The sequence below is a fragment of the Brassica napus genome, chromosome C9 (genome assembly GCF_020379485.1).
Source record: "Brassica napus cultivar Da-Ae chromosome C9, Da-Ae, whole genome shotgun sequence".
NCBI lineage: Eukaryota > Viridiplantae > Streptophyta > Magnoliopsida > Brassicales > Brassicaceae > Brassica > Brassica napus.
In genome coordinates, this window is record NC_063452.1 from 43,170,162 (window position 1) to 43,240,720 (window position 70,559).

Sequence of the window (70,559 nt, forward strand, 5' to 3'; positions counted from 1 at the left end):
GTGGCATCAGAAATGAAGTTCCCCGATGGGTATGTTTCAAATCTCTCTAGATGTGTTGAAAAGGGTTAAAAGTTCTCCGGGATGAAGAGTCATGATTGTCATGTCTTTATGCAACGACTACTTCCCTTTGCATTTGCGGAGCTACTTCCAACAAACGTACACGAAGAACTTGTAGGTAGTATATTATAACGCATTAATTTTATAATTAATGGTTTAGTTTGCAATAATATATGACTACTAATGTGTTTAATTGTTTTTGGAATATACAAGGCATTGGGGCATTTTTCAGGGATCTGAGCACACACACTCTTAAAGAAGAAGTTGTGGAACAACTTCACGAGAACATCTCCATCTTATTGTGCAACTTGGAGAAGATATTTCTTCCGACATTTTTTGACGTCATGGAGCATCTAGCTGTCCACCTCCCATATGAGGCATTGCTTCGTGGACCTGTACATTACGGATGGATGTATCATTATGAGAGTGCCATGAAATATTTGAAGGGAAAAGCAAAAACCTCTCAAAATTGAAGGTTCTATAATTGCTGGAAGTTTGACGGAAGAAACTTCTTACTTCACATCGTACTACTTTGCGTCAAAAGTACGTACCCGGAAAAGAGCTCCAAGAAGATATGATGATGGTGGTGTCGCGCCAACATATGCAGTTGCTGGTGTTCCAGACATCTTTAGCCAGATTGGGCGAATCGGTGGAAAATCGAAAAAGGTTTGGTGGTCGAGTGAAGAGGAAGCTCATAGTGCACACACCTATTTTCTACTCAATTGCGAGGATCCATTGATGCGTTATTTTGAAAGGTAACATATTTTATGAAAACTTCTAAACACATATAAGTATAAGAAATATAATTTCCAAAGATTAATTAATATAAAATGTGATTTTACTGCCTATTTGTTTCTCAAGTCGAAGAAACTTTCCTAGGAATATCCACAAGTGACGTAGACAGAAGGAAAGATCAACACTTTACTAAGTGGTTGAAGAATCAGGTATTAACTCAAACTCTTATCATCACCATTTGCAGGTTGATCGATCAAACTCTTGCATACATGATATACATTTCAACGTTCTCTTTATTTTGGCAGGTTGATTATAACGACGACAAAGATTACCGTACGTGGTTTAACGAAGTCATTCAAGCTCCACTTGAAAAGGTCACCACATCACATAGGTATTTCACACGAGGCTATACTTTTCACACATATGAGTATGGTAGACAGCGGGCGACCAGTAACTGATGATAGGAGTTTCAAGGCTCCCAATCAAATGTTGTAGAATAAAGGATGTCAAACCAGTTCTAAGTGATTCTAAACCAAAGGGAATGCAAGACCATGCTTAATCTAAATGCTATCAATTGATGAGATGATTTTTGAACCAGAATGCTACTGAAATGCAATAAAGGACAAAGCTTTCTTTCTTATGAGATAAGAGAACTCATGGGCTAAAGGAATTGACCTTGAGTGATCAAGTTTCAATCTAAAGATGTTAACTTTCAACCAATCTCTCTACCTTAGACCTAGACACCATCCTAAACAAACTCTATCTCTAGATGAATGCTCATTTACTAAGATAACTCAAGCATCAAATCTCTTTGGTTGAATGTTATCTGAGTAATCATTAATCTCAAGTCTACTAGCCATCTTAACACCTTTAACAACAAATCTCTTTGGTAAAGAATGTTAATAGCTTAGGACAGTTGGTTCAGACATTTCATCAAACACCTTTCAGGTGTGAAATGCCTAGAGCTCAACTTTAGAGAGGCCAACTCTAAAATTGCATAAAAAGTACTCTACTAGCAAGGAACAAGATGGATCTATACTAAAACACCTTAGATCTAGCTTAATCACCCTTAGTCTCCCTCACCCATGAATCCAAAAATGACTACTCACTACTCTTCATGATGAGCCCAAGAATCAATGATGATTTGGTGCTAATCATGATTAATGATCAGATTAATCAAGCAAATCACAAGAAGAAATTATCAAGATAAGATCTTTCACCTAAAAGTTCTTTGTTATTAGATAAAAACAAGCCAAGATCCTCTCTTGGGATTAGAAAAGTATTTATATGTCTTTGGTAAACCTAATGGTTTCCATTAAAAAGTTTAAAAAGCCCTTAAAAACATTAAAATTCGACTAAGGATAAATCTCGACTCGGGTTGAAGCGACTGGGCATACCCCGCGTCACACCACCCACGTCGGATGGTCGTCGAGCTTCTTTCATCATACGAGCGGGTAGGCGTCTCCACGTGGCTTCATCCCGTGTCAGAACGTCAGCTTCTCCTCTTCCTACGCGGGTATGCGACCCCGCGTCACCGAACCCGCGTGAGATCGTCGATGCTTCGTTTCTCCCGGTGCGTGCGGGTAGCGGTGTCCGCGTGATCCAAGCCGCGTTGGAGCTCTTCGTTGGTTCCTCTCGATGCCTCGACGCGGGTAAGAGAACCCGCGTTGGCTCAACCCGAGTTGTGCTCGCTTGAACTCGAACTAACATCATTTTCCATCTGTTCTTGAGCCATAATGCTTCTAAACACTTCCAATTATTCCATAGGACACGCCACTACCTGATTAGGACATATGAATGCAATATGGATTCTAAAGATGCTAAATTCCTAATCTATATGATCATTATGTGCAAAATGGGGACTTAAAACAATGCAAATATGCAAGATATCAACTCCCCCGAACTTGTTCTTTACTTGTCCTCAAGTGGCTTTGCAAGAACTCATAAGGGAAAGAGGTTTGAAGGTGGGAACTCATAGCCAAAAGTAACACTTCCTAGTACTCAATTTAACATCCTAAGGAAACATAGCAAATAGTATGAACAACTCTCTTATTGTACTCTAGCTTCTCTAGGCCTATCAATACTCATTATGCCTTTACACAAGTTGCAATACTCATCAACCAACAAGTTCTTTAAACCAGCTCTCACATTGATTCACACACACACACATGGTGAGTTCTCACAAATGGGCACATGATCTCAATCATTTGGCTAAGTAAGTATGGTCTAATATGAATGAAGAGAGAAGGGTTCAAATGTCATCATTTCAAGGTGGCTATCACTCAGAAACAAGGAGCTTAATCATTATGCAAAATTTATCTAAGAATAAAAGCAACTCATGCATACATGATTCATTCTCATCGTCCTACCCCTTTTGTTATAAGTAATCACAAGTTCTACCCCCTTTTTATCATCATCTCAAAATCAAAGTAAACCCCTCACATCACTCACCCAATGAACAATTCTCTTTTTCTTTTGACTCAACCACTAGGGATTTTACCTCACTTTTTATAAGCTCTAACTCTTTTTCATTCCCTTCCCCAACTTCTCCTTGATTTTTTTTTTTTTTTTTTTTGTGAAGGTTCTTTGTTGCATAATCAAGAGCTTCATATTTTCTTTTTATCCCTAGAGTTTTCTTTTCTATTTATACTCTTTTGCTCATCTCTCTCATCTTTCTCACTTCCCAAACCCAAGATATTGAAGTTTAGAATACACAAACCCCTCTCACCATTCCCAGATGCTAACTCATTGTGCTAGCAAGAGATGAGAATAAACCTATGTCGACTCCAATACTCTCAAGATTTTGCACATGAAAAACTATCAAAAGAGGCTTCACTCATGCAATTAAATGTTTGGTCTCAAAGAATGGCTAGGGTTGTAGGGTATGGAGTGCCATTTAGGTTAACAAAGATTGGTATATAAAGGAATAAGATAACCCAAATGTGTATGAGATCCATGATCAAGTATGCAAATGCCCATGTGCAAGAGAAATTAAGTTCATTAAAGCCAAGTTCGGGTTGGAGCTGATCTCAAGAAAAATGCCAACATCAAGCAAGCAAACAAGTTTCAAGAAGAGTTTTCAAGGCTCGAAGCGTGCAAGGTTTTCAAGAGATGCTTAAGCTACTTGATATGTTTAACTAGGATGTCATTTTGAGTGCTAGACAAGGGTTCTTTCAAGGCATTTTAAATCATTGTTCTCAATGCAAGTGAATGCAACCTATATGCTCTAGACTCAATCCTAAAAGTGCAAGTGATGCAACTACATGTTTCTTTTTGTATTTTTCAAATTTTTCAATTTTTTTGGTTTTTCTAGGCATATATGTATGTACAATGCAATGCATGAGACTCAAATCATCGAAGAAAACATGATCAAATACTTGATACCTCCCCCAAACTTAGTTCACACAGTCTCTGTGTTAGGAAGTTGAAGGAGATATCGAAAAGAGAGATAAATGCAAAGAAAAACTGGTATATACAATGGGAAGTGGTGGAGTACCTCTCTATGAAGCGTGGGAAGAGGCTGATGCCTCATCTGTAGAGGCAAGGGATGGAGATTTGTTTCCTGAATCGGACGGTTGAGCTGGTGGGTTTCTCTTTTGGCGGAGCAGCTCTTTCTTGGTGGCGGGAAGTCTGAGTGCTAAAGGACCAATTGAGGGCTGAGGCTGAGGGGTAAGGAAGTCAAAGTCTGATGATGAACATCCCGCTACAGCTCCTCTAGTCAGTATATCAGCTACCTTCTTCATGAACTGAGCTGAAGCTTCTGCTTGCCTCTTCACGGTCTTACTCAACGCCTTACACTTGTCTTTGAGCTTGAAGATTGTTCTGTCCTGAGCCTTTTTCCATCGTTGGAGGTTGCTGATATGCTCATGAGCTTGGCGAATGGGTCCATGGGGAAGAGCTCCCGGATGCTGCTCAAAGTGGTAACGAGGAGGACCATAGAGGAGCTCAGAGTTTAGACCGGAAGTTTCTTCCTGGAAGACACCACATTTATCTGCTGTCTTCTTCCTCTTGGGAGATCTCATGGGGCCTAAAGGACCATGGGGACCAAGGAAGTGCTCACTCCCAATATCAAAGCTAATAGCTCCAGGCCTAGTCAAGCTTGTCAGGGCGGTGTTTGGGAGAAGCACTTCAACCTCTCGTGTAGACTGTATGTAAGAATAGACGCAAGTTCCATTGAACCTTCCACTGAAGTACTGAGCTTTCTTCAAGTAGCTTCCGCCTAAGAAGGCGGGACTAGTTGGATCATCTTCTAAGGGTATATCCTTGAACTGAAGCAATGGGGTTATCAAACCACCAATGTCAACCTGAGGCTCTGAGTCACTTGTTGTCCAAGCCCATTCCTTGTAGTGGACGAGGCGCTTCACAAAGAATCCCACCATTCCAAAGTTCTTGTAGAAATCAGCATCGACAAAAGGCAACTGAGAAGGATGAGCATAATGTTGAACGGTTTGGTGAAGAAGTTGTAGCTCCTCATCATTAACAGTGCCTGGTTCCTTTTTTGGAAATATGGTGTGGACAATTAACCGGTGGAAAAGGATAAGCAAATGGGAGAAGGAAACTTGGCAATGCAAATTGGAATTCAATTCATAATGATTCAGTTCTAACAAAACTATCACATTGCACACAAGATATGATCATAAGCAAAGAATAAGGCTTTTAAGCAAAATTTAAGCATCAAATGAGTTCTTCAATTAGTAAGTTCTCTAATTAAGTTGTCAAACACCCTAACTAACCAAACCAAACCAAACCAAAATCATATTTGAATAAAGCAATTTCGAAAAAAATCCCCAAATCTCATGAACCCTAATTTTTCAAAGTTCAAATTCAACTCAATTTCACCATAGGATCAACAACCCAACATGATATATAAGCTTTCCCTAGTCTATTTCACAAGTATCAAGCAAGAGAAGGATCAAATTTCAAGTTCAAATTTCTAAGGTTCATGAGACCTATGAAATTGAACTTTATGATACAATACCTTGTTTTGGATGAAAGGAAATGTAGATGTGAAACAAGAAAATAGACTACAGGGGTGAAAGCTTTGATTTAGGAAGAAGAATGGATTGATTTGGTGAAGAATTGAGTGTGATATGGGTGATTTGGTGAGGGAGGTTTTGATGTTTTGTGAAAGTGAGATGAGGGAAACGGAAGAGAGAGAGACGCGGGGTAGGGTAATTTAGGGGTGAAACGGGTCGGGATTAGGGTTAGAAAACATACCTGAGCGGGTTAGACCTGAGTGACGCGGGTAGAAGGAAACACCGGGACCCGCATTGCGCTCCCCGCGTGACAATGTCATCGATCGTGTTCGTCGTGCGAGCAGGTAGAGCAACCCACGTGACTCCACCCCGCGTCAAGCCATCGATCGTGTTCGTTGTGCGAGCGGGTAGAGCAACCCGCATGACTCCACCCCGCGTCAAGCCATCGATCGTGTTCATCGTGCGAGCGGGTAGAGCAACCCGCGTGACTCCACCCCGCGTCAAGCCATCGATCGTGTTCGTCGTGCGAGCGGGTAGATCAACCCGTGTGACTTCACCCCGCGTCAAGCCATCGATCGTGTTCGTCGTGCGAGCGGGTAGAGCAACCCGCGTGACTCCACCCCGCGTCAAGACATCGACGAAGCGACGCGGGTAAGGCAACCCGCGTGGGCTAACCCGTGTTGGAACGTCGTCTCCGACCAAATTCGTACGAGCGGGTGAAGGAACTCACCCCGCGCCACCTATCCCGCGTTGTTTTTTCATTTTTTTTTTTTTTTTTAGTGAAGTATATACAAGGATAGACATGAGACTTCCTCCCAAGTGAGCTTGTTTAAAGTCTCTAGCTTGACTTTGCTTCCCTTTGGCTAGGCTGTGATGAGGTCGGAGAGTGAAACCGAGATTATTTTCTCCTCCATTGTGGTTCCCATGTAGAGCTTAACTCTTTGTCCATTGACTGTAAAGTCTCCGCCATTCTTATCCCATAACACAATTGCCCCATATGGCCTAACTTCCTTTATCTTGAAAGGACCAGACCATCTTGACTTGAGCTTCCTAGGAAACAACTTCAGTCCAGAGTTGTAGAGAAGCACTTGATCTCCAGCACTGAATTCTCTCTTCAAGATCTTCTTGTCATGAAAAGCTTTGGTTTTCTCCTTGTAAATCTTTGAGTTCTCAAAAGCCTCAAGTCTAATCTCATCAAGCTCATTTAGCTTCTCCTTGGCACTCTTGATGTCAAAGTTCAGTAACTTTACAGCCCATAATGCCTTGTATTCAAGCTCAACTGGTAGGTGACAAGCCTTTCCATACACAAGGTTAAAAGGTGTGGTTCCTAAAGGGGTCTTGTAAGCTGTCCTATAAGTCCAAAGTGCATCATCTAGCTTGATAGACCAGTCTTTTCTTGTAGTCCCCACAGTTTTCTCCAAAATAGACTTGATTTCTCTGTTGGAGATCTCAACTTGACCACTTGTCTGAGGATGGTAGGGAGTTGCAACCTTATGCTTCACACCATTCTTCTTGAGAAGACTTTCAAACAGTTTGTTGATGAAGTGGGAGCCTCCATCACTGATGACAACTCTTGGAACTCCAAACCTTGGAAAGATGGTGCTTTTGAACATCTTGATCACCACTCTAGAATCATTGGTAGGACTTGCTACAGCTTCTACCCACTTGGAGACATAGTAAACAGCTACAAGGATGTATTTGTTGCGAAAAGATGATGGAAATGGTCCCATGAAATCAATACCCCACACATCAAACACCTCCACTTCTAGAATTGGGTTTTGAGGCATCTCATTCCTTTTGGTGATGTTCCCTTTTCTTTGGTATGAATCACATCTAGAGACAAAGTCTTGAGTGTCCTTGAACATATGAGGCCACCAAAACCCAGCTTGTAACACCTTTGAGACAGTCTTGAAAGTAGTGAAATGACCTCCATACGATGATCCATGACAGTGTGTGAGAATTCCTTCGACTTCTTCTTCAGCTACTGCTCTTCTATAGAGTTGATCTCTACAAAGGATGTAGAGGTAAGGCTCATCCCAATAGTATCTCTTCACATCTTTGTAGAACTTCTTCTTGGCATATCCGTCAAGACCTATTGGCTCTCGTCCACAAGCTAAATAGTTCACCAAATCAGCATACCAAGGACCTTTCTCTTCAGTTGCCTTCACCTCTTCAAGCTTCCTTCCAGTTTCACAAACTGTTACTACTGCTCCAATTGCCATGATCTGTTCTTCGGGAAGCCCTTCATCAATAGGGATCCCACTATCAATTTTCAGTCTAGACAAGTGATCAGTTACACCATTTTCAACTCCTGGCTTGTCTCTGATCTCAAGGTCAAACTCTTGTAGCAGCAAGATCCACCTCAACAGTCTTGGCTTAGCATCTTTCTTGGCCATGAGATGTCTCAATGCAGCATGATCAGTGTAGACTATGACTTTTGACCCACCCAAGTAGCTTCTGAACTTCTCAAAGGCATAGACAATGGCTAGCAGCTCCTTCTCAGTTGTAGCATACTTCATTTGGGCTTCATCAAGAGTTTACTCACATATTAGATAACATGAGTCTTCTTGTCCTTCTTTTGACCAAGAACAGCTCCCACAGCATAGTCACTAGCGTCACACATGATCTCAAAGGGTAGATCCCAATCTGGTGGCTGCACAATGGGGGCACTAACCAGCTTGTCTTTCAACTTCTTGAATGCATCCAGACATTCCCAATCAAAGTTGAATGCAGCTTCCTTGCATAAAAGCTTAGTCATTTGCCTTGCTATCATTGAGAAGTCTTGGATGAATCTTCTATAGAATACAGCATGACCAAGGAAGCTTCTAATGTCTTTAACCGTTTTTGGTGGAGCTAATCCAACCATCACTTCGATCTTGGCCTTGCCTACCTCAATCCCCCTTTTTGAAATCTTGTGTCCAAGCACAATCCCTTCCTTAACCATGAAGTGACACTTCTCCCAGTTCAGCACAAGGTTGGTCTCTTCACATCTCTTGAGGACCCTGCTAAGATTGGACAAACAAGAAGAAAACGAAGATCCGTAGACAGAGAAGTCATCCATAAATACCTCCACAACATCCTCTATAAGATCAGAGAAAATAGACATCATGCATCTTTGGAAAGTGGCTGGAGCATTACATAGCCGAAATGGCATCCTTCGATAAGCAAAGGTACCATAGGGGCATGTGAAAGTCGTTTTCTCTTGATCATTTGGATGTATGGGGATTTGGAAGAACCCTGAATACCCATCAAGAAAACAATAATAGGGATGATTTGCAAGTCTCTCAAGCATTTGATCAATGAATGGCAATGGAAAATGATATTTTCTAGATGCTGAGTTAAGTTTTTGATAATCTATGCACATCCTATGTCCTGTTATTGTTCTTGTTGGTATTAGTTCATTCTTATCATTTTTATCACAGTAATTCCTCCCTTCTTTGGGACAACATGCACAGGAGACACCCATTTGCTATCCGAAATAGGATAAATTACTCCTGCATCTAAGAGTTTTAGAATCTCTTTCTTAACAACATCTTTCAAGTTGGGATTCAACCTTCTCTGATGTTCTATAGAAGTCATAGACTCATCCTCTAGATGTATCATATGCATGCATAAAGAAGGTGATATCCCTTTAATATCATCTAGTGAGTAGCCTATTTCCTTTCTATACTTTTTAAGTTCATTCAAAAGTTTAGACAATTCATCTTCACTAAGCTCACTACTCACTATGACAGGGTAAGTTTCATTAGGGCCAAGGAAAGCATACCTTACACCATGGGGAAGAGATTTAAACTCCACTTTTGGTGCCTTGAGTTCACTCGAATCATCCTCTTGGAGGTTCTCTTGTTGAGTAGCTGAGGAAGTATGGTGAATCTCATATGAAAGCTCCTCATTTTGTTCTTCACCACTAATCCCCTTGTGAGAGTCCAGCATCTTCACATATGCATCACTTTCCTTGTTCTCAATCACTTGGACTTCTCTCTCAATTGTTAAAGCATGCTGTAGAGAGTCTTCAAGTGCTAACTATTCTAGAAGCTCATCAGCTAGAGCATCCATTTCATCAATGTAGAAAACTTGGTTCTGGATGGTCGGCTTCTTCATCACTTCATTGATGTCAAAGTGGAGGATGTTCCCTTGTCCAAGATGAAGATCAATCTTTCCTTGTCTAACATTCACGATAGCTCCTGCTGTGGCTAAGAATGGTCTTCCAAGGATCAAAGGGTCTTGGGTTTCCTCCCCCATCTCCAACACAACAAAATCAGTAGGGATCTCAAAGTTACCAACCATCAGGGGAAGGTCTTCTAAAATACCAACAGGAATCTTCACTGATCTATAAGCCTACACCAAAGAAAGTTTACACTTCTTATATTGATTAAATCCAAGCTTCTTTGCAATAGACAAAGGCATCAAGCTGACACTATCCCCAAGATCGCACAGACACCGCTCAAACACCATGGGTGCTAGAGCACAAGGTAAGGTGAAACATCCTGGACCCACTAGCTTCCTTGGAACATCTAACCTCTGGATAATGGCACTGCACTCGTGGGTAAGGATCATCATGCCCTCCATCTCTCTCTTCCTTGCAGCCATATCTTCTTTCAAGAATTTGTTGTATTGAGGAACCAACATAAAAGCATCAATGATGGGCATTGTGACATGAACTTCACTCATTTGCTTCTCAAAGAGTGCCTTGTACTTCTCCAATAGCTGTCTTTTGAATCTCCCAGGGAAAGGTAGCTTTGGCTCATAGGGAGGAGGAACAAAAGAGGATTCCTTTGTTGGAGTAGCAGTTTCACCATGTTTCAGTGTTCTCTTCTCTTCTCCAACCTTTCCTTTACCCTTAGCTTCAACAATCTTTTCTAGAATTTCTTCATCAACCTTCTCATCTACAATCACCACTTCATCATCAATGTTGATAGCCACCTCCCCACCATGCTTTTCACCATCCTTGGTGAGAATTCTTGGAGGTAACTGTTTACCACTCCGTAGGTGATTGCTTTCATTGTTTCCTTAGGATTTTGCTCTGGCTTTCCAGGTAATGCCCCTTGTTGGCGACTTGGTTGAGAATTCATTGAAGCAAACTGGTTCTCCAAATGTCGGATCTTGTTGTTGAGCTCATTGTAGCTTCCATCAATCTTGGAGTGAATGTTCTTGAACTCATAAACCATTGTCTTCTCATTCTTTGCCTGAAAATCTAAAAGTTTCTTGAACATTGCATCCACACTTGTATCTGAAGCTGGAGCTTGGGAAAATTGATTGTTGTTATTGTTGAAACCAGGAGGGGTGTTTTGCCTAGGTTGATAGCTCCATTGCTGAGTGTTTTGCTTCTGCTGGTATCCTCTTTGCTGGTTGTTAGAGTAAGACCTTTGCTGGTAGTTGTTGTACTGAAAGTTAGGCTCTTTCCTGTACCAAGAACCATTGTTGTTGATGAAGCACAACTCTTCTTGACCTTCCAAACCATCAACCTCATTGATCTTGGGAGGAACCTCTTGAATAGGACCACCCACAAAGTTCATCTGCTCTTTCTTAGCTTGTTTGGAAAGAAGCAAGTTCATCTTCTCTTGCAAGGACTTGATCTCTTTCTTTGTTTGCTGATCATCACTTCTGTTGACTCAATCATGCTCCTCACTGTAGACCGAGTCACTCTTAGCCATGTTATCTACCAGTTCCTCTGCCTCTTCCTTGGTTCTCCCCAAGAAGAAACCATTGCTGGCAGTGTCAAGCTTGTTTCTGCACTGTGGTAGAGCTCTTCTGTAGAAGGTGCTAAGCAAACTCTCTTTGCTGAAACCATGATGAGGGCATTGAGACCAATAGCCCTTGAACCTCTCCCATGCTTCACTGAAACTCTCTAGACCTTTCTGTTGAAACTCAGAGATTTCGTTCCTGATCTTAGCTGTCCTTGAAGTAGAGAAGAACTTGTCTAGGAAAGCTCTCTTGCACTCTTCCCAAGTGGTGACACTGTCACTTGGAAGAGTCTTCTCCCATTGGTGTGCCTTGTCTCCCAAAGAGAAAGGGAACAGCTTCAACTTGAAGGCATCCTCAGAAACACCATTTGTCTTGGACAAACCACAATACTTATCAAACTTGTACAAGTGATCAAAAGGGTCTTCAGCAGCAAGACCATGATACTTGTTGTTCTCTATGGTGTTGAGCAGCCCTGACTTGATCTCGAAGTTGTTGTTCTCCACTGGTGGTGCTCTGATTCCTAACCTATGACCATTAATGTGAGGTTGATCATAGGCTCCAATGGCGCGAGCTTGGCGTGGTAGATGTTGTGGCTGGCGCTGTGGTCGAAGGTGATCAGCTCTTGGACCAATGCCTCCTTGGCATCACCATCTTGAGGCAGATTCTCCATATCAAACCCCAACCTTTGCAAGTGAGCCTGTTGCTCTCCTTCTCTTTTCTGTCTTGCATTCTCCCTCTCAAGTGCTCTAATGTCTTCAACTCTTGGAACTAGGTTTGTTGGACCTCTGCTCCTTGTGTTCATACACCTGAAATGAAAGGGAGAAAAAGAAAAAAAAGCAATAACACAATTAAACAAAAATTGACTTAGTCTCAAGCAAATGACTAAATCTCAATGTCACAATCAACTTAGAATTTGGCAACGGCGCCAATTTGATGATAGGAGTTTCAAGGCTCCCAATTAAATGTTGTAGAATAAAGGATGTCAAACCAGTTCTAAGTGATTCTAAAGCAAAGGGAATGCAAGACCATGCTTAATCTAAATACTATCAATTGATGAGATGATTTTTGAACCAGAATGCTACTGAAATGCAATAAAGGACAAAGCTTTCTTTCTTATGAGATAAGAGAACTCATGGGCTAAAGGAATTGACCTTGGGTGATCAAGTTTCAATCTAAAGATGTTAACTTTCAACCAATCTCTCTACCTTAGACCTAGACACCATCCTAAACAAACTCTATCTCTAGATGAATGCTCATTTACTAAGATAACTCAAGCATCAAATCTCTTTGGTTGAATGTTATCTCAGTAATCATTAATCTCAAGTCTACTAGCCATCTTAACACCTTTAACAACAAATCTCTTTGGTAAAGAATGTTAAAAGCTTAGGAGAGTTGGTTCAGGCATTTCATCAAACACCTTTCAGGTGTGAAATGCCTAGAGCTCAACTTTAGAGAGGTCAACTCTAAAGTTGAATAAAAAGTACTCTACTAGCAAGGAACAAGATGGATCTATACTAAAACACCTTAGATCTAACTTAATCACCCTTAGTCTCCCTCACCCATGAATCCAAAGATGACTACTCACTACTCGTCATGATGACCCCAAGAATCAATGATGATTTGGTGCTAATCATGATTAATGATCAGATTAATCAAGCAAATCACAAGAAGAAATGATCAAGATAAGATCTTTCACTTAAAAGTTCTTTGTTATTAGATAAAAACAAGCCAAGATCCTCTCTTGGGATTACAAAAGTATTTATATGTCTTTGCTAAACCTAATGGTTTCCATTAAAAAGTCTAAAAAGCCTTTAAAAACATTAAAATTCGACTAAGGATAAATCTCGACTCGGTTTGAAGCGACTGGGCATACCCCGCGTCACACCACCCGCGTCGGATGGCCGTCGAGCTTCTTTCTTCATACGAGCGGGTAGGCGTCTCCGCGTGGCTTCATCCCGCATCAGAACGTCAGCTTCTCCTCTTCCTACGCGGGTATGCGACCCCGCGTCACCGAACCCGCGTGAGATCGTCGATGCTTTGTTTCTCCCTGTGCGTGCGGGTAGCGGTGTCCGCGTGATCCAAGCCGCGTTGGAGCTCTTCGTTGGTTCCTCTCGTTGCCTCGACGCGGGTAAGAGAACCCGCGTTGGCTCAACCCGAGTTGTGCTCGCTTGAACTCGAACAAACATCATTTTCCATCTGTTCTTGAGCCATAATGCTTCTAAACACTTCCAATTACTCCATAGGACACTCCACTACCTGATTAGGACATATGAATGCAATATGGATTCTAAAGATGCTAAATTCCTAATCTATATATCATTATGTGCAAAATGGGGTCTTAAAACAATGCAAATAGGCAATATATCAGTAACTATGGAATATGTGTGAAAGGCGAGACAGATTTCTACGGGATCTTGCAGGAGATTATTGAAGTGGAATTTCCAGGGTTATTGAAGCTGAAACGCGTCATCTTCAAATGTGAATGGTTCGACCCCGTCGTCAACAGAGGTGTTCGGTTTAACTAATTCGGTGTAGTTGATGTCAATGGTGGACAAAGGTACAACAAATTCTTTTTTTGGCATACATGATCTGTATGATTAATTTCTACGTTGTCTTTATTTTTGCAGGTACAACAAATTCGAGCCTTCCTTCTTAGCTTCACAAGCAGACCAAGTTAGCTTCCTTCCATACCCTCGGATGAGAGAATCGGGAATAAATTGGTTTGCCGTGATCAAAGTTACACCTCGTGGACGAATCATCAGGGGAGAATGTGGGAACCGAAATTTGCACTGTCGATTTCCGTTTAAATAAGGAAACTAGAAAAACCCTAATTTCCCAGAGGTCCTGGATATCTGCTAATACCACACGCCAAGCAATCAGAACACAATAATGACAACGATAAAGTATAAGAAATCGAAAAGAGAGCAAAGTACATCTTATTCCGAATTCGCGTTTGAGCGTTACAACAAGGTAAGAGCCTGGGCTACGAGAGCTATCGGCGAAATTCCTAGTTCTAAACCCTAAGACAGCAATAACCTAGTTGAGTCGCAGCTCGAATAACAAAAACGGAAATATGCCTAATTGCTCTAAGTGCTAAGTTTGCTCTGAGAAAAGTCCTCTTATGACTCTTGCCTAGGACTCCTTATATACTGGCTCCTAGGTCGATTTACGCTTTTCCTCTTCTGCCCTTAAGCCGTCATGGCATAAAAATGGAGATATTCCATTTTTTCCGATCTTCATAATTATCTTTAAAATTTCGTATTTATCCGCGGAAACTTGACATTTATCTTTCCTTGCGAACCAAGCATAAACCGTCCAACGGTTTATGGGCTTTTGGTTAAGAAATCGTAAGTGGGTTTCGAGTCACGTCTTAGGTCTCTTTGGGCCGTTGTTTGACTCGAAACGTTTATTACAGCTTCTTTCGATAAAAACAAACTTTCCGCGGTTTTTATCGTAAAGTTCGATTGATGACTTCAAATGACGAGAAACATGAAATGGGTTGGCTACGGTCTTCGGGAGATAGCATTAAAGAGTAGACGAGAATGCATGGATTCGTGTCATATCAATTTTTAAGAAAGCACGGTCCCTACATAGCGACCGAGCCGTGTACGTTTTAGCCCCCAGCTCGTTAGAACCATGAGCTTCAAGCGTGAGGTTTTAGCGAGTGGCTTGGCAAGTTAGGTGAGTTAGGCGAAATTAATGGTCGAAAAGGTTCGTGGTAAGTGGTCTTCTCGCTCTTCTAAGAGTAGAACGCGATAAGATTGGGGATGCGCCTTATGATGGCTGCCTACGTACCCTTGTTGAAGGGATCAAGCCTTTCGTAGTTCATCTTGGAGTTAAGGTTCTTATGACTTGTTTTCCAGCGAGACCTTTAAGGTCTAGTTTTTATGTAGCGGTTATCAGGCGTGTTGCTGCCGATGGCATTTTATATGGGTGTAGAAGGAAGACTACGAGTTGTCATATCGTAATCTAACTCTGTGTGAACTGCTATATCCGTGATCTGTTTCGAGAGTTTTCCGCAGTGTGTAAATCTTGCGGGATTTCTGAAGACGCTCGAATATTGGCAAAGAGACAAATTTTGGGATCTCTTATCAAGGTTCTCTGCCTAGAGATGTTAGAGACCAGTGCACTGGTTTTAGGGCAAGACCTAGGTTTCCTCCTGGTTTTAGAGGGTGCGATGACTAATTCGACTTAAGTATCCAATTTCAGTTTCATCCTGATTCCATACCGATTTAAAGTCCGCGATAGGTTCTCGGCTTATACGACTTGTATGGTTGGAACCGAGCATCTCTCCAAGGACAAGTTTTAAGCCTCCTTGAAGTGCTGACCAAAAATTTTGGGTTTCTTTTATAGCGCTATTATCCTTGTGTCGGATGTACGAGAGTCATCTCCACGAGATGGCTAAGTCTGTTTAAGACGTTAAGAGTTCGTTGTGATCAGCAACAAACTTAATGGTAAAAAATACAATTTCGAGTCTTCGCGAAGGATATGTTTTTAAGAAGATGTTAGTGCGTAGGACTGTCTGGTCTTCCAAGAAAGTGTTTTTATCGAGGAATGAAATTTTGTCGAAGAACAAATCTTTAGGCGTCTGCGACGTCTCGCGAGGCTGAAGATTTGTTATTCTTTCGTATGCCGCGTTTCGTGCTTGAAATGTTCACGGGCTTGAAGATGTTTTGCGATGTTGCAAGGGTTTAGTCTTAGCCCTGCCTTTGAGAAACGTTCTTGTTTGACTACAGATGTTCGCAGCCAAAATTTTTGTTCCTGTTTGGATGCTAATAATTTGATTTGCTATCGAGGAATTAGGACTGAGTTGTCGCGTAAATTTTTTCATGGGAAGAAGCGTTTTCCTTCATATTGCTTTGTGAAGTGTTGGCTTTCCGAGATCTATTTCGTGCATTTTTTAGTATGTTTCGTATAGCTCTAGAAGATTTGTTACGAATTTTTCCTTACATACCGTGTATTATGGGTAAAACGTTGTGGGTTTAAAGTGCATTGTGGAGCGTATTGAACTCGGTCAATTTTCGAAAAGTTTAGATCTTCTTTTAACTATTTGGTTGTTAGGACTGAGTTTCGTTACGGAGAATTTATCATATGACTTCCGACTGTAGGCTATACGATAAATATTCTCTTAATAGTGACACGACATTTTTAGACAAATCGTAGATTGTCGTTTACCCGTTAAGTGATGGAGCTATGGTTTCTCAAATAGTTTGGCTTGGCGTGAGGGATGTGTTCACTCAGATAGCCAAGGATGTTGTAGGTCAAGGATTAGACCACGGTACTTTAACATTTAAGGTCATGTTAGTTTACGATCGTCTTTAAAGGGGATGACAAATATTGGTTTGGACCTTTAGTGGAAGGCGTAATTGACCGAGGGCCAAAGAGCGCATGTCGAGATTGATAGGCCAAGTTTGCCGGGGTTATCCATGCTAATATGGCCGATAGTCGTAGAAAACGATTCTCCGCTCTAGGTTTCAGTTATACGACGATATTTCGTATAATGTGACCTATAGTCTTATGAAAATCGAATCTTTAGCATAAGCCAGCGAGCCGCATGGTTCTTCATAAAGCCTGTTATGTTAACATTAGAAAGTTTCTTCGTAAGACTTGGTCTGATTGTACGAAGGATTTTTCGCGTAAGTAACGGAGACTGGTTTTACGAACGTTGTAGATCGGTCATATGTAAACATATGTTAAAGTAGCGTTATTTCTGTGCGTTTCACGAGAAACGTTTCTGCTGTGATTTCGATCCTTGGTGAAAGTTGCTTGGAGTTACTCATGGAGTGTTACCGAAGTTTATTTCATTACAATCTAGTCGCAGAACGTTTTTCATAGGTTTTATGAAAGGATTCTCATGACATATTCGTTTCTGGAACGAATTGGTCGACCAGAGGTGGATCTAGCCACCATCGGGAGGAAAGCGTCTCTTTGTGCACGATGCTACATCTATTCTCGAGTTTTCTTCATCACAAATGTTTTCGATACTTTTCCGTGACTCACTTGGTACAACGGAAACTGAAAGAAATGCTTTGGTGATAGAAGATTTCTCGTAGATATTTTTAAACGAAACTGGCTTTCTAAAACTAGAAAGGGCTTCAATACTTTGGCTAATCGTCGAGTTTCAGTTTGATATTGGTATATTTTTTCTGTACGCATGATTGCGACAAGAAATGATGTATAGTCTTTGAGATTATGTTCATGATCGTCTGGATATGTTGCTAGCGTTTAGACGAATTTTAGATTGTTGTTTCACTATTTGAGACGATTTGCAAATTTTTTTTGAAGTTTGGGAGTATACGAGTATAGTATACGTACCTACTCCCCTTTTTTTTTTACGAAAGAAAACAGTTGAACCGATACTTTGAAGGGTTATGTACGTTTCTTCTTCTAAGGTTTGAAATGATCAATAATCCTGGACGATTTAAAGACGACGCTTGGACTGTGATTTGGTTTGTTTCCACTTTGACAACTTGGAATATGTCGGTTCTGAAAAAATTACTAGAAACGAATCGGTTTTAAGACGACATTCATGTCTCTAGTTTTTTCTCTCTTTAGGAAGCGAGCTTGATATGCGTGGCGATCGTTTCTCGATTTTTGGAGAGTTTAGATCGGTTTGCAAGATCTGGCTGAACGGTTATGGAACGATATATCGAGACAAGAAAAATTGCCTAAGACTTCTCTAGACTATCCACCTAGGTTTTACGTTCCCTAAATTTCTCTGGCAGTCTCAAAAGCGTTTTTATTTCTTAGTAATTTCCTACGAAAATTCCAAGTCTGATTTCAAAAATTTCAAGTCGGAAATACCTTAGTTCTCTCGAAGACGCAATTTTGTCTCTTCTCAATTTTGCTTGCTTATTTCCCCTTCCTCTTCTCGTGAATGTTTGCCATTTTCGATATTGGTCTTTATCCTTTAAACTTGACATTTATCTTCCGAACTTGGCTGTTATCTTCTCCTTAGATACGACGTCAATTTTTATAAAAAGGTTCAACGTAATCGTATAGTTGAGGCGGCTAAGGTGTTAAGTTAACCGTTGCCGTTTTTTACGATTAATATGAATCCAAGCGAGAAAACAAGTCTTTGCGGTTTTTTTTATCGTAAAGTTTCAATGGTAACTCCAATCAAGACAAAACAAGAGACGTTTCGATCGAGAATTGAAGGAGAACACAAAGATGGAGGTAAGGGCGAGTAGGAGCAAGCGAAGGAGTTTAGACGAGTCTTACTTTTTTTGTCGTAAAATCTCAACGGAAACTCCGATTCAGACGAAACGAAAAGCGTTTCGATGAGGATTCAAAAGAGAACCTAAAGGACGACCTTTCTGAGGCATGACAGGTCATTATGTAGCGAGTGAAGGTCTGACAGGTCGCTACGTAGCGAGTGAAAGCAAGCCAAGAAGAGTCCTACTTGTTTTCGTCGTAAAATCTCAACGGAAACTTCTTTAACTCGGAAATGAGCCAAACTTACGGGATTTGATAAAATTTATCATTTTCCTTTATGTTTAGACAGAGAAATCGCAAGCTCGTCTCGTAGCACTTCCTGTTGGCGAAAAGTCGCGGCTAGGTTTTTTTTTGATTTTTTTTAGGCACTATGGCGTTTCCGTAATCGTTGGCCATATGCGCAGTGGCGGCTGGGGTTGTCTTACCAGCGTTGTTACAAACTGTGATTTTGTCTTTCGTGTTTCCAGACATTGTTTTGATCAAGCGTTTTGTGGCTGAGAGTTAGATTGATCTGTACCCCCCCCCCCCCCCTCCTTCTAGCGCCAAACTGTGGGAACCAAAATTCGCAATGTCGATTTCCGTTTAAATAAGGAAGCTAGGAAAACTCTAATTTCCCAGAGGTCCCAGATATCTACTAATACCACACGCCAAGCAATCAGAACACAATAATGACAACGATAAAGTATAAGAAATCGAAAAGAGAGCAAAATAGATCTTATTCCGAATTCGCGTTTGAGCATTACAACAAGATAAGAGTCTGGGCTACCAGAGCTGTCGGCAAGATTCCTAGTTCTAAACCCTAAGACGGCAATAACCTAGTTGAGTCGTAGATCGAATAACAAAAACGGAAATATGCCTAATTGCTCTAAGTGCTAAGTTTACTCTGAGAAAAGTCCTCTTATGACTCTTGCCTAGGACTCCTTATATATTGGCTCCTACGTCGGTTTACGCTTTTCCTCTTCTGCCCTTAAGCCATCATGGCATAAAAATGGAGATATTCCATTTTTTCTGATCTTCGTAATTATCTTCAAAATTTCGTATTTATCCGCGGAAACTTGACATTTATCTTTCCTTGCGAACCAAGCATAAACCGTCCTACGGTTTATGGGCTTTTGGTTAAGAAATCGTAAGTGGGTTTTGAGTCACGTCTTAGGTCTCTTTGGGCCGTTGTTTGACTCGAAACGTTTATTACGGCTTCATTCGATAAAAACGAACTTTCCACGGTTTTTATCGTAAAGTTCGATTGATGACTTCAAATGACGAGAAACATGAAATGGGTTGGCTACAGTCTTCGGGAGATAGCATTAAAGAGTAGACGAGAATGCATGGATTCATGTCATATAGATTTTTAAGAAAGCACGGTCACTGCGTAGCGACCGAGCCGCGTATGTGCTTGGTCGCTATGTAGGGACCGAGCTTCGGGGAGAGCTCGGTCGCTACGTAGCGACCGAGCTTTGGTGAGAGCTTGGTCGCTACGTAACGACCGAGCCGTGTACGTGCTCAGTCGCTATGTAGCGACTGAGCTTTGGTGAGAGCTTGGTCGCTATGTAACGACCGAGCCGTGTACGTGTTCGGTCGCTATGTAGCAACCGAGCTTCAGGGAGAGCTCGGTCGCTACGTAGCGACCGAGCTCTCCCTGAAGCTCGGTTGCTACGTAGCGACCGAACATGTAGCGACCGAGCCGTGTACGTGCTCGGTCGCTACGTAGCGACTGAGCCGTGTACGTGCCCAGTCGCTACGTAGCGACCGAGCCATGTACGTGCTTGGTCGCTACGTAGCGACCAGCTTTTGCGCTGGTTGCTACGCGACAACCTTGTTCGAGTCTTTCTCCGATTTTTCGTGAATGTGTTTTCTCCGCAAGATTCTTCGTAAAAATAAATCTTTTTCTAAGATTTATTTTTCGTAAAAACGTTCATGCCGATTTTTACGGACTTTCAGACATTGATTCCGTCGTGACCGATTTTTACCCCAACAGAGAAGAACCACCATTGCAAGAAGAACAGATAAATGAAGTCGAGGAACCTGAACAAAAAATTGATGACATCCTTCTCACTGATCCGCATAATCATGAGTACGAAGATCTTACCGACGATACCACAGTCGAATCTGTTGAAGACGAGTTTAATGAAAATGATGATGTTTCTAGTGATGACGAGAATGTCGATGTATCCGATTGATGTATTTGTTTTTAATATGATTGATTTTCAGACATAATGCATGTTATTTGATGGATTTAATCATGAAAATCTATTTATGTAATTTGATTTTTGTGTAAGGTAATGGGGGGTTTGAATTTAGAAAGAAGAGATTGAGATTATAACTTAAGGAATTGTGGTTTTAGAATTTGGGGTTTGGAATGGATCTGAGGTTAAAGGGAGGATGGGGTTGGGGTTTTGAATATATATGAAGTAGAAGATGAGGAAGATGGGGTTTGGGGTTTCGGATTTTAGGGATTTAAACATAATCCTCGTGTATTTCTCGTAAATTAACGAGGAACTTACGATGATTTTTAAAAATAAAGAACGCGGGGCTCGTTAATTCCACGTAAGCCGTATTCGTCGTAAAAAACTCGTAGTAAGAAAACGCGGGCCTCGCTCATTCCTCGTAAATTAAAAAGCGGGTCTCGCTAATTCCTCGTAAATGAACGACCAATTAGAGACTACCGTTGTAATATTTGAAAAAAAGAGAAGAAAGATACTGGAATCACAGGTGGGAAGAAACAAGGCGAGACCTACGTAAGTCTAACCTTGTCTTCGCCCACATGTGTTCCAGTATTTTTCTTCTCCTTCTTTTTTTTCAAATCTTTCTAATTTGAGAAGCAAACTGGTGAGTAATTATCTCTGATTTGAGAAGTAAATTAGTGAGTTTATCTTTGATTTGAGAAGCAAACTGGTGAGTATTTATAGGAAATTTCGAAAGGTTTTACGACCAATTAGCTTCGTCTCATTCCTCGTAAATAAAAAAGCGGGTCTCGCTAATTCCTCGTAAATGAACGAGGACGTTACGAGAAAACCAAATGCGGGCCTCGCTAATTCCTCGTAAAAGAAACACGGGCCTCGCGAGTTCCTCGTAACTTTACGACGATTCCTAATTTTCTTTATATACACGCGAGCTTCTCACTTCCATTTCGTCTCAACTTCCTCTCTCTTTCGTAGCAATGGTACGCACTCTCTATTTCCTCTCTAATTTGATTAGTTTAGGGTAGTTTAGGTGGTTAGTGTAAGGAATACAGATAGGTTTACGGATTTTATGTTAGTTAGTGTTGAGTAGGTGGTTAATTATAGAATTTGTTAATTACTGTTGATGTTAATTTTAAAATTAATTTTTTTCCAGATAGTTCGAAAGAACAGACTTACTCCCCATTACAGAGAGATGTTTGGTGAGCCTGGTAGTCGTTTTGACCCGTCTTCTTCAGCTCCCGGTTCTTCGGATCCGGAGACTGTCCCCGAGACTCAGTCTTCTCAGAGAGTCTCTCGGTCCCCTCCTTCTGGTGCACCATCAGCTCCTCGATTCGTTGCACCACCGCCTCCTCATGATCATGTGCCTCCTCCGATGGCTCCTCCGATGCCGGCCGGGATTCATCACGATTTGACGGTGCCGCCGAGTGCTCCTTACTCGCAGTACACTGTCGAAGACCTTCTCGCTCAGCCAGACAGAGAAGGCTTACCAGTCTTAGACCCCGACCGACCGGACGGATCTTTGTGGTACGTTACATTTTATTTTAAAATTCTTTTAAAATTCTTTTATAACAATAATAAATAATTTATACTTTAATTTTTTTTTTCAGGTTTGGGGTTGACGGATGTGTTGCTCGGAACGTAACCGAGACGATCAAAGGTTACTTCACCGAGCCACATCCAAACTTGAGAAAGACGCCGATCCACGTTAGAAAGACGTGGTTCAAAATTTTCACTGTAAGTTACTATTAATTAATTATATATACTTTAATTTTTTTATGATTTAGAATTTTAAATTTTTTTTTAAAACTAATTCTTAATTTATTATTTTCGTGTTACAGCAAAAATACCATTGGTGGGGGTCAGAGGATGAAGAAATCGTTTAACGTGAAGGCGCAAAAATGCTTGTTGGACACGGTCTCCAACTGGAAGGGTGACTAGATCGTGAAGGGATATGAGCGTGGCAAACCCCCTGAGCTCACCACGGATGTGTGGGATGGCCTCATCCGTTATTGGCGGGATCCTGACGCCATTAGAGTCGCCGAATCTTGCTCCGCCTCCCGCCAGACGGTAGATGAGCACGGCCACGGGCCGATGCTTCACTCTACGGGTCAAAAACCCCACGCCGGTGTCCGTCTGGAAATGGTAATTAAATATTTTATTTAATTAATTTATATATATATATATATATATATATATATATTATAACTTTCTTAAATGTTTTTTAGGCCAAAGAGACGGGAGTTCTCCCGTCTCTTTTGCAACTTTACGAGAGGACCCACAAGAACAAGGCCGGTCAATTTCTAGATGCTAGGTCCGAGCAGATCTTCAACGACTTGGTTGGTCCCGTTGAAGACCACCAGACTCAGCTGACCCAGCAGTCCACCGACGGATTACCCGTCAACGATGTTCCGAGAGCGACATCGTCTTATAGTCAGAGACGGGAAGATGAAGTCACTCAGTTGCGTAACGAGTTGGACTCGACGAGAACTGCGTTCACAACTCGTGTGGGTGGAGTCGAGGGCTTCTTGGACGTTATAGCGGCCACAAATCCGGAATGAGAGTCCTTGTTGAGGAACATGAGACGACAAAATCCCATTCCAGAAGAGTCATCATCTGACATACATGCCGACGCGGATGTAGAGAGGAGGAGTGACGAATTCTACCAGGCGATGAACGACCCGTAGTTTTTTTTTTTACTTTTCGTTGGTTGTATTATATTCCAAACTTATTTATGTATAACATATTTTCGTATTTATTTTTATTTTTAAATTAGATTTTTATTAAAAAATTAAATAATTTTTATTATATTTTTTAATTCTGGAAATATCAAAATCGAAATAAATTTGTAGCTAAATTACGACTACTTTACGTCGAAAAGTTACGAGGAAGTAACGAGCGAAATATTTACGTCAACACTACGAGGAAAGTGTAACGAGTATTTTACGTGGAAAAATTTACGTTGAATTTACGAGGAAGAGGTTGCGAGGTATTTACGAGGAAACGGTTGCGAGGTATTTACGAGGAAACGGTTGCGAGGTATTTACGAGGAAATGTAGCGTCCTCCTTACGTGGAAAGTTTACATGGTTTTACGACGAATATTGTTCTTTGTTTTTACGACGAAATTTTTCCTCGCTAATTTACGACGAATTGGCGAGTAAATATGCGTTACGACGAACGAATAACGACGAAACGTGTTTCTTCGCTAAACGTGTTACTACAAATTTGGTCGTCGTTAATATTCTGTTTTCTTGTAGTGCCGTGCAAGTTTCTTAAAGAAAAAAAATATTATTATTATAATCATTTTATTTTTGTTTTGGTTTAGTTATACCAATGAAACAATAGTGGAATGACATCTGTTTTCTTTTATACTCAACATGTTCTTAGAGAATCAGCATTGTGGAGTACCTCTTCTAGTCTCTTAAAAATGTTACTTTAATTAGATAATTATATTTTGTTTTTTTCAAAAGAGCTGAGTGTTTACAAATTGACATATGTCAAAAACGTTTCTTCCCATCTTCGCATAGTCTCCTTAAGATGATAAGGGCATGATTATCCCTAACCCGTTTTTTTTTGGGTTTCTTATTTTTTTTTCTTTTTTGTTTTCTTGATTTAAAAAAAAAAAAATTAAAAGGTATCCAATCGCGGGCTGTCACGTGTCAGTGGGATCCGCAAACAGTACCAGAAACAGCAAAACTTCGATCCTTCTTTGGCTATTTCTGTGATCGATTTTATCTTTTTGGTGGGACCACCATCGTTACTTTTCTTAAAAACTTCACCTTAGAAACCGCGATGTTGATGCTCTAAGTTTCTTTCTTCAGAGACTTGAAATCGGTCATACCACTGAAGCATCTCCCGTTTTTTTGTAATAATGCCAAACATATTATTATATACAAACCTAACAGTGGAAAACTGGAAATAACCAAGCAACTTTCTTTGTTCTTCTCTTTATCATGAAAAATTCAATTATTTTCAAGTGAACGTGATCTGCGATAATGTGTTGAAAGTGACGATATCAGGAGTAAGTCAACACCTAATCTGATTCGATGTGTGATTAAGACCATCTCCATCAGAGTGTCTTAACAGGGGGTTCCAAAGAAAAAAATAATAATAAATGAAAAAGTATGAAAAACCCAAGTTGTTATTCGACCTGTCTTTTGTGTCTCTCCTCTCCTCTCCTTCGTCGGTGAAATCAAGCGTCCATCTTCTCCGACTATTCCAATGTGGTGAGGATCCGGAGCAATCGAAGCTCCGAGCTGGGTTGGACTCTGCGATTGTGAGGGAGAAGCCTAACATTAAGTGGACTGATGTCGCTGCAGTTCTTCACCGGTGAGTAGTGAGTGTTGTGGAGATGAAAAGAGATCTCCTTTATGGTGTCTTTCACTGGTTTGGTTGATGAATCTATCTGGGCTTTGTTTGTTTTGTAGGAAAGAGACGGCCTTGGCGAGCAATGGTTTCATGTTTAGCTTTACTCTTGTCTTTTGTTATCTCCATGTGTAGATTAGCGTCGATGCCTAAAACGTTACGATGAACAATAGAATCTGATCTGATCGATTTAGCTGTTGTGTGTAGAAGGTACTGGCTAATGTATAGTGTATGTTTCTGTGTGTTGGAACATGGAAAGTGATTCTAGAGTCAGCGATCTTGACAACGGTTGTGGTGCTTTCCCTCACCGTGTACACCTTCTGGGCTGCTAAGGGAGGATATGACTTCAACTTCCTCGGACACAGGTTCTGCCTCTTGTAATTGATCGTTTCAAAGTGTCAAAGTTTCAGTTTTTTTCTTCTCACTACAAGAAAACATGCCGAATTCTGACGGAGTTTCCGACGGACTTCAATGTCGTCGGACGTTTGTGACGGATTTCCGACCAATTTCCGACGAAAACAAAAAATTTGAGATCGTTGGAATTCCGTCGGCCATTTCCGATGAATATCCGAGGAAACATGAGGTTAATATAGCGCCTAATCCTATAGCTTGAGCCAAGCGAGATACCTTTACCATCTCTGCCAACACAAGTTGCTTCTTTTTTTACTTTACATTGATACCAATGAAAGATGTTTCCTTTGTGATGATGATGAATGTGTTAGTTATGAACTTATGATAGAGATTACGGGTGGGAAATTGTGTTAGTTATGAACCTATATGTGTTTTTTCTTTTAAATAAAAGGGCGTGGGATTATGGGTGGGAAATTGGTGATTGACATAAACACCATCTTAGTCTTATGGCAATGTCAGAAATTGGTGATTTGTGTTTGTATATTATATGAGTTCTGTAACTCGTGATAGGTTAATAGTACAACGGAGAGGCCAAGGATGTGCGTGTTTCGCTCAAACAAGCATCTTTATGTGCAAGTGATCGATGACACCAAGATGCACACTTTACCTTCTGCTTCCACCAAGCAGAAACCTATCTCTGGGGAGTTTGAATACACTTCTGGACCTACCATTGTAAGTTCTTCTTTATATGAATCAATTTGATAGAGAGATGAATCTTAATGTTGAGTTTTTATGACACTAAGATGTATGTATCCGAACCTTAATCAACTTTTTAAAAAAAATTAAAAATTTAAGAACCTCATTGAGGTTCTCCCATTGGAGAGTGAGAAATTAAATTAGACTAACAAAGGCTCTAAACCTTTCAAATCACTAAATTAATTACTAAATTATTGATTAGAACCCATTATGGATTCTTACCAATGGACTTGCTCTAAGGAATCAGTTTTTTCAAGTTTTCAGAATTTGCGGGAATTAACGCATATGTTCGGTAACCTCATCGATACTCCCGTGAATTTGAGCTATCCAAGAACCATTCTCTCTCGGATTAATCCTAATAAACATAGAAGAATGGTAGAAGAAGCAAAATGTGTAGGTGCATTCGTGACATTGAAGGTTGGTGACTAAAGGGTTTCACGAGATTTCTCGACGAAGAAGATGAAGATCTGTTATTTCCACTGTTAGGTTAGTTATATAATCTAGTATATTCAACAATATTACATTAAACGTGAGTTGCATCAGTGGTTTAAATTTCTTGTCAAACGTAGTTTTAAAATCCGTCAAAATATACACATCATACACGGCTACTATATGTAAGGGTTATATTGTGAATTGAATGGAGTTGATAGGTTTGACTTGCACTTTTTAGGTTTTTTTTTTTGCAGAAAACCTTTTTTATTTATGGGCAATTGTCCAAAAGAACATTTTTCAAGTTTATGTCACAAAAATGACACCAGGAAATGAAAGTCACAAAAATGACATTCATTAAAGGGTAAAATGTCACTACTACCCTTGTGTTATAAGAATAAAAAAAAAAACAATTCATTTCCTTCACTCGCGACTCTTCGAACCGTGTCGTCTCCGGCTCGGGAATCTTCAAACCCTCACCGGCACTGTCGTCTCCGGCTCGCGAATCATCGTCTCCGGCTCGGGAATCATCTTCTCCGGCTCGCTAATCATCTTCTCCGGCTCGCTAATCATCTTCTCCGGCTCGCTAGTCATCTTATTCGGCTCGCTAATCATCTTCTCCGGCTCGCTAATCATCTTCTCCGGCTATCTAATCATCAGCGTCACACTCTCTACTCTCAAAATCGGACACAAATCACTATGTAACTTTTTAAAATTAGGGTTTTTGAATTAAAATTTGTGAAGCTTGCGTTTTGATTTTGATTTGTTTGTTACTCTTTCTTATTAACCAGCGAAGCAAATGAAAGACTTTTGAATTGTGGGAACACAAAGTTGTTGGAGCATAATTCATCTCTTTGAGGTATGTTGCAGATTCAACCTTCTGTGTGTTTGTACAAATTTATAAAATAAAAGTTTGTTGTCTCTTGCTGCATCTATTGAATGTTTTTAGAAGATTTCCAGAAAGCATTTGTTGCTGCATCTATTGAATGTTGAATATTGAAACTCGGATGGTAACACATTTTGAAACTTTTTTGCTTGGAGTCTTGTTTTGATTAGGAATGTTGATATTTTTGATAGGGTCTTGAATTTGCTTATGAGTCTTTTGTTGCTTGTGAAACTGTCTAGTGTTTATAATAATTTCAGGAAGCATTTGTTGTGTTATTTCAGGAAAGCCTTCCAGAAAAGTTTGAAATTTTTTTTTTCCTTGTTTACGCAGGATAGAAACAAGATGGGAGATTCAGTACCTCTAAAACTAGCACTGCCAGAGCTGAAGTATCCTATTGGTTCACAGCCAAAGCAAAAGTCAGCAATCAACCAATATTCCGGCTCAGAGTATATCTCCATTGTTGACAGCATCCTAAAACCAGATGAGATGATAAGAGTCCGAGGATCATTTCTGGGACCTATAATGAAGCTCAGTGAGAGAGGATTGAAGTTATCAGCAAAGATGGTCTACGCCATTCTCACTAGAAGCATCGTTTCTGTCAAGGAGAATGAAGCCTGGTTCCATTTCGGTGCGCAGCCAATGAGGTTCTCTATAAGAGAATTTCATATGATGACAGGCTTGAAATGTAGTGGTGCATTAGAAGGACCACGAAGGGAAACCGATAGATTTAATTGGGAATTGCTAAAGGGGCGTAGTCATAAGTTAAGTGACGTGGTGGAACAGCTCAGAAACACAAGAGAAGATGCTTCTGAGGAGAGAGTATGCCTCGCAATGCTCATCCTGGTAGAGAGCATATTATTGCGGAAGAGCAAAGGAGGGAGTTTTCCTTTGGAATATGCGAAAAATGCACAGGATATGACATATCCATGGGGAAAAGAGGCTTACATTGTGCTCCTGAAGTCAATTCAAAACGCTGTCGCGAATCATTTGGAGAATAAATCCAAATTTGAGTTGCAAGGTTATCCTCTAGTATTCCTTCTTTGGATACTAGAGTCGATTCCTTTGCTAAGGAATAAGTTCAGTAAGTGTGTACCAACAGTTGAGGTTCCTGGGCCGACTTACTTGTGTGAAAAATACACTGAGGTAGAGAATCCATCACTTGATAGGGTTTTACAGGTTGAAGCTGATACAAAGGTAAGCTTTTCCAAGTATATGTTTCTCAGTTTATTTGGCTTCTTCTTTTTAATATGTTTCTCATTGGTCTTTTTTAAAATACTCTCAGCTGAAGGTCCATTGCATACTACCTTCTATTCCTCATGATCCAGAAGATGATATCTCCATTGAAGACAAATATAGTGACGAGCTGGAAACACTGAAAGATGTAACAAAGAAAGGGTACAAGTTACAGCCGATGACTGGGAAAATAGGTGTGTAGACACATTTGAAACATTGGATGCTCTTATTCAAATGATGGCAAATAAGGAGACTGGCCAAGCTTCTACTCCGATTGATGAGGATTCAGTAAATGAAAAAGTGAACAGGATCATCGAGGTAATGGAGGAGAATCTGAAGAGCATGAAGGATCGAATGTCATTACTGGAAGAAGAAAACATGCATCTTAGAGCCCGTGTGTCAGAGTTGGAAGGAAACAACAATGTTTTTCCCACTAACGTGACACAACAGGTAAATTCTCAAAACATCTTCTTTTACATTTGCATTTTCAAGTATTTTTTGGAAGATCTTGTACATATTCTTGAATGCCTTCCTAATATTTGACAAACAGCGATCCAGTGGGACACCTTTATCTCCAATGTCTCACACGCAACCATCGAGTGAGACGCCTTTATCTCCAATGTCTCAACAGCCTAATTTGACACATGAGGTATGTAACAAATAAATATTGTTGAGTTTTGAAGTAATATTTGGAAGCTTTTGTACTTCTTGAATGCATTCCTGATTTTTGCAGGAGACAATGATTGAATCAGCTGCATCTCCAAAGTCTCAACAAAATGAGGTATATGCTCAAAAATTTTTAAGAAAATATTTGGAAATTCTTGTACAAAATCCTGAATGCCTTCCTGATTTTTGCAGGATTACACGCAACCATCGAGTGAGACGCCTTTATCTCCAATGTCTCAACAGCCTAATTTGACACATGAGGTATGTAACCAATAAATATTGTTGAGTTTTGAAGTAATATTTGGAAACTTTTGTACATATTCTTGAATGCATTCTTGATTTTTGCAGGAGACAATGAATGAATCAGATGATGACACTCCTGCCCTTGATATTCAAGTATTCTCTCCTAATCTGACAAACTAATCTGACAAAAGAGGTATATGCTCAATGATATTGTTTTCACAGTTGGAGTTTACAAATTAGTTTTGGGTGATTTTTTTTACATATAAAGGCTTTTCTGATTTTTGACAGAAAGAAACAAGTGAGTCACCTGCTGAGAGGCCATCCAATCCTAATCAAGATGGAAAACCAGATGATGAGGTAATATTTATTCTAGATATTATAGTTGAATGTATTCATGATGGCCTTTCCTGATATTTTTTTTTGCAGATTGTGGGAGAGAAATTAACAAGGGAGTCACCTGCTGCTCAGAGTCAAGTTTCGCAGAAAGAAACAGTGGAAATGAATGAGACACCTTCTTCTCCAATAGCTCCAAAGAGTATTGAAACTCCCGTTTATACTCCAAGTCAGACTCAGCAGGTACATGGTCAAAAAAAAATCTTGGATTTTTAAGTTAATGTTTGGAAGCTTTAGAACGTACTCTGGATTGCCTTCGTGATAATTTTTACAGATTGAGAGAGAGCCATCGGATGACACGCCTGCCCTTGATAGTCAAGTTTTCACTCCTAATCTGACAAAAGAGGTATATGCTCAATGACAGTTGGAGTTTACAATTAGTTTTGGGTGATTTACATATATAGACCTTTCTAATTTTTGGCAGAGGGAAACACAAACCTCTACTGATGAGACGCCACCCAAAACTAATCAAGAAGAAGGAAAAACAAATGATGAGGTAATATTTACTCTAGAAATTATAATTGAATGTATTCATGATGGCCTTTCCTGATATTTTTTGCAGATTGTGATTGAGTCACCTGCTGCTCAGACTCAAGTTTTGCAAAAAAAACACTGGAAATGAATGAGACACCTTCTTCTCCAATATCTCCAAAGAGTATTGAGACTCAAGTTTTTACTCCAATTCAGAAACAGCAGGTAAATGCTCAAAAAATCTTGGAGATTTCAAGTAATGTTTGGAAGCTTTTGTACGTGTTTTTGATCCCCTTCCTGACTTTTTTTGTTTTTTTTGCAGACGGTAACAGAGGGAACGTATGAGGCTACACAGCCATTGACTGAGATCATTTCAGCAAACAATAAAAAGGTAAGCATAGAAATGTCTTTCATAAGTACAACTTGAATTTTAAATTGTAGAAACTTCTTCATAACTACCTCTTTTATTTTATTGTTATTACAGGAGGATACACATGCTGTGCATCACACACCTTCCTCTCCATTGTCTTCACTAATTGCACTAGTTATTGAAGAAAATAAGAATGCTTTGGTAAGAAGAAATATTTAAAATGTTTATGTAATATTTTTCTATTCAACTAACTCTTACCATTTACTTTTGTCTTATAGAGTGAGACAGAAACTGCGACCCAATATTTTTCTCTAAGTGAGGGAGAGGAGACACAATCAAGCAGAAAGAATCAAGCAGAAGAAAATCTCAAGGATACTACAAAACATACAACTGAGCTAGTTTCCACAGATGTTTCGAAGACACAGCCTCTTACACAGCCTCTTACACAGCCTCTTACTCAGCAAACACAGCACCTTCAGACAAGTGAGGGAGAGCAATCCGATGAGACACCATCAGAGCAGAATCAAGCAGAAGAAAATCTCAAGGATACTACAGAACCTACTACTGAGCTAGTTTCCACAGAGCCTACTACTGAACCTACTACTGAGCATGTTTCGAAGATACCGCCTATTACTCAGAAAACAGAGCATCTTCAGACAAGTGCTATAGATTTTTCAGAAACAAACGAGGTATGCATCGAGTATATTTGATCTTTAATTATTATTCTAACAATTTGAAACCGCTGATGTTACTGAATCTTCATTTTTCATAGGTTGAAGTAAGCAGGCTTCTAGCTCACTTTCAAATAGGCGCAGAGGTTGAGATTTTGTCTACTGATGACGAAATATGGTATCCAGGAAAGGTTGTTGATCTTAAACTGTGTGAAGGACTAGAGGAGCTGACAGTTGAGTACACGACACTCTTCGCAGACCAACATAGACTTCAGAAACTTCAGGATACTATCACGGCTGACAAAATACGTCCTGCAACACCAACTAGTGACCAAAAATCCTTTGAGATGATGGATAAGGTAGAAGTCTTTTACAACAATGGCTGGAGCAGCGGACAAATTAGCATGGTACTTGGTGATAACACATACTCGGTGTGTCTCTATACTTCTATGGAAACTATTCTATTCAAACATTCAGATTTGCGAATTCATAGAGAATGGAAAGATGGAGTCTGGAAGATGGCAGATAAGGTAAATCATAACTTGAATTATACTTCACGTGAATTGTTTGATATACATACATTTTAGTTTCAGGAATGGTTTCCAGAAATTCCGATTGCAACAAATTTGATAATATTTTGCTTGGTGTCTATTGTTTGATTAAAGGTGAAGCCTGATAAGAAAAGGAAAGCTGCTGCCTCATCACAAAATTCAGGAATGGATAATGTTTTCCTAAGAAGGAGCGAGAGGGTGCCTAAACGATCTAGAGACACAAAAACTCCATTCAAGTCTGACAGAAATCCGGCTTTAACTGTAATACCTGAGATTATACCTGCAGTTGATCCGTTTTCAACTCCTGCGGAACATAAGCTTTCAAGGCTTCAAAATTGGATGACATTAAAGCCCGGCATGCATGAAACGTAAGCATGTTTCTGTCCTTGTCTATATATTCTTATATTTATGTATAAAAGGTTTAGTAATTCCTTTGAATCTTTAATCGACTGCAGGTCCCTATCAATCAATGATAATAAGATAAGGAAATCTTTCTTTCAAAGCATGGAAAATGCAAAAAAGGACCTTAAGAAAGAGGTAATTTCTTTACATATGTTCTTGCCTTGAGCTTTTTTTTAAAAAAAAATTCAGGAAGGATTTGTTTAGTTTCAGGAATTAGATAGTAACAAAATAGATAATGTTTGCATTTTTTTTTGCAGCACATTGATGGAGCCTTTGCAATGCTAAATTGCAGAAGAAATGAGAATGCTGCTTGGTTCCACAACTACAAGATTCCAAAGGCGTGCTTCCTACCTATGGAGTTCTTGCATTGCTTGCTCTCTCATGATTTGGCTTACAAGAAAGAAAAGGTCAAAGGTAAAAAGATTTTCAACGATTTATTTAAAGATATTGTAAGAGGGAAGGTATATCCAGAGAAGACATGGGGAGAAGATGTTGATGTTGTGTATGGGATTACTCTTGGAAAAAAAAGCAATGTCTGGATTGGGATGGAAATTCATTTGAAGAAGAAAAGAATCACAGTATATGATTGTTTTCAAAAGGAAAGCAACAGCATTGATATTCCTCAAGTGAAAAAGTTGGCAGGTATGTATAAACAATTTGTATTTGATGTATTCAACTGTTTCTTGGTTTGAAATATTCAACTGATTCTATCTTGATATTGATTTTTAAATATGACAGTGTTGATTTCTGATCTGCTGGTGGAATCTTCTGGTGATGAGGTAGATAAAGTGAAGATGATTCCATTTGAGGTTGAGCAGGCACAAGGTTTACCCAAGACAAAACATCCTTTCAACTGTGGGATATTTCTTGTCAAGATTCTGGAGTGCCAGTCATTGAAGATAGGAGACATGACAAAGATTAATGATGACAATGCATTGGAGCTAAGGAGAACCTTGTCTTGTGAGATCTTCAACCAATTTGTGGATGAGAGCTTTGGGAAATGAGAATGATGCATCAAAACATTTTTTGTTTTAGTTAAGACTCGGTTTTAGTTATGACTGTTTATTTTGTTATGTTGTTGGCGTCTGGTTACATAAGAAAGATTGGAAGGATATCAAGTATTTTTTTTGGGTATCATATATCTTGGAAGGTTAAATAATGTTTCTGGATGGGTTTCCAGAAAAAATTGTAAGCTTAAAATTGTGATGTTTACAGACAAAAAAAAAAAAAAAATTTAGATCCAAAAAGGATCGAACCCAGAGGGAGAGAGTTTGCGTATTTGGATAGTGTGGGATTTTAGCCACTAGGCAAAGAAGAATCATCTGTTAATGGATTACATTTAATTGTATTTAACTCCAAACTGTAACACAAAAAAAAATTAAAATTGATTTTGAATCCACCACTTATCGAACCCGGGGATAGAGAGACTTTTGTGTTATGAAATGCCTCGGTTTAACCGCTGGTCTGAGGAGAATCATCTGTTAAAGAATATTACATAAGCATACTTAAACCAATTAATATAGGATAGGTTTCCAAAACAAAACATTTCGATTGGAAAAAGACGAAACTCTTGCCGTCTCAACACTCTCGCCGTTTCAAACTTCTCGAATCTCACTCGTCTCCGCCTCTCGAATCTCTCTCTCATCTCCATATCTCTCGATCTCCGACGAAAACCCATCTCCAGAACTCTCTCTCTCTCTCGATCTTTTACGCGAGCTCTCTCTATTCTCCGAGAAAAACCATTTCTAGAGCTCTATCTCTTTAAGGTATGTTGCAGATTCAACCTTATGTGTGTTTTCTTTCTGAGAGATTGGTCTCCTGGTTTTTTCTTGTGTATAGACTTGCTCGTTTTAACCTAATATGATTGGTAGAATTCTAGTTCATGTGAAAGCATGTGTATAGACTTCAGGAAGGATTTATATTGTTTCAGGAAACCCTTCCTGCAGATTCAACTTTATGTGTGTTTTCTTTCTGAGAGATTGGTCTCCTGGTTTTTGCTTGTGTATAGACTTGCTCGTTTTAACCTAATATGATTGGTAGAATTCTAGTTCATGTGAAAGGATGTGTATAGACTTCAGGAAGGATTTGTATTGTTTCAGGAAACCCTTCCTTCAGATTCAACCTTATGTGTGTTTTCTTTCTGAGAGATTGGTCTCCTGGTTTTTTCTTGTGTATAGACTTGCTCGTTTACGCAGCATAGAAACAAGATGGGAGATCCATTACCATTAAGACTAGCACTGCCTGAGCTGAGGTATCCGATTGGATCAGAGCCAGAGAAGACGATATCGATAAACCAACACTCGATAGTTGCTTATATCAAAATTGTTAAGGAAATTCTAGGAAATGATGAGTTCAACAGAATAAGAGGGACGTTTTTGGGACCGGTGATCAAGCTTGGAGAGAGGTCTTTGAAATTATCAGCTAAGATAGTGCACGCAGTTCTCACCAAAAGCATCAAGACAGTGAAGAGACACGAAGCCTGGTTCCATTTTGGTGCTCAGCCAATGAGGTTCTCTATAAGAGAATTCCACATGGTGACTGGTTTGAAATGTAGTGGTGAAGCAAGAGAACCACGAGAGAAAACCGAGAGATTTAAGTGGGACTTCCTAAAAGGGCGTACTCATACAGTAAAGGACGTGGAGAAGCAGCTCAGAAACACAAGAGAAGATGCTTCTGATGAGAGATTCTGCCTTGCAATGCTCCTCCTGATTGAGAGCATACTACTACAGAAGAGCCTTCTCGACGGTGGCACAACTTTTACTTTGGATTATGTGAAAATAGCGCAGGATATGGATGTCTTGATGACATACCCATGGGGGAGAACAGCTTATAATTTGCTGTTAAAATCACTTCAGAGAGCTGTCGACAAAAGCCTCGACAAAAACAATTATGATTTGCAAGGATTCCCTATGGCATTTCTTATATGGATACTTGAGTCAGTACCTTTGCTACAGTATGCATTCAGTCAAGTGGTTCCTATTCTGAGCGTTCAACCGTCTACCCCAATATTTTTGTGTGAGAAGTACCTTCAAATAGCTTCTCCACAGCTGATAGATGTTCTCCTAATTGAAATCAAAGATCATGTAAGTTTTTACATTATTTTTTTCTTGTTTCTGTTTTGCCTTATGATTCTCCATTTAAAAGCTAATTATTTTTATGGTTTCAGCTTAAGGTCATATGCATCCTACCTCCTATTCCTAATGATCCAGAAGCTGATGTTTGCATGGAAGACGAAGCTAATAAAGATCTGGATGACATGGCCGATTTATCCAAGAGAGGTTATAAGTTTAAAATTAGAGATTGGCGAAACATGTCAGTAGACCTATACGGTGCTAATGAACAAATAAGAAGAGCATCTTTACTGTTTGGGAATGGAGGGATGAGTCAAGCTTCTTCTTCGTATCAGGAGGAGTCTTTGGAATCAAAGATCAACAGAATCAGCGAGATGGTGGGAGATAATTTAAGGATCATGAACGATCGTTTGTGTTTGATTGAAAAAGACAGGAAACAGATTAAAGAACGTGTGACAAAACTAGAGAAACTACAAAGAGTTACTTCATATGAAACTCCAAACAATGAGGTAACTTTTTTTTCGGAAATTAAAATTAATGTTTATCTAGTTCTTGATTCAGTTTTTTTTTTTGAGTTGTCAAGTAATTTTGGAAGATGTTATACATATTTAGGATTGCCTTCCTAATTTTTGTTGTACTTGCACAGACTGACACAACTCCATTTCATGAGACGGCTTCCAGACAAGGTGAAGCCAATACAGATCAAGCAGATGAACAACTTAACAATGAGGCAAGTATAATTTTGAAAACTGTTGGTATTTATAAAATTATGAATTTGGTTGTACTTCAATTAATTTTTGGAAGTTCTTGTACGTGTTCATAATCCCATTCCTGACTTCAGGATACACGAGAGCCTATGAATGAGATCACGAAAGAGACACCTGGTTCTCCAATAGCTCAACAGAATATTGAGACTCCAGTCCTTACTCCAATTCAGACGCAACAGGTACATTCTTTAAAAAATTGGACTTTTCAAGTAATTTTTGGAAGCCCTTGTACGTGTTCATGAAACCATTCCTGAATTCAGGAGACTCACGAGCTTATGAATGAGAACATTTCACCAAACATTCAGGAGACTCACGAGCAAAATAAGGTATTACTTTTATTTTAAAACCTTTAATAAATATAAAGCAACTATCAAAATGACTGGATATCCTTGAATCTAAACCATCACAGGATGTAGAAAGCAGAGTTCAAAATACCTTTGAGATCGGAGCAAATGTGGAGATTTCATCACAAGATGACAATACTTGTCATAAATGGTATCCAGGAAATGTGTTGGCAACATATTTGGTTGATGGGGTTGAGATGGTGAAAGTTGAGTACTCCGCACCGTCTCTGGACGAAAAGAAGAGGAAAAGGAGTGTTGAGACACGTGTATCAATTGACAGAATACGTCCTCAACCACCACCTGAGAGACCTGGAGCGAAGAAAAGTTATGAGCTAATGGATGACGTAGAGGTGTTCGACAATGGTGCCTGGTGCGCTGGAAAAGTTAAAGTCATTTTGTTTGATGGCACGTGTTTTGTCTCTTTGAACAATTCTACTGAACAAATTTACTTCAACCATTCTGAGATGCGAAAACCAAGAAAATGGGTAGATGGTGTTTGGAAGATGACAGAAAAGGTAAAACAAATGCCTTGGATAACTTGAATTGAAAAATAATGTCATTTGTTTAATATCTCGGTATTGTTTTTCAGATAGAAGAAGAGCAGACGCAGAGTGTGAATCCAAGTGAAGGAGATGGTGATAAAAAGGTATGAAATATTTATACATCATACTAGGAATTAAGATATAAATGTATCTGAATTTTTGTCATTCAAAAAGGGGAAGGCGAAGGCTGTCGCTTGTAAGAAGAAGAAGAAAGCAAATGCTCAGCCAGTAGATTTGCTTCCTTTTCTACAGCGAGAAGAGAAGAGGCCAATACGACCTAGAAACCCTCCTATGCCTGTAACACCTGAGGTAATCCTTCCAATTGATCCATTTGTGACACCTGAATTTCCTCGGTTTTCAAGGCTTGCACACTGGATGGATCTACGGGGCATATATCGTGTGTAAGCAACTTTTTGTCCTTGCATAAATATTCCTAATTTATTTTGTAAAAGTTTCGATTGATACTAGTTAATTTTATCAACTACAGACCGTTTTATATCAATGGAAGAGAAATTGAAAAAGAGTTCTTTCAAAAAATGGACGATGCAGAAAAGAATCTCAACAAAGAGGTAATCAACACTCTGTTCTGTCTTCTATTTATTTAATGTTAATAATTAATGTGGTTCTGGATGATGCAATGTGATTAGGAAAAGGATATGATTGAGTTTTGTATTTACAAACTCTGTTTCGATTCTTATTGAGTGGTAATAATGCTTTGTGGATATTTGATTGTGTCATATGTTTAGGAAGAGGTTGAGTTGAGCTATGTTAGATGTCCATGTTATAGCAGTTCTATATGAAGTTTCTAACTATATTGTTACATTGGCAGCACATAAATGTTGCATTTGAAATGCTAAATTGTAAGAGGGTTGAGCAAGGTGCTTGGTTCCGCAACAACAATCTTCCAGCAGCATGCTTTGTACCAGTCAGATTCTTAGAAGTGGTTGGGTACGCTTATGAATCTGTCAGGAAGCCACATAAGAAAAAACAAACGTTATTGGAGGGCTGTGTAGGCGAACTTGTGAAAGGTTTAATACATCCAAAGAAGGTATGGCTGGAAGATGTTGATGTTATATATGGTGTCATTGAAGATAAGTTGAGCTATCACTATATTGGGGTGGAGATACAATTGATTGATAACACAATCACACTCTTCCATTGTGGTCTTCCAAAAGCAAATATCAAACGTGCTCTTAATCAAATCCAAGAACTGGCAGGTAAAAACTCTTTGTGATTTATTAATTTTATCATTCAGTGTAGAAAAATCAGTTTTATTTATATTGTTACATTGATTATGGATAGGATTGTGAAAGTATGCGTATCCTGAAAAAAGAATTTTAGCTAATTTAGAAAATAAAAGTTTGTCTCTTGCTGCTTGTGCTTGTGATGCATTTTTACATATTCATTTTGTTGTCTGTTGGTGATTAATTTATTGTATAATTTTGGGTATTTATGACAGTGTTGATTAGTGCCATAAAGATGGAACTTCTTGGTGAAGAGGTTAATTTCGAAGATATCAGTCCATTTCAAGTTAAGTTTGCAGAAGGGCTTCCAAAGACAAAATTTCCATACAACTGTGGTATTTTTGTTGTGAAGATGCTGGAATGCAGGTCACTGGGATTGAAGAGCATGGCTAATATAAATGATGAAACTGCGATGGACTTACGAAGCAAGCTATGTTGTGAGATCTTCGACCAGTTTATGGATAAAGATTTCCAGGAAGGTCAAAGGAAGTGAAAATGTCATATTTGTTCTGTTTTTTACTCTGTTTTTCTACTTTGACGTTAATTATCCCTAACGTTTAAGTTTAAGTTTGTAATGAATTATCCCTAACGTTTTTTTCATTTAGATTGTTATTGAAAATTTTTTAGGATGTCTTGATGAATTGTCAAATGCTTATGGTACTTTTAGGATGGGTTTCCAGAAAAAGAGTGAGAAAGCAAAATGCACCATAGCCTAGCAAATTCCTTTAAAGTTTACAAAAAAAATGAAAAAGAATGTGATCCGATGTCAATTGAACTCGTGAACTCTCGAAGATGAATCAAAGTGTGCAACGTTGTGCCAATGTTATACTTGCCAAATATAATAAAACGAATATAACTTTTGAATATTTAATTAAAAAAGAAAAAAATGTGAGTATACACAACGGGGATCGAACACGGCTTATTGTGTGATAAGGGTACACTAAGAGTAGAAGGGCTTGCCACTAGGCTATGGTGGATATTCGATAACAGTGTAAATGTGAATTTATTTAATCACCGACGATAGATTTATATAATCTGGATATCATTTTAGGTATTCAGGATAGCTTTCCAAAAACAAATTCCTTTAATGTTTACAAAAAAAATGAAAAAGAATGTGATCCGATTTGGATTGAACTCGTGAACTCTCGAAAGATGAATAAAAGTGTGCTAGGCTTAGGTGAATCATCTGATATATGTGTCCACATAAATGAATTTAACCGCATTTTATGTCAAATTCAGGATGGCTTTCCAGAAACGAATATGAAACCGAGATTAGCCAGATATAAGACCACTAATCCTCTACATTTTAATCAGTGTTTTTGTTTTGTTTTGACTGAAACACAAAACAAAAGAAGATGATAACATGAGATTACTCATAATGTGGTTTCTTAAAATAAATCATAATGTGGTTTCTTAAAACAAATCATAATGTGGTTTCTTAAAACATAAGCTTTAAAACATAAAAAAAGAGAAGATCATAACATGAGATTACTCATCCAACAGCCACTTTTCCTCAAGCTTACACCAATCAGGAACTTTGACCTTCACATCAGCAAGCATTCCATCCGCTTCCATGAGTTCTTCTTTGAGTTTTTCCAACTCAGCAGTGAAGTCAAATTTCCTTTAGCCTTAATAATCTCTTCAAGCAACTCGATTTGGAAGCAATGGAATTTGCTTTGCTGGCTGCCTGATGCCATTCAATTTCAGATAGCCTGTGTTCGTTGGACAAACGAAGAAGAGCCATGTAACGTTCCACAGTTTCCGCCTTTCCTTTGTTGAAACCATCGGAAGCATCAGATCCGTAAACCTCCTTTATGGGACGCTTCATCATCTTCTTTGACCCTTCCATTGAAACTTGATGAATGAGAAAAGAATAAACACAGAAGAAATGAAAGTCAGTAAAAGAGAGATATGATATCTTCCCTTGTGTATATAGAACGAAAAGTAACCCTTCGATTACTATAAAATGGTTTAGAAAGCAACCTTTCGATTATTGAACGGTTACTGAGATAAATGATGTCTGTTTTAGAAAGGAACCGTTAAAAAAAAAACTGATTCCGAGGGGAATCGAACCCAGGTCGAGACAAGTGTATAAGTTTCGAAAGATAGGTGGTTTAGCCGCTAGGCCGAGGAGAATCATCTGGTAGATTTTTCCACATAAACATATTTAACCGTACAAATTGTGATTAGCAAAATTTGGTGAAAAAAAATAAAAATATACACATCTCCCAGGATTCGAACCTGAAATGTCTGGGAGGAAAGGCGGAATAAGGTATACCACTAGATCAAGTGTGTTTCAACCGTTAGGTGAAGTAAGTAACAGAATATATTTCTTTTATCTGTATTCAACTATAATTTTTAAAAAAAATCTGATTCCAAGGGGTATCGAAACTAGGTCGGGACAAGTGTTTCAGATTTGGAAAGATAGGTGGTGTAGCCGCTAGGCTGAGGTGAATCATCTGATATATGTGTCCACATAGATGAATTTAACCGCAAACGTTATATTATAAACTTTGGAAAGAAACTCTGAGTTTCAGGATGGGATTCCAGAATAGTTGAATATTACTGTGTTTCTTTCTAGCAAAGAAATTTGAACTAAAATTGAAATGAGATCAAAAGATAAGATTGTATAGTACAAAAAATAAGGAAATTTCAAATTGTGATTTGGAGTTTTGGAGAGTAATGCATTAAAACCTAGGTTGTATATTACAAAAATCAAATTTTCCATCAGCTTTGATAATATCTTCAAGCAACTCGATGTCGTTTGGAAGAGACTCTTCGATTCCTGAGATATATGCTTGAACAAAAAAAAAAAATCAACCATTACTCGTAGGAGAGTCGAACCCGGGTCGAACAAATGTTTCGGTATCATAGGTTTGGTGGTTTAGCCGCTAGGCTGAGGAGAATCATCTGTTAGTTGCTTCCACATAATTGAATTTAGCCATACAATTTATAGTATAATACATTGGAAAGATCTTTGATAGTTCAGGATGGGCTTCCAGAGTATGCATGAATAATATACATGAATATTAGTGTGCTTCTTTCTTAAACTAGAAAAAAAATGAAATGAGATCAAAACTAAGGATTAATATCTACATATTTGGAAAATTTGATAATGTGATTTGCAAATTTTGGAGGAAAAAAATATATATATACACATCTACTAGGATTCGAACCTGGAGATGACTAGGAGGAAAGAGAGAATTAAGGTGTAGTAGCCACTAGGCCAAGTTGATTTCAGTCATTACATGTTGTAAGTAAAGTAATATATTTCTTTTATTTTTATTCAACTTAAATTTTTTTAAAAACTCTGACTAGTATGGGCATCGAACCCGGGTCGAGTCAAGCATTACAATTTCGACAGATAAGTGTTTTAGCCGCTAGACCAAGGAGAATCATCTGTTACACTTTTCCACATAAATATTCTTAACAGAAAATGTTGTATTATAAACCTTGGAAAGGAACTCGGAATTTCTAGATGGGATTCCAGAATAGTTGAATATTACTGTGTTTTTTTCTAGCAAAGAAGTTTAAACTAAGAATTGAAATGAGATCAAAAGATAATGTTGTATATTACAAAATTTGGAAGAAATCATACTTATTCGGGATAGGGTTCCAAAAGAAAAAATGTATATGGTCTGGTGCATATCATGTAACCATCAAATAGCCAACATCCAAATAATAATCAATAAAAATGTAGAACTTCATCCTATAGGCCTCTCGCATGTGCTCTTGTTGTGCCCTCCTGTGCCACATCTGCTGCACTTGTGGGACTGAGATTTAGATCCAGGAACCCCAAACTCGCCAACGGATCTCTTTCTCTTTGTAGGAGGGCGTCCACTTTTCTTTTTGGTAGCTGGAGGTGGGCAAGACAGTTCATCAATATTCTCTGGATAGGTGGACGTTGACAACTCTCCACCAGGATGTATGCTTTCAGCATAAGCTTTAGCCCACGTTTCTGTCAAGTGAGAAGCATCAACAAAAAGGTTTTCATCTCTCTTGATATGCTTAGCAGCAGCGATGGCATGGATGCAGGGGATCTTGTCAATGTCGAAAACATTACATGTGCAATGCCGCTTCTCCAAGTCAACAACAAACTTCATTGTTTCATTCTTCACCTCAAACTCGCTTCGATCAACTTGATACACATTCAACAACATTGCGGCCCCTAACCTAGATACCAATTTCTGCACAACTTTTGGAGTAACCAGGTGCTTATGTTTCGCAGCCGCTTCGCGTCGCTCAAAAAACCAAGTGGTCATCGTCAATCTGATAGTTTCAAGGAGAGAGATAATGGGCAACTCACGAGGCATCCTCAACATAGAATTGAGAGACTCTGCAATGTTGGTAGTCATGATATTATACCTGTTCGCAGGCGCATAGCTTCGTGCCCACTTCCTAAAATCAGAATCTTCCAGATACTTAGCCAATTCAGGACATTTATCCTTTATGTCCTTGAAGATTAACCAGAACTCGTGACACGTATAGGCATCAGCAGCGCTTTCCACCAGAGGTAGCAACCCAGTCTTCGCATATGTAGGAGTGATGTTGCGGAGCAGATGGATCCTGCAAATTCCATGGTGAGATAAGGGATATACATCCTCCAACGCTGAAGAAATGGAGTTAGCCCTGTCTGATACAAAAACAAGATCCGAAGCGTCCGGGATCTTCTGGCTCAAACCTCTAAAGAACCATTTCCAAGAGGCGCCATTTTCTGCGTCAACCACTGCAAAGGCGAGAGGATATAGATGATAATTCCCATCTTGAGCACAAGCTGCCAATAAAGTCCCATTGAATTTTCCCTTCAGAAATGTACCATCTACTGCAATAACTCTCCTCATCAATGAGAATCCCCTTATCGAAGGACCAAAAGCCACAAATGCATACTTGAACTTTCCTGCAGCATCCACATGTTGATAAGTCAAGGAACCAGGGTTTGTTTCTGTGATTTTATACAACCACCTAGACAAATTGTAATAGCTGTCTTCAGGAGTCCCTCTAACCAAAATCTGAGCTTCTTCTCTCACTCTCCAAGCTTGTTTGTAATTGATGTGAACACCATGCAGCATCCTGACCTGTTCAATGATCTGTTTCGGTTTGAGACCTTCCTTTTTTTCTCCATAATTGCTGCAAATCAAAGAACCCAACAACTTTGCAGATGCTTGTCTGTGGTTGGCTTTCCTGTGTGTTGTATCGCATGTATGCTCATGAACATACTTTTTAACAACGAAAAAATCTGAAAGAGGTAGCTTGATAGCACGCATCCTCCACGTGCAATTTTCATCAACACAACTCAAAAGCACTCTTAACTTGTTAGAAGAGACAGTCTTGTACTCAAACTTCCACTCTAAAGCCCATTTCTTCATCCTCAACATCAACTCTCTCTTTGTCTTAAAATAGCTATTCACCTTAATATCGCCAGCTCCTCTCGTGGTTGGTGAAAGTCCAATATGGACAGGGCTAAAATCTGGAAGAGCATTCAGAGGAACTGTAGAAACACCTTCATATAGAAGACTCTGCAAAAGTCGAGTAGTTCTGTAAGGCATAATACTTGATTATGAAGCATATCATGCAAACACAAACAGAAAAAGGGAATTAGGGACAATGTACCTGTTTTTCTATCTGCACAGTAGAAAGAATCACTGGATTGGCATTCAATGGAACAGTAGAAGCAAATGTATCAGAAGCTTGAGTGTTACAGCTAGCTGGATCAGTACTAAACTGCAAAAGTCCAATATGGACAGGGCTAAAATCTGGAAGAGCATTCAGAGGAACTGTAGAAACACCTTCATATAGAAGACTCTGCAAAAGTCAAGTAGTTCTGTAAGGCATAATACTTGATTATGAAGCATATCATGCAAACACAAACAGAAAAAGGGAATTAGGGACAATGCACCTGTTTTTCTCTCTGCACAGTAGAAAGAATCATTAGATTGGCATTCAGTGGAACAGTAGAAGCAAATGTATCAGAAGCTTGAGTGTTACAGCTAGCTGGATCAGTACTAACCTGCAAAAGTCGAGTAGTTCTGATAGCATAATACTTGATTATGAAGCATATCATGCAAACACAAACAGAAAAAGGGAATTAGGGACAATGTACTTGTTTTTCTCTCTGCACAGTAGAAAGAATCACTGGATTGGCATTCAATGGAACAGTAGAAGCAAATGTATCAGAAGCTTGAGTGTTACAGCTAGCTGGATCAGTACTTACCTGCAAAAGTCGAGTAGTTCTGTAAGGCATAATACTTGATTAGGAAGCATATCCTGAAAAGTCTAAGGAAGAAAAAAACCATACAAACCTTAACACACAAACGACAAGTTCCATCAAATGCTCTAGTCTTGGAAATGAAAGTTCTGAGCTGACGAGTATTACCTATCGAGAGTGGGGGGAAACTTTCAATAATACATTTCATATCCAATGAAATACCATAACTCAAACTGATTTCTTCCTCTTTAACACTAAACTCTTCAGAGACAATCTTCATCAAATCTTCATACAGTAGATCTTCTTCTATGGAAATGATTGATGCATTACTCTTCAAATCAACAAGAAACTCCCACTGGAGAGATTCTTTTGAGATCCATTGTCCACAGATGCACAAAACTTCCATTGTTCTACAAAATCAACAAATGAATAATATATAACAAAAACTAGATAATGTATAACAAAATGAAATGATTCAAACCTTAATCAAATCAGACACACGAGAGAGAGAATGAGATGAATAGACGTAGAAACGACAGATCAATTGAGAAACGACGACGACGACGATAAATAAACGGAGAGACGATGACGACGGATCAACGGAGAGGCGAAGACGACGACGGAGAGACGACGAAGACGACGACGACGGAGAGACGACGAAGATGACGACGACGGAGAGACGACGAAGATGACGAAGATGACGACGACGGAGAGACGACGACGGAGAGACGACGAGGGAGAGACGGCGACGACAAAAGACAGCGATGAGGAGAAGAAGAAGCGATGAAACGAGGACGGCGACAATTGATTTCAAATTTTTCTTTTTAATTACTTAAAGAAGAGGGCATAAGGGTAAATTACCCCTTTAGTGAAACCTATTTTTGTGATTTCTGATCCTGAGTGCTAGTTTGGGGAGGAAAACTTTGTTTGGTGTTCTTTGTGTCATTTTCTCTTTATTTATTCTTCTCAAACAATTTCAGCCGTTAAATCACATAATAACTCTTACGTTGCTGTAATCAGTGTGGGCGTCATGACGTACTAAATCAGACGCCTTTGAAAAAGCAACGTAATACTAAATCTTGTAGACTTGTAATCATTTCAGCTGAGGTCTGAGAATCAAAAGGAAAAAGAGAGATGGTAAAAGCAGTTCAAGCGGGACAGATCAAGTAGATCATGCAGATCAAGCAGGACAAGTGCAGATCAAGCAGGACAAGTGCAGATCAAGCGGATCATGCAGGAGAGAACCAGATCAAACCGATCAAATAATTTATTATAACTTATGAATGACAAAATCATTTAAAAACTATATCTCATATATTAAAACAATAAAAATGACACCTAGATATCTAAACAAATATCTTAGATGTTATAGTATCGCCTGAAATACCTGTAAATGTTTTATAAGATGCTTATACTTCTTTTATTTTCTTATTTAAAAAATTAAAAATTATATGACAAAAAATAATAAGTAGAAAATAATAATTTTGTATTGTTAAAGTTGTAAATAAAATAAAAATATTATATTCATAAAATTAGATAAATATATTTTTAAAGTTATGTGTTGTAACAAAGTTATTTATTGACCAAACAAAAAAAAAGCAGATCAACACTACCAAATGTTGGCGGGTGAACTGCTTTTACAAACAGAAAAGAGTGAATGGTAAATGCAGTGCGGGAGAACTGCATGTGCAGGAGAACTGCACTTGTCCCGCTCCTCCATTCGGACACTTTGGCTTCGAATGGTAAAAGCAGTTCAAGCGAGACAGATCAAGCAGATCATGCAGATCAAGCAGGACAAGTGCAGATCAAGCAGGACAAGTGCAGATCAAGCGGATCATGCAGGAGAGAACCAGATCAAACCGATCAAATAATTTATTATAACTTATGAATGACAAAATCATTTAAAAACTATATATCATATATTAAAACAATAAAAATGACACCTAGATATCTAAACAAATATCTGAGATGTTATAGTATCGCCCGAAATACCTGTAAATGTTTTATAAGATGCTTATACTTCTTTTATTTTCTTATTTAAAAAATTAAAAATTATATGACAAAAAATAATAAGTAGAAAATAATAATTTTGTATTGTTAAAGTTGTAAATAAAATAAAAATATTATATTCATAAAATTAGATAAATATATTTTTAAAGTTATGTGTTGTAACAAAGTTATTTATTGACCAAACAAAAAAAAAAGCAGATCAACACTACTAAATGTTGGCGGGTGAGATCTGCATGCAGATCTCCTGCTTTTTCCACAAAAAGACAAAAAAATATTGAACTGCATGCAGATCTCCCGCTTGAACTGCTTTTACAAACAGAAAAGAGTGAATGGTAAATGCAGTGCGGAAGAACTGCATGTGCAGGAGAACTGCACTTGTCCCGCTCCTCCATTCGGACACTTTGTCTCCAAAGGAAACTCAAAATCATAAGCATAAGTATGTATACCCCTTGGCATCATGAAAAATTGTCATTTAGCGAGACGTACATGCCTGTGACTACAAATTTGTCTTAGAACTAGGTAGTAGTATAGGTTTGTGATGCAACAAGAGCAATAACTGATGATGGTAATGATTTTGATGATGGCACAGTGTTTTTTTTTTGGGAACGAACGGTTATGGCACAGTGTTAACCCCACACACATATATATATATGTAGGCATAGACTATACACACGTGAAATGAAAACGCATAATGGTAATAATATGTACCACAAGAGGGACTGAGTTTACTTGTATATATTATCGACAAATTTTTAATATATTTGATCATTTTATATATACATATGTAATGTTTATTGTTGTTATTATATAATTTTTTTTTGATGGACTGGATCAATTTTTATTAAAAATTATGGAACTAAAATATAATTAATATATCATGGGCTAATCGGATTGAACATTAAACAAATTATGACACAAAAACCTTATTTTTTTTACCGAACACATTCTTGTAAAAAATGAACAGTACTGTTTTCACAGTTGAATTATTTTGACTTTTATCTTCCATATGATTTTGAAAGGTTTGAGATCAACCATTGAATTGATACATGTCATTTTAAGGAAAACTTACATTTTTGTAATTTAAAGTCATTTTAAAAAATTCAAAATATAATATATAAGAAAAAATATAACATATAAAGTTTCCTCATTTTTATAATTTAAAATCATTTAAAAAAAAATTAAATATAACATATAAGGTTTCCTCATTTTTGTAATTTAAAGTCATTTTAAAAAATTTAAAATATAACATATAAGAAAAAATCTAATTTTTTTTATTATATGGTTAATATGATTGTTTAATTTTTTTAGTAATATAAAATTAAACAAAATGAAGAAGGATGCAAACATTGTTATCAAATCTTTATTATTCATAGTCATTAATTACCATATATATGTTAATCATATTAGGTAATTCCGTAGCTTTTATTTAAGGAAAAAAATATACGCTTCTTATATTTTGAGTTAATATAATGTTTCCTAATAATTAGATTTGGACCAACATTTTTTCAATTGATTTTTAAGCTGCAACGTAAGATAAATTGCATACCTAATTAAGTGACACCTAATCAAGGTTTTTTTTAATTAATAAAAACTTAAAGTTACAACTTTTTAAATGGTTGTTAATATATTGAAGATTATTAATTATGTCTCTTTCTAAAAATAGAAAAACGAAAGCCATCCTTCTAAAAAATGAGGTGGATTGTTGTACAGAACCTGAACTTGAGAGTTGTCCGTTCGTCAGCCTGCCCATCATAGTCACCATCCCCGTTTTAAAATCCTTGATCGCAACTACTTCATCTTTGTGATTATTTAATATCTTAACTGTTAAACAATGCATGACGTTAATCCGAAATGTCACTTTTATTCTTTGAAGATATTAACAACACGCGCAAGCATATTATTTTAATCTTTAGATAGCAAGAAAAAGCTTATTTGATAGACTTATTAAACCAGTGGACACCAAGTACACAAGTACTTTATACTTGTAACTTGGTATTAAAGCTTGAAACTTTGTATACGCGATTGTAATCCGAGAGAAGTTATAAATGTCCAACGAGTGTCTTCTCTTATAAGTCAACATTAGCTAGAAACATAAAACGAACAAGTCTACTCTACATACACGTGTTGCACTGGATCATCTTTAACTGCATTTTTTTTTAACTTATCTTTAGTTGCATGAATTAGTAAGCACAATATACGTTTAGCTAATTATGCAATCATCAGAAATGAGCGACCAAACTTTTTATTCTCGAAAATTCGGAATAGTTTGTCTTGGAAACCTATGCATAAACGCAGAGCGAATTCTAAAATTTAGAAAGTTATAAATAATTATAGATTAATGTTTTTTTTTAATAATTTGGAGGTTATGCGATTTGTGTGTAAATTTTTTAAAAGTCTGAAAATGAAAACGAATATTTCATCCAGTTGTGCCATAACTAATTCGATAACTACCATATTTATTCCCAAAATGTTGTCTTTGGTCGTTAGATAGCAAGAGATTGCTCATAACTGGAACTGGTTTTCAATTTCTATTGATAGACTTATTAAACCACTGTATTACATTAGAAAGTACTTATACTTGTTACTTGGTATTAAAACTTGAAATTTTGTGTACGTGATGTGATATTGTAAACCGAGAGAAGTTATAAATTAACATTAACGAACAGCTCTACATACGCGTCGTGTTACATTGGATCATCTTTTATTGCATAAATTACGAGCCACATACGGTTAGCTAGTAATGGGCAATCATCTAAACAGGTTACCATACGTTTTACTATCGGAAATACGCCATAGTTTAATTCTAGAAACCTATGCATAACCCGGTTATGATAACCGCCATATCAAATCTGCCTTGGCATCAAGACGAAACCAATGTACATAAAAGGCTATCGATTAATTGAATTCATTATGTCGGATTATATACGATTGACACAACGTGTTCAGTGCCCAGTGTCATGGGAAATATCAATATAGTGACACCATGAAATTAACATGATGATAAACATTAATACATAACGACGATAGCTTTTACATACGTTAAGTAGTCCACATAACACTTTTCTTAACTTAAACTAACAGGGACGATACACTTAAAAGCTACATAATTAAACGAAAAATCAAGCTAGGGGGCATATTATTAAGCTCCTCTATCACACTTAGATATATCATAACCGTCACATAACGACGATAGCTTTTACATACGTTAAGTAGTCCACATAACACTTTTCTTAACTTAAACTAACAGGGACGATACACTTAAAAGCTACATAATTAAACGAAAAATCAAGCTAGGGGGCATATTATTAAGCTCCTCTATCACACTTAGATATATCATAACCGTCCTAGGATTTTTTTTAAGAAAAGCTTGAAGGGAACACACTTATATGTAGTTAACGCCTCTTTTGATTAGTAATTCCATACGCAATCTAGTCCACCATTAAGTAGACCAGCCTTTGTCTCGTTCTCTTCCGCGGTTGTCTGTAGCCAGTAGTTCATTCCGGTGCCACCGTGGGAAGAAGGCAAATTAACGGAGGGGGTCATGGTCGATGCAGAAGACGAACCAAAGTAAGGAAAGTGATTGAAGTTCTCTTGGAACGACCTTATGTTAGATAGAGTTGAAACGTTTCTAGAGACAAAACGAGAAAAATGGTCAAACCCAGGCGGAGCAGGCGGTAGAAGATGGTTGAATGAGTCAACGTTAACATCTAAGCCTGAGGCAGTAGTAGTCGTGGCAGTGGAGAAACAGGACACGTGCTCGGTTATCGCAGTGGCTGTGAGGGTTGTATTGCTGCTACGGCTGTTGTAGGAGTAGCAGCTGTCGGTATAGCCGAGTGTTGTGGTGGGGTCAAATAGAGGAGGGAGTGAGACGGAGGAAGGAGAGCTTGGTTGCTCACGGTAGTTTGTGGAGATTGAGGGTACTTTCGTCTTTTTAGATCCACCGGTACAGCTGCTTACGATAGCACTTGCTTCTCCCCCGGAGGCCCCGGTATTGGCTAAACCGGTTTTCTTGAAAACCCTAGAGATCACCCATTCGTCCTGAGGGAGTAAAAAGAAATTTGGGAGAATAACATCAAGTAAAATTAATTAAAAGAAAAGGGTCCTAAAATAGACTTACTGAAATTTTAATATTTAATGTATATCAGAAAATCCTGAAATGTCAGAAAATCCTGAATATGGGTTTACGATTTGGGTTTCGCATTGAGCTTTCCAAAAGTAGGATGTATTTATTTTTTATTTTGTCAAAAAGTTAAAAAATTTCATGCTTTAAGAAAACACCATTATGATTTAAATCCCAAGAAATAAACCAACAGATCTTTTCTATTTTATGATCCATGATGATCTCACTTCAACCCTAATAAATAGCCTTGCTTTTTCAGCTATCGATATTAAATGCAGAAAAAAGCAAAACAAGAACTCAACGTTACCGATAATGTCATACTCTTAGAAAACAAAATAAAAAAGCAAAAGATTATACTAATTTATTAATCAGAGATAAAAAAAGGTTTCCAGTAAAAAAATAATAAAAAGGTTACAAATTTAATTAAAATACCTTTGAGCTTCTAGAGATGAAATGATAAGAGAATTTGCCTTCAAGACGATATTCATGCATAACCCAATTAGTTTTCTCTCCTTTAGGAGCTCTTCCTTTATAAAAGACAAGAGTCTTCTTCATCCCAACAAGTGCACAAGTCTTTGAACTATAGATCTCTCGGTCTTTTCCGGTAGCTTTCCAGTAACCAGCCTCCGTTGCTCTGTTCGTTCTCAATCCCGTCGGATACTTCCGGTCACGGAGGCTGAAAAAGTACCATTCTTTCTCTCCCATCTTAGCTTTCCCTAAAAAGTTCATTTGAGAGTGGTTCAATTAGTGAAAACTAAAGCTTCAAAAAAAATGACAAGAAATATATGTTAGTAAGTTAAGTTGGTTTGTTTTCACTTACCGGGAAGTTGCCAAGGCTCGCACTTGTTGAGATCAACCTCTGCAATGGCGCGGCTTGAGAAGCAACCGTCAAGAACCTTGCGGAGGAGGTAATGGGTGATGAGTTCTTCATCTGTGGGATGAAACCTGAAACCTGGCGGAAGATATTGGCTGTCTCCGCCGTGGTCATAGTGGTAAAGTGGAATGTCCATGAAGAACTGATGTTAAAACTTTTTGGGAGAGAAATATTAAACCCTAAGGAGACACAAACTGTTTTGAAGGGGAGGATGTGGTTATAATGTCGATGATATTTTATTTTGTTTATTAGTATATTTTTATACATTGGGATTTGATAGAACAAAAACGGCGAAATATATGGAGTTTTTTGTAGTTAAATTAACAAAAAAAGATCGTAGAGACAATAATTGTAATAAAAAGACAGGTACTTTTTTCTTTTTTTTTTGGAAACAGGTACGTCTATTCTCTCATAGGAATCTGGGGTTTTCTCTACCTTGTCTTGTAGTAAAGAGAGCAAAGCCAAAAGTAGATTATTACATCACTTTTTAGTTTATCTATAGTTTGTTTTATAGAGTCGAGGGTTTTTAATTAAACGAATTAAAAACCCAAATTAATCATGAAGCGTCCGTGTTTTTTATTATCTGAGTATGCGTGCGTGCATGAGAAAAAGTGCAGTGGTATTCCCTGTCAGTGATGAAAATATAAGAGATGATGCAGATTGTATCTTTGTCTACGATCTTGTTTTTATTATATTGTTATTATTGCGTTTGGGAACCATACTCTATTATTAATTGTGCATACAACGACTAATCGAAACAATAGTACTGTGCACTTGTAGTAAGGGATTATTAGACGCGCACACTAGTAATTTGGACAATGAAGAGTTTTCTTTTTATTTTAATTAAAATTTGGATATTATATAGATAAGGCTGTTTCAAATCTTGGAGTGTCAGCATAGTACATGATTAAAATTATCAAAAAATTGACAGAGATTTCGTTACTACACGCCACCACCTTCTCCACCTTTCACCTCTCTGCCTTTTTCTTTTCTTTTATCTAGACTTTGTTTTCATTGAATTGACTTAAGCCATACTCTGTTTTCATTTCCCACTTTCTTTTGTCATGTGATGGGTTTGTAATATGTATTGGCTTCAAATTTGTAAGATCAGAGAGAAAAAACATATAATTATTTTTGAGTTTTATGAATGTCATTGCAAGATTTAACAATAATTGAACTAAACATACCAAATAGAATATAGGGCCCCTAGAATATATTGCTGCAGGCCGTTTTTTAGGTTTGTTTGATCATTATTTATATAATATTGATATTTAGTTTGGTTATACTTTTTCAACCTTATATAAATTTTATACACGTGTTTAGGGCAGTGATAAGATACATCACAATTTCATTTGCCTGTCATAATTAATAGTTTTTATGTGCAAAACCTCGTAAAACGACATAAGTTTGGATCTTCAAGGAAAAAGAATCTTGACACAACATAAAAGCAAAAGAGTATCTCCAATCCTTTTCATTTTATTTGAAATTAAAAAAAAAATAGAAAAGGATTGGAAACTTTTTTTTTTGTCAATTAAGAGTTAAATTTACTCTAATTCCATTTTATAATAGAATAAAAAATGTGTTCACTCTGTCTACGAAACCTATTAGTTGTTCTACTTAAAAAAAAAGTTTTATATTGGAAATGTTCTAACTAACCTATTAGTTGTTCTACTTAAAAAAAATAGTTTTATATTGGAAATGTTCTAACTAGTTGTGAAACACTCCATTGAGTCAGTTGCAAAAAAAAAAAAAACACTCCATTGAGTATTTCACAAATATAACGATAATACTTGCAAAAGACTACTTCCAAATGGTGAAAATGGTGTATAGACCGAAGTATTGACCAACTTTCTCTAGAGAATTTGAATGATATAAAAAAAATTTCCACACTTTAAGGATTCAACATATACAGAAGGCACATAAAAATGACGTGATGCAATTGGGATCTACTTTCAGATGCGATGTATGTTAGCTCAGTGCCTCGATTTAATTATTTGATTGAATTCTATTTCTGCATAATTAGTGTCATATTGACAAAAAATAATAATATATTTGTTACTAATTAGTTAAGTAATTAACTATTAAATGACAACAATTTAAGATAATGAGATGTGTTACAAGAGTTATTTAATTAAGAAAATAAACACATATAAAATAATAACTAAATATTTATAGTAAAATATTATGTGTACTGAAATAATTTATTTATATCTGTTATCTAAATATTATAATATATTAAATAATAAATCTCTTATTTTGAAATAATTTTATTGTAATTTATTTTTATGTACTAATATTATATAATAATTATTATTTGTATTTTAAATATTAAATAATAACAAAATTATAATTTGTAATATAATAATATAAAATATTCTTAGTGTGAAGTTTGGTGTTGTGGTTGAAGACTTGTTTTTAAATGTTGAAGCTACATTAAAATAATATAATTTTCATATTAAAATAGTGTTATGAATCGAAGAAGAAATAAGCTATAATTCTTTTCATAGAAACTAATGCGTGAGGATTAATTTTTTATCCGTGGAACATTTCTATAAAACTATTTAGAGAAAAGAAACAAAACCACTACAAGAAAAATACGTTTTAATAGCAGACCAGGATAGCGTTTTTTCGCTTTCTGCTATGGTTGATATATTCGTTAGTTTTAGATAGCGTTTGTATTTTTGGAAACGCTATGATTGAGCGGCATCAATCGAAACGCTATGATAGCATACATTTAATACACTACAAGAAAACAGCGACATACTGAGGGAAAAAATCGTCGGTATGTCGTCGGAATAACGTTATTCCGACGACATACCGACGAAACAAGTCCTCGGAAATAACTCCTTGGAAATTCATTTTTCCTCGGAAATCCCTCGGAATTTTCCGACGGAATTCCGAGGAAACAAATTTCCGAAGAAATTCCGAGGACCACCTGTTCGTCGGAAAGCTCCTCGGAATATACCGAGGGAGAGCTTCCTCGGGATATTTCAATGGATTTTCCGATGGTCCAATCCTCGGAAGTTCCGACGAAATGTTCCTCGGAATTTTCATCGAAAAATTCCGAGGAACGTGTCCCTCGGAAAATTCAGAGTAACGGTGTCCCTCGGAATATTCCGAGGAACATTTCCCTCGGTATATTCCGAGGAACATGTCCCTCGGTATATTCCGAGGAACGGGGGCCCTCGGTATATTCCGAGGAACATGTCCCTCGGTATATTCCGAGGAACATGTCCCTCGGTATATTCCGAGGGACCCCGTTCCTCGGAATTTAAAAAATTAATTTTTTTTTTTTTAAATAAAATTTTTGAAATTTAAATTCGAAAATATAAAATTAAAATTAAAATTGAAATCATTAAAATTAAATTAAAATTTAAATTCGAAAATATTCAAAGTTTCACAAATAAAAATAAAACATTCCGAGTTTTTGGAAAAAAAAAATTACGGGTCTGGCATGTCCGGGAACACCTCGTCCGGGTATATCCTCTGCATCATCTCCATCATTTGCTGGTTCAGCCTCCTCTGTGCCTCATAGCCCGACTGTTGAGCCGCCATCTGGGTCTCCAACAAAGATATGCGATCATCCTTGTCCTTCAACTGAGCCGTAAGTACTTCTGGATCAACAAAAGGCGGTGGTGCAGAAGAAGGAGGAACCAACCGGGTGCGACGACCCAAACCGACCAAACGTCCCTTCTTCTTTGGAACCGACTGAAATAGAAAATAGCCAAATTTACAAATTTAAATCAAAAAATAAATGAATTGAACTTTAAAAAAAAGAACTTACGGATTCAACGATTTCGTTGATTCGAAACCGGGACAAGTTGGTCGAAGCCGTTGAAGCGTCATCCTCGGTTTGAAGCTGAGACACTTCGTCTTGCACCTGAGTTTGGACCAGGCTGACCACTTCCCTCACAAGACCGTCATCAATCTGGCCGGTCTTCTTGTTGGTATACGCCCTCTTCATTAGGGCGAGATCATCAACCGGCTCGCCATCATTTTCTTCCGCCTTGAAAAAAAACATAAATTAAAGAAACATTAGAAATTAGAAGAAATGGACAAAAAATAAAATTTCAAAACTTAAATAATTGAAGAAAAAGCAGCTGAACTTACCATGCGATCTCCCAGAGAGGCAATATATTGAGCACCCAAGTTATGCTTGAAGACGCCCTTCCCTTTACGGTCGCTCCTGCGGTTGGTGGAGTTGGTGGAAGAAATTTCTTTCGTCTCTTCCTTATCCCAATGCGCACACAACTCCGTCCAGACCGTGTTGTTTATCGACTTTGGGACCTTTTAATAAAAAAAAATAGTTTAATAAATTAAAAAATAGTTTAATAAATTAAATCAAACCTTATTGATTTCCCACTTCTTCTTCCATTCATGGATCTGCTTCCCATAATTGTCCATAACTTTATGGACGAAGTGGTGATAGATAAAGAGCGTCTCATCGGAATTCCAGTTGAACTCTTGCTGAAAAAAAAACACAATTAGTAGAAAATTTATATTAAAGATTAAAAATATAAGTAAAAAATTAGAATACTTACCGCAAACTGACGAAACCACAGATGCTGCTTGTCGGTAGGGAAGTGAGTGAAAGTCAGATGTCCCTTGTCGAGGGCCGAGTACATCATACGGTTGATCCATACGCTGATCCCGTTCCCGGATCGGTTGAACCTAATAAAAAGAAAAAACGCTTAATAATGAATCAAATTTTAATGAAAAAAAAATATGTTTAATTACCATGTTTGAACCCGTCCATGTGGATACGGAGTGAGATAGGAAAGATGGTCACGACCGGGCTGTCGAACCAACTCCGCAACACTCATCACGCCCAGAGGACCCGGAGGAGCAGGAGCGGGTGCAGCAGCGGGAGCGAGAGGAGCAGGAGCGGGTGCAGCAGAGGGAGATGTATGGTAGGAGCTGTGGGGCGAAGGGGAATCCTGAAAATGGCTGGAATCCCGAGACTGGCTCCCCGTACCACCACGGCCACGACGCTGTCGAGGCCGGGTCTGATCATCATGAAACCTGTAAATTAAAAAAAAAATATTTAATAAATATAAAAATATATAAATTAATTTTTTTTTTTAAAAAAAATCCCAAATAATATTTTTAATAACAAAAAAAGTTTTATAGATATTAAAAATGTTTAATAAATATATAAAAATAGTTCTAATAAACAAAAAATAGTTTTAATAAATAAAAAATAGTTTAATAATTACAAAAAATAGTTTTAATAATATTAAAAATGTTTAATAAATATAGAAATTTATCAAATATATATATATATATATTTTTTTTTAAATCCCAAATAATAGTTTTTAATCACAAAAAAGTTTTATAGATATTAAAAATGTTTTGTAAAATCCAAAAAATCGAATTTATATACAAAAAACGTTTTGTAAAATCCAAAAAATCGAATTTATATACAAAAATCGTTTTGTAAAATACAAAAATCGAATTTATACACAAAAATCGAATTTATATACAAAAATCGATTTTATAAATACAAAAAAATTATAAAATTATAAAAAAATTCTAAATCAATTCAACAAAACAAATTATTCAACCAAATCACAATTCTAAACCTATTATACAACCAAATCACAATCCTAACCAATCACCCTAACAAAAATCTATCAAATCTACACAAAAACCTAACAAATAGAACCTAAGAGAGTGGCATAGGGTCCTTACATGATTTGTGTAAGAGAAGGGGGAGATCGCCGGAGATATCGTCGGAATTCAGGGGGAAATCGCCGGAGAGGAGAGAGGAGCCGCGCAGAGGAAGAAGAGAGAAATGGGGAAGAATAAGCGGCTCGTGGTTATAAAACCTAGGGTCCAACGGATACTATCCGTCGGAATTCCGTCGGAATTCTAATTTCAATTTTCGCGAAATATTTGCCCGGTTAAATGAAAATATTCCGAGGAAATTCCGACGGATACTAAAATATCCGTCGGAATTCCGTCGGAATATTCCGAGGAAATACCGAGGAACTAGTGTTTGGGGTTTCAAAACATCAATTTTTTTTTTGCCGTATTTCATTTCTTATACAATTGTAATGCATACCATTGAGGATTCTTTGTATAGATGATCATAAACCATGAAATAACAAATTTCAAAACGAAATGAAAGTATTCCCTTTACCGTTCATTAAAGTGTATAAGTGTTTCTCTTATGTTGTGGGGATTTCGTTCATACAATCGGAAAAGTGTTTATTATAGGGTAAGGAACAAATTTTTGACTTCATAATCAGTCTAAGACACTTAATAAGGGTTATATAAGTGTTATTCAAACCGCAGAACGTTGTTTTCGGTTTAAAAACCCTAATTCCTCGGAATTTCCTCGGAAACCCTTATCTTCCTCGGAATTCCGTCGGAATATTCCGAAGAAATACCGAGGAACTAGTGTTTGGGGTTTCAAAACATCAATTTATTTTACCGTATTTAATTTCTTATACAATTGTAATGCATACCATTGAGGATTCTTTGTATAGATGATCATAAACCATGAAATAACAAATTTCAAAACGAATTGAAAGTATTACCTTTACCGTTCATTAAAGTGTATAAGTGTTTCTCTTATGTTGTGAGGATTTCGTTCATACAATCAGAAAAGTGTTTATTATAGGGTAAGGAACAAATTTTTGACTTCATAATCAGTCTAAGACACTTAATAAGGGTTATATAAGTGTTATTCAAACCGCAAAACGTTGTTTTCGGTTTAAAAATCCTATTTCCTCGGAATTTCCTTGGAATATTCCGAGGGAATTCCGAGGAAACCCTTATCTTCCTCGGAATTCCGTCGGAATATTCCGAGGAAATACCGAGGAACTAGTATTTGGGGTTTCATAACATCAATTTTTTTTTGCCGTATTTCATTTCTTATACAATTGTAATGCATACCATTGAGGATTCTTTGTATAGATGATCATAAACCATGAAATAATAAATTTCAAAACAAATTGAAAGTATTCCCTTTACCGTTCATTAAAGTGTATAAGTGTTTTTCTTATGTTGTGGGGATTTCGTTCATACAATCGGAAAAGTGTTTATTATAGGGTAAGGAACAAATTTTTGACTTCATAATCAGTCTAAGACACTTAATAAGGGTTATATAAGTGTTATTCAAACCGCAAAACGTTGTTTTCGGTTTAAAAACCCTATTTCCTCGGAATTTCCTCGGAATATTCCGAGGGAATTCCGAGGAAAACCTTATCTTCCTCGGAATTCCGTCGGAATATTTATTAAAAAAAAAAAAAATCGATGCTAGTCTGTTTCCGAGTCATCATCACCAGATGAATCTGAATCTGGATCTTGGTGAAACTCTCCAATCACTGGTTCATCCTCTACGTGAACGACGGCTTCCTCTCCGAAGTCGGTTAAATCGACAACAAGGCCAACTCCAGCTAAATCTTCTGCTGCACTTAAGTTGCCGGATGTGCTTGGTTGTAGTGGGTCTTCCAGCTCAGAACTTCTTTGAACTCGGCCTCTCGGGTTGAGTCTTGTAACAGTAACCCATGGTTTATCTATGTTCCTTACCCGGAGGTACTTGATATAACAAACCTGTAACATTTAAAAAATTATTAGTAAAATTATAAATTAATACACATGATGATGAATCATTCTAAATAATTAACATTTAATTACCTGATCGGCCTGAGAAGCAAAAATGAAAGGATCATAATATTGCAGATTTTGCCTCGAATTTACTGATGTAACACCAAATGCATATGTTCTCACACCTCGATCTAGAGTGTTGTCGTGCCAATCACAATAGAAAACAGTACAGCGCAATCCAACCATGCCCAAATACTTGATTTCCAAAATCTCACGTATGTGTCCGTAGTATACATCATCTCCTGATGCAGAACAAACGCCAGGATCATAAGTCGTACTCGAACGTCTCCTCTTCTGAGTTGTGAATGCATATCCTCGAGTACAAAACCTCGGATATGACTTCACAACAAATTTTGGTCCAACGGCCATCTCGCGTATCCAATCGTCAAATGTTTCACCTCTGGCCAAACCAGCAGACACCTATATTAATAGCACATATATATGTTATATCAATAAATGTGAATTAGTATAAATTTGTGATAAATGATATTTTAATTTGTTTAAAGCACTCACATAAGTAAACATCCATCCAGAAAATTCTCTCTGCTTCATTTCTTCTATCTCGTCCTCTGTGGCGTATCTATATTCGAACCGTTTTTCTGCCATGATAATCATGTACATATGATGACAATAATGTAATTAATTAAGATTTAAATTTCAACTTGTTAAAATAAAAATTTGTAAGCTAATTTATTTACCTCTCATATTGAAGAACATCTTCGCAGTTGGTGAGCAAATATGTTTGCAAATTACTGCGCTCCTGCTCAGTAAGTCGACGGTCCTTTGGTTTTCCGCTAAGTCGTCCAACGTCTGTGAAAATGTCTGGAACCGTAACATGATATGTTGCCCGTTCGCCTCTATCATCATGCCGAGCAGGTCTTTTATTTTTGGTCTGAACTTCTGCTAGAAAGTAGTACTCGGCAAAGTTTGAATTTCGTGGTAATAGTTCCTTGAAGGCAAACGGAAGGAGGCGCTGCATCATTACATGGCAATCGTGGCTTTTTAAGCCAGTAAACTTTCCTTCCTTTCTGTCGATACAGTTACGCAAATTAGATGCGTAACCGTCTGGAAATTCCACATCGTTTGAAATCCAATCAAAGAACGCATCTTTTCCCTCTGCATCAAGTCGGTATATGGGAAAAGGAGCCCTACCATTCTCATCAACATGAAGTTCTGAACGAGCACATATATCGACTAAATCCAGTCTTGACTACAAATTATCCTTTGTTTTACCTTGAACATTAAGGATCGTGTTCATGAGATTGTCAAAAAAGTTCTTCTCAATATGCATGACATCTAAATTATGCCTTAGCAGATGATCCTCCTAGTATGGCAGATCCCAGGAAATACTTTTTTTTGTGCCAGTTATGTAGGTCTCCAACAGCATCTACCGGAAAACGCTCATGTCCACCGACGTCTGGCGTCCTTTCTGCACAAAAATCTCTTAGTTGTATCTTCAAATATTTCCCACAAATTTCCGGAGGTGGACTGTCAAACACCCTCTTGTTCTTCGTAAACAAATTCCTACTCCTACGATATGGATGATCAGGTGGTAGGAATCTCCTGTGACAGTCAAACCAACACGTTTTCCTTCCGTGTTTTATTTGGGAAGCATCAGTGTTATCTTGACAATATGGACATGATAGCCTTCCATGTGTTGTCCATCCAGATAACATACCATATGCTGGAAAATCACTTATTGTCCACATTAGTACTGCCCGCATTTGAAAGTTTTCTTTACACGAAACATCGTATGTTTCAGCACCTTGAGCCCATAGTTGTTGCAACTCATATTTTAGTGGCTGAAGAAACACATCAATTGATCTCTTAGGATGCTCTGGTCCGGGAACGAGAATCGAGAGAAACAAAAACTCTCGTCGCAAGCACAAGTTTGGGGGTAGGTTATATGGTGTAAAAATGACGGGCCATAGAGAATACTGTCTTCCACTCTTGCCAAACGGGCTGAAACTATCAGTACATAATCCAAGGTAGACATTTCTTCTCTCATACGCAAAGTCGGGATACTTTGATTGGAAATGCTTCCACGCTTTTGCATCTGAAGGATGTCTGATCTCACCATCTGTTGAGTGCTCCGCATGCCATCTCATTGGTTGCGCTGTGCGTTCAGACAGATACAACCTCTGCAACCTTTCCGTCAAAGGCAAATACCACATCCTTTTATATGGCACTGGAACTCTTCCACTCGTATCTTTATAACGAGGCTTTCCACAAAATTTGCATGTAACCCGCTGTTCATCCGCCCTCCAATAAATCATGCAGTTGTCGCTGCATACATCTATTACCTGATACGATAAACCAAGACCAGCTACGAGTTTCTGAACCTCGTAGTATGAACCAGGAGCTACATTATCCTCGGGTAGAATACCTTTTACAAAATCAGCAATCGCATCCACACAGTCTTCAGCCAAATTATAATCTGTTTTAATGCCCATCAATCTTGTAGCAGATGATAAAGCTGAATGACCATCTCTGCAACCTTCGTACAATGGTTGCTTTCCAGCATCCAACATATCATAAAATCTCCTAGCTTGTCCATTGGGTAAATCTTCCCCTCTAAAATGATCATTTACCATCTGCTCAGTACCTACACCATAATCTACATCCGTTCTAATTGGTTCTTCTAATCTAACCGCTGGCTGAGGTTCGCTAGTACTACCATGTTCATAATCTGTTTCCCCATGATGATACCAAATTTTGTAACTTCGTGTAAACCCACTCAAATATAGATGAGTCCGAACATCCCACTCTTTAATAACCTTTCTATTTTTACAATTAGAGCAAGGACATCTTAACATACCTGTTTTTGCTTCCGGTTGACGGTGAACTAACCCCATGAATTCGGTTATACCTCGTTGGTATTCTTCCGTAAGCAATCTCGTGTTTGGATCCAAATGAGGTCGATCGATCCAAGAACGAAAATAATTTGAAGAAGACATGTTTTTTATGAATCAAATTCGTGTGTAAAGAGAGTAAGAGGGAGGATGAAGATATGGAGTGAATGAAGAGGAAGAGGGGTGCTTGTATTTATAGTTGAAATCCTACCGACAGCCCGAGGAAATTCTGGCGAAATTCCGACGCCAACGGCTAGTTCGTCGGAATTTCCTCGGCATTTTAAAAATCCCCCAACGGCTCTCTAACGGCTATAATATATCCTCGGAATTCATTGATTTTTTCCGATGAATACGTTTTTCCTCGGTATTCCATAAGAATATTCCGACGGACTAGTATTTCCTCGGAATTCTGTCGGTATATTCCGAGGAAATTCCGAGGAAACCAAATTTTGTGTTTCCTCGGAATTTCCTCGGAAATTCCTCGGGATATTCCGAGGATTTCATTTTCCGTCGGAATGTCCGTCAGAAAACCGCTGTTTTCTTGTAGTGATAGCACATAAAATAATAAACGCTATAATAGCGTACTTTTTGAATCCCTAAACCCTAAACAAACTTCTGAACCCTATACTCTAAAAAGCAAAAATTAAACACTAATACACTAATAGTCTTTATAATATTTTAGAACTTAAACTCTAAATCTTAAATATAAAATTATCAACTTAAATATTTTAAAATTAAACACCAAACCTATATACATTAAATCCAATATCATGCATAATCTCTAAATCTAAAATCCTAAACTTCATATTTGATAGTTCTAAAATTTTAATACTAAAACATACACGTTAAAACCAAAAGAAATTTATTATATGTAACTTCCAAACATACAAACTTTAATTCCTCAATTAAACTTTATACCCTAATTCCTAACATCAAACATATATAAACCATACATCCACTAGATATAATTTTCAAATCTAAAATTTTAAAATTGTAAAAATTCTAAATCTTTTTTTTGTCAACATTAAGAATTTTAAATCTAATCTTTAAATTTAGGAATTTTAAAAAGAAATCTAAAATAAATGTAGAAACAGTTTTAATTGTCTTTTTAATGGCCTTTGATTGATTCTAATCCAAGGGCTAAAATTAATATTTTATCTATTTTTAACATTCTCTCTTATTGGTTAATTTTTTTGGAGAGGAGGATCGACGCCTCTGTTCAATAGCCATGGAAACTCTGTACGCTTCCTCTCAAGCTTCGTGGAGAAGAAGACTAGGAAGACGGCGAGCAAGCTCCGTGGAGAAGAAGACTACGAAGACGGCGAGCGACTATGAAGGTGGCTGGATGCAACGACGAGTACGCCTCATCTCTGAAGCTTGACTCTCAAATCCCACAGCGAAGAAGAAGAATCAAGGCGGATGTGAAGAGACAACGACGAAGGTGGTGGTGGGGCTGGTGAGGACTGGAAGATGAAGAAGACCACGTAGGTGGTGCCATGGTGGTGTGCGGCGGCGTAAAAGATGAAGAAGACGACATATGGTAGTTAATTAGGAATTAGGTTTAAGCTTGGTTTAGGGTTTTGGTTTATTTGGTTTGGTTTTAGTACTTTTTTATCTAATTAGATTTTTTTTTTTTATTTTTGTAAAACAATTAACTGTAAATAAATTTAAATAATAAATAAATCTTAAATATATAAATCAATTTTAATTTTTAATTTTGTTTTTATTTTAAAATAATAAAAATAAAAATAATTATAAAATTACCAAATTTAATGTTAATAATAGCAAAAAAAATATGCTATTAAAGAATATTTAATTGCATACCAAAAAATGCTATAATAATATATAACAATAAGGTAGCACTTCAAAAAACCGGTATCTAATGTGTCTGACCTACTATCACGGATGATGATACAACGTTTCATAAACCGCTATCGTATTGTTAGATAGCGTTTTTCGTCCGCTAATAAAAACAAAATTTCTTTCTTGTTCTTCATTAGTTTCACATTTTGCTAAATAACACCACCCTTTTTATTTTAAAATTGTATTTAAATCGTTTTAAATTTTTGTATTTTCTAATAAAATAAGTACACAATAAAAATAAAAAATAGAAAAACTAAGAGACGCGTAACCAAAATATAATATTTAGTTGGTTCTTTTTGGATAAAAACTAGCACTGTATATTTATAAAATGTTCACAATATTGGTATAAAATTTACGGTCGAACCATGAGATTTAATGGAGAGATATCCATGCAATTCATCATCCCCATGAAAAGGGGTTTTCTTGATTTCTAGTTCTAAAACTCGTTTATTTGCTTAATCGGATGTGGTGACAACTGTTTTTAATTTGGTTGAATAAATCAACCAGCCGAGCTGGCCCATTGGTGATTATTTGAGGGAGCTTCAGCCCCAACACGGGAAGTCACCTGAGTTCGACTCACGCTGGTCACCGGAGGCAACCCCTGGGCCATCACAAATTTTTGTAAGGCCATGTTCAAAAAAATATTAACAATGTATTTAACGATATAATGAAATAGTTTTAAAAGTTATTAGCTTTATATATATATTTGAGGTTTATCTTCCAATTATAAACTACTCCCTCCGTTTCGAATTAGATGTCGTTTTAGAGTAAAATTTTCGATTCAAAATTAGTGTCGTTTTATGATTTCAATGCAAAATTTATTGATTTTTTATTCTAATCTATTTTTCTATTTGTTGAAATCTGGTTAGATGTATTGGTAATAATGTTTTTATCTAGTAAATAGATAAAATTAAATGTTTTATTAATCTGTGTTTCGAAATCTAAAACGACAAGTAAAATGAAATGGAGGGAGTATAAGCTTAAGAATATATCTAAAATTTTGAAATTTAAAACAAGTTTATGTATTTCATTTTAAAAATTTCTTAATATTTTTTTTTTTACTTTTATAATCGGGTCATGTTCGATCGTTCCAGTAGCACATACTATTAGACGGCCCTGGGCAACCCACTACCCTTTTTTTTGGTTGAATAAATCGATGGGTCGTTTAAATACCATGGAATACATGGAAAATTGAAATTACGACCAAGTAACAAGCAAAACTGCTTAGCCGATTAATCAGTTTAAACTCATCTTGGTCCGAACATATTTATTTGCCCAGTCTAAAATATGTACAGTCCAAAACCAATTAACCTTTTCCCGAGCCAACAAAAAGAAGTACAATTATATTTTATTTTCAAGATTAAAACAATATATTTTTATGTCTCTTCTGAAAAAAATATCCTTTTATTTTGAATTTTGTATTAGATGTGAATTGAGAGAAGTATGATTATTTCTTAATCCAATTTATTATTTATTTAGAAATTTATAAATCTTAAAAATGTTTCTCTATACACAATTGGCAAAATAATTATAGAATTTACTACAATCTCTTGATTTTTACGGGCTCAGATGTTGTGTGGTAAATATTATAGACTAAATTTGCTTTTGAGAAAAAGTTTTTAAAATACCCCTTCATATATATGGACTAGCCTCTCAGCTGCAACGCAATTATTGTTGTTGGAAATTAGACAAAAGAATCATTCAGGTTACGAGGTGAATGCATGGGAGGATCCTTGGATTCCAACTTTACCTACGAGGTTGGATATACCTAATGCTCCGCGATAATTCATTCCAAAATGACAGTCGCTGATTTTATTAGAGTGATTTGAAGGATTAGGATGTGGGGATTCTAGAAAATTTTGTTGTTCCGGAAGACATACCGTTAATTCGGAGCTTGGCCATAAGCCAAACTAGACATTGCGATATTGTTGGAGCTTTACAAAGAGTGTACAGTATATTGTTAAATAAGGATATTGGGTTGCTAGCAATATCCTAAAGCTCTAAATTGGGGTTTTATATTCGGAGCCTAGTATTACTAAGCTCCACGCTTAATGCTCCTAAGAAAATGCGTCATCTTGGCAGCTACTAACATGAAATGTAGTTGTAACAAACACTACAAGAAATATCGGTATTAATAGCACCCGATAAACGCCATCATATCGTTTTCATAGCGTTTCGAAGAACGCCGTGACAGCCGCAGCTATAATAGACCCCCTCTAGCGTAGCGTTTTTCGCGTGCTGTAACAATATACAGATATTATAGCGTTGGTTCTGTGTTATATTATACCTATTTATAGCGATTTCTTTTCGCTATTTAAATATTTTATGTGGCACTTTTCGTGTGCCATAAAATATTTTGTTATGACATTTGTTTTTTGTCATAGAATACCTTTTTGTAACTCAGTTTTTTTTTGGATTTTTGAACATTTAATAGCAATTTTTTTGTGCCATTGAATATTATAATACAGCGTTTTACTTGTGCTATGACGTTTATATTCTAGGTAATACTGAATAGCTAATATTTTAAACCGGTTTATAAATGATTTTGGTTTATATTAAAATTTTGGTTTACAATCGGTTTATAAATTAAACCAGATTACAAAAAATTTTGGTTTACAAACTAAACCAGTTTACATACAAATCAGGTTTAAAAACAAAATCTAAAAAAACCCTAACTCCTTCCCTCCGCCTCCTCCGCGGAACCCAGATTTCAAAACACAACACTACAAGAAAACACATGCTTAACGACGAAAATTAACGAGGAAAAACAATCCTCGTAAATTTGCGTCGAGTTTACGACGAATTTACGTGAAAAACTAAAGTCATCGTTATTTCCTCGTAACGTAACGACAAAACTGTTTCGTCGTAAAGTGGATGTAACTTTACGAGTATTTTACGAGGAAAAACTATTTCCTCGTAAATACGACGTAAACTTTGCGTGGTATTTACGAGGGAATAGTTTACGTGTATTTAGCGAGGAAATTTTTGAATCCACCAACTTTATAGGTGTTACACGTTTTTTTTGCCCACCTAATTAATTTTCGTCGTAAATTCATAGCAAAATTACAACTACCAGATTCGAATTTTCCTATAAATATGGATGTTTAAACATCATTTTAAACACACCAACAACAAAAAACGTGAAAGAAAAAAAAATGGCTGGCTCCGGAATATTTACGAGTTGCGGAAGTGGATGTATATGCATAGAGATGCTAACGGGAGAGTGACGAAAGAATACCTTGCGGGTCTGGAGACATTTATGCATCAAGCAGATTCAACACCGCTCGCCCAAGAAAGTGGTAAGATGTTCTGTCCTTGTCGGAAATGCAACAATTCGAAACTGGCAAACCGTGAAAATGTTTGGAAGCATTTAATAAATAGAGGTTTCACGGCAAATTACTATATCTGGTTTCAACATGGAGAAGGTTTTAATTATGATCAGAATGAAGCTAGTAGTAGTAATAGCAATTTTCAGGAAAAAGAACCGGTTGATCATCATTTGCATAATGAACATAGTTACCAGCAAGAGGAGATGGTAGATTATGATAGGGTTCATGATATGGTAGCTGATGCATTCGTAGCTCATGATGGAGATGAAGAACCTAATATAGATGCAAAAAAGTTTTACGAAATGTTAAACGCGGCGAATCAACCACTTTACAGTGGTTGTAGAGAAGGTCTCTCTAAATTGTCGTTAGCTGCTAGAATGATGAATATTAAAACTGATCACAATCTACCTGAAAGTTGCATGAACGAATGGGCGGACTTGTTTAAAGAGTATTTGCCGGAAGACAATGTGTCTGCTGATTCTTATTATGAGATTCAGAAACTGGTTTATAGTCTTGGGTTGCCTTCTGAGATGATAGATGTTTGCATCGACAACTGCATGATCTATTGGGGAGATGATGAGAAGCTAGAAGAATGTCGATTCTGCAAGAAGCCACGATTCAAGCCGCAAGGACGGGGACGTAATAGGGTACCATACCAAAGGATGTGGTACCTACCAATTACAGACAGATTGAAAAGATTGTATCAATCAGAGCAGACTGCTGGAAAGATGAGATGGCATGCCGAGCATACTCAGACGGATGGTGAGATGACTCATCCATCAGATGCAAGAGCCTGGAAACATTTCAACAAAGTACATCCAGATTTCGCTAGCAATATCCGGAATGTGTATCTCGGATTATGCACAGATGGATTTAGTCCGTTCGGAATGTCAGGGAGACAATATTCATTGTGGCCAGTCTTTCTTACTCCATACAACCTGCCACCGGAGATGTGCATGCAACGGGAGTTACTATTCTTGACCATATTAATACCTGGTCCGAACCATCCAAAAAGGTCCCTGGATGTTTTCCTACAACCACTGATAAAAGAGTTGAAGGATTTGTGGTCAACAGGGGTGAGGACGTATGACTGTTCAACGAAGACGAATTTTACGATGCGAGCGATGCTTTTGTGGACCATAAGTGATTTCCCTGCCTATGGGATGTTGTCTGGATGGACTACACATGGGAGATTAGCTTGTCCATATTGTAATGGAACGACAGATGCGTTTCAACTGAAGAATGGTAGGAAGACAAGTTGGTTTGATTGTCACCGTCGATTTCTTCCCATTGGCCATCCTTACCGAAGAAACAAGAATTTGTTTAGGCACAAAAGGGTTGTGAGAGACACTCCTCCTCCATATCTAACTGGAGAACAAATTGAAGCGCAAATCGACTACTACGGAGCTAACGAAACAGTTCGTTGGGGTGGTAATTGGCATGTCCCTCGTAATATGCCAGATTCTTACGGTGTTCATCACAACTGGCACAAGAAGAGTATATTTTGGGAGTTGCCATATTGGAAGGATCTTCTTCTGCGCCACAACCTCGATGTGATGCATATAGAGAAGAATTTCTTTGAGAACATCATGAATACAATATTGAATGTCCCAGGGAAGACAAAAGACAACATAAAATCGAGGTTGGACTTGCCGGATATTTGCTCAAGAAGCGAGTTACATATTAAAAGCAATGGACAAGTTCCCGTTCCGATATTCAGATTATCTTCAGAAAAAAAGTCGGTGTTGTTCAACTGGGTGGCATCAGAAGTGAAGTTCCCCGATGGGTATGTTTCGAATCTCTCTAGATGTGTTGAAAAGGGTCAAAAGTTCTCCGGGATGAAGAGTCATGATTGTCATGTATTTATGCAACGACTACTGCCCTTTGCATTTGCGGAGCTACTTCCAACAAACGTACATGAAGCACTTGCAGGTACGTAGTGTATTATATCACAATAATTTACAAAATAATATATGACTAACAATGTGTTTAATTTTTTTTTGAATATAAAAGGCATTGGAGCATTTTTCAGGGATCTGAGCACACGCACTCTTAAAGAAGAAGTTGTGGAACAGCTTCAGGAGAACATTCCCATCTTATTGTGCAACTTGGAGAAGATATTTCCTCCCGGATTTTTTGACGTCATGGAGCATCTAGCTGTCCACCTCCCATATGAGGCATTGCTTCGTGGACCTGTACATTACGGATGGATGTATCAGTATGAGCGAGCCATGAAATATTTGAAGGGAAAAGCAAAGAACCTCGCCAAAGTTGAAGGTTCTATAATTGCTGGAAGTTTGACGGAAGAAGTTTCTCACTTCACATCGTACTACTTTGCGTCAAAAGTACGTACACGGAGAAGAGCTCCAAGAAGATATGATGATGGTGGTGTTGCGCCAACATATGCAGTTGCTGGTGTTCCAGACATCTTTAGCCAGATTGGGCGACTCGGTGGGAAGTGTAAAGAGGTTTGGTGGTCGAGTGAAGAAGACGCTCATAGTGCACACACCTATATTCTACTCAATTGCGAAGATCCATTGATGCGTTATTTTGAAAGGTAACATATATTGACACTTCGAAACACATATAAGTATAATTAATTGTATAATTGCGAGAGATTCATTCCTATAAAATGTGATTTTACAGCCTATTTGTTTCTCAAGTCGAAGAAACATTTCCTGGTATATCCACAAGTGACGTAGACAAAAGGAAAGATCAACACTTCATTAAGTGGTTGCGGAATCAGGTACTAACTAAAACTTTTTTTTCATACATTATCTGTATTTCATTAACATTCTCTTTATTTTTGCAGGTTGATTATGACGACGACGATGCAGATTATCCTAAGTGGTTACACGAAGTAATTCAATCTCCACTTGTAAAGGTCACCACATCACAGATGTATTTCACACGAGGCTATACTTTTCATACATATGACTATGGTAGACAGCGGGCGACCAGTAACTATGGAATATGTGTGAAAGGGGAAACAGATTTCTACGGGATCTTGACGGAGATTATTGAAGTCGAATTTCCAGGGATACTGAAGCTGAAATGCGTCCTCTTCAAATGTGAATGGTTCGACCCCGTC

At 37.7% G+C, this 70,559-nt stretch overlaps 6 protein-coding genes and 1 non-coding gene across 30 annotated transcripts; 5 read left to right on the top strand and 2 right to left on the bottom strand.

Moving 5' to 3' along the window:
* Nucleotides 1-11,552: 11,552 nt before the first annotated feature.
* Nucleotides 11,553-11,659, top strand: LOC125593801. The gene has a single exon (XR_007329692.1). It is a non-coding gene; the product is annotated as a small nucleolar RNA R71 (small nucleolar RNA).
* Nucleotides 11,660-24,761: 13,102 nt separating this feature from the next.
* On the top strand, nt 24,762-29,031 carry LOC106431020 (50S ribosomal protein L18, chloroplastic). Of its 22 annotated transcripts, XR_007328818.1 has the most exons (6): nt 24,764-25,175; nt 25,274-25,299; nt 25,471-25,576; nt 26,133-26,294; nt 27,539-27,606; nt 27,964-28,860. XR_007328818.1 is itself a non-coding variant. In XM_048768739.1 (5 exons), exon 5 carries the CDS (start codon nt 27,976-27,978, stop codon nt 28,951-28,953), a length of 978 nt encoding a protein of 325 aa, XP_048624696.1. In that variant the 5' UTR covers nt 24,768-25,175; nt 25,274-26,294; nt 26,576-27,448; nt 27,539-27,606; nt 27,964-27,975; the 3' UTR covers nt 28,954-29,019. The 22 variants fall into 22 exon arrangements, 18 of the variants coding, with proteins under 18 accessions (XP_048624699.1, XP_048624698.1, XP_048624696.1 ...); XR_007328816.1 differs by lacking the exons at nt 27,539-27,606; nt 27,964-28,860 and adding an exon at nt 26,576-26,980; XR_007328817.1 differs by lacking the exons at nt 27,539-27,606; nt 27,964-28,860 and adding an exon at nt 26,583-26,980.
* Nucleotides 29,032-29,076: 45 nt separating this feature from the next.
* LOC106407663 lies at nt 29,077-33,770 on the top strand. 3 transcript variants are annotated; one of them, XM_048768722.1, is made up of 15 exons: nt 29,077-29,515; nt 29,881-29,968; nt 30,064-30,132; nt 30,202-30,358; nt 30,443-30,514; nt 30,593-30,664; nt 30,731-30,864; nt 30,962-31,030; nt 31,124-31,210; nt 31,288-31,698; nt 31,782-32,210; nt 32,346-32,599; nt 32,687-32,768; nt 32,891-33,275; nt 33,372-33,770. In XM_048768722.1, exons 7-15 carry the CDS (start codon nt 30,787-30,789, stop codon nt 33,635-33,637), a joined length of 2,061 nt encoding a protein of 686 aa, XP_048624679.1. In that variant the 5' UTR covers nt 29,077-29,515; nt 29,881-29,968; nt 30,064-30,132; nt 30,202-30,358; nt 30,443-30,514; nt 30,593-30,664; nt 30,731-30,786; the 3' UTR covers nt 33,638-33,770. The 3 variants fall into 3 exon arrangements, with proteins under 3 accessions (XP_048624679.1, XP_048624681.1, XP_048624678.1); XM_048768724.1 differs by having other exon boundaries at nt 30,202-30,351; XM_048768721.1 differs by having other exon boundaries at nt 30,202-30,514.
* A 231-nt stretch (nt 33,771-34,001) lies between these two features.
* LOC125592974 lies at nt 34,002-35,988 on the top strand. The gene has a single exon (XM_048768743.1). It carries the CDS (start codon nt 34,841-34,843, stop codon nt 35,951-35,953), a length of 1,113 nt encoding a protein of 370 aa, XP_048624700.1. The 5' UTR covers nt 34,002-34,840; the 3' UTR covers nt 35,954-35,988.
* A 260-nt stretch (nt 35,989-36,248) lies between these two features.
* On the top strand, nt 36,249-39,230 carry LOC125592975. The gene is made up of 3 exons (XM_048768744.1): nt 36,249-37,758; nt 37,845-37,926; nt 38,187-39,230. The coding sequence occupies exons 1-3, from the start codon at nt 37,649-37,651 to the stop codon at nt 38,589-38,591; spliced, it is 597 nt and encodes a 198-aa protein (XP_048624701.1). The 5' UTR covers nt 36,249-37,648; the 3' UTR covers nt 38,592-39,230.
* A 3,075-nt stretch (nt 39,231-42,305) lies between these two features.
* On the bottom strand, nt 42,306-45,212 carry LOC125592670. The gene is made up of 6 exons (XM_048768017.1): nt 45,029-45,212; nt 44,901-44,974; nt 44,702-44,812; nt 44,498-44,608; nt 44,301-44,403; nt 42,306-44,101 (listed from the first exon to the last, which is right to left on the bottom strand). The coding sequence occupies exons 1-6, from the start codon at nt 45,210-45,212 to the stop codon at nt 42,306-42,308; spliced, it is 2,379 nt and encodes a 792-aa protein (XP_048623974.1).
* A 4,545-nt stretch (nt 45,213-49,757) lies between these two features.
* Nucleotides 49,758-52,088, bottom strand: LOC106435470 (protein CUP-SHAPED COTYLEDON 2). The gene is made up of 3 exons (XM_013876368.3): nt 51,757-52,088; nt 51,369-51,652; nt 49,758-50,854 (listed from the first exon to the last, which is right to left on the bottom strand). The coding sequence occupies exons 1-3, from the start codon at nt 51,944-51,946 to the stop codon at nt 50,225-50,227; spliced, it is 1,104 nt and encodes a 367-aa protein (XP_013731822.1). The 5' UTR covers nt 51,947-52,088; the 3' UTR covers nt 49,758-50,224.
* Between the last annotated feature and the right edge of the window lie 18,471 nt (nt 52,089-70,559).

Excerpts from the sequence above, each read along its gene's own strand:
- LOC106431020 (XM_048768727.1), top strand. The coding sequence starts at position 27,841 with ATGAGTCTTTTGTTGCTTGTGAAACTGTCTAGTGTTTATAATAATTTC.
- LOC106407663 (XM_048768721.1), top strand. The coding sequence starts at position 30,787 with ATGAATGAGACACCTTCTTCTCCAATATCTCCAAAGAGTATTGAGACT. Across the intron at positions 31,699-31,781 it reads ATTTTTCAGAAACAAACGAG|GTTGAAGTAAGCAGGCTTCT; the intron begins GTATGCATCGAG and ends CATTTTTCATAG. Across the intron at positions 32,211-32,345 it reads TCTGGAAGATGGCAGATAAG|GTGAAGCCTGATAAGAAAAG; the intron begins GTAAATCATAAC and ends GTTTGATTAAAG.
- LOC125592974 (XM_048768743.1), top strand. The coding sequence starts at position 34,841 with ATGGGAGATCCATTACCATTAAGACTAGCACTGCCTGAGCTGAGGTAT.
- LOC125592975 (XM_048768744.1), top strand. The coding sequence starts at position 37,649 with ATGCCTGTAACACCTGAGGTAATCCTTCCAATTGATCCATTTGTGACA. Across the intron at positions 37,759-37,844 it reads CTACGGGGCATATATCGTGT|ACCGTTTTATATCAATGGAA; the intron begins GTAAGCAACTTT and ends TATCAACTACAG. Across the intron at positions 37,927-38,186 it reads AAAAGAATCTCAACAAAGAG|CACATAAATGTTGCATTTGA; the intron begins GTAATCAACACT and ends TTACATTGGCAG.
- LOC125592670 (XM_048768017.1), bottom strand. The coding sequence starts at position 45,212 with ATGGAAGTTTTGTGCATCTGTGGACAATGGATCTCAAAAGAATCTCTC. Across the intron at positions 44,975-45,028 it reads AGAAATCAGTTTGAGTTATG|GTAATACTCGTCAGCTCAGA; the intron begins GTATTTCATTGG and ends CACTCTCGATAG. Across the intron at positions 44,102-44,300 it reads TAGTACTGATCCAGCTAGCT|GTGTTTCTACAGTTCCTCTG; the intron begins GTAACACTCAAG and ends TTCTATATGAAG.
- LOC106435470 (XM_013876368.3), bottom strand. The coding sequence starts at position 51,946 with ATGGACATTCCACTTTACCACTATGACCACGGCGGAGACAGCCAATAT. Across the intron at positions 51,653-51,756 it reads CGAGCCTTGGCAACTTCCCG|GGAAAGCTAAGATGGGAGAG; the intron begins GTAAGTGAAAAC and ends TGAACTTTTTAG. Across the intron at positions 50,855-51,368 it reads TCATCTCTAGAAGCTCAAAG|GACGAATGGGTGATCTCTAG; the intron begins GTATTTTAATTA and ends TTACTCCCTCAG.